Raw genomic sequence first — 69757 nt, 5'->3', positions numbered from 1 at the left:
CATTTTTGTTGAATTTTTGCCACATTTTTGTTGAATTTTTGCCACATTTTTGTCACATTTTTGTCACATTTTTGCCACATTTTTGTCACATTTTTGTTGAATTTTTGCCACATTTTTGTCACATTTTTGCCACATTTTTGTCACATTTTTGTCACATTTTTGTTGAATTTTTACCACATTTTTGTCACATTTTTGCCACATTTTTGTCACATTTTTGTCACATTTTTGTTGAATTTTTGTCACATTTTTGTCACATTTTAGTCACATTTTAGTCGAATTTTTGCCACATTTTTGTCACATTTTTGTTGAATTTTTGCCACATTTTTGTCACATTTTTGCCACATTTTTGTCACATTTTTGCCACATTTTTGTCACATTTTAGTCGAATTTTTGCCACATTTTTGTTAAATTTTTGCCACATTTTTGTTGAATTTTTGCCACATTTTTGTCACATTTTTGTCACATTTTTGCCACATTTTTGCCACATTTTTGCCACATTTTTGTCGAATTTTTGCCACATTTTTGTCACATTTTTGCCACATTTTTGTCACATTTTTGCCACATTTTTGTTGAATTTTGATCAGACTCACCTTTAGTCGTGCAGTAGATGTTGAATTTTTGTCACTTTTTTTTTTTTTTTTACATTTTTGTCGAATTTTTGCCACATTATTGTTGAATTTTTGCCACATTTTTGTTGAATTTTTGCCACATTTTTGTCACATTTTTGTCACATTTTTGCCACATTTTTGTCACATTTTTGTTGAATTTTTGCCACATTTTTGTCACATTTTTGCCACATTTTTGCCACATTTTTGTCACATTTTAGTCGAATTTTTGCCACATTTTTGTTGAATTTTTGCCACATTTTTGTTGAATTTTTGCCACATTTTTGTCACATTTTTGTCACATTTTTGCCACATTTTTGTCACATTTTTGCCACATTTTTGTCACATTTTTGCCACATTTTTGTCACATTTTAGTCGAATTTTTGCCACATTTTTGTCGAATTTTTGCCACATTTTTGTCGAATTTTTATCACATTTTTGTCGAATTTTTGTCACATTTTTGTCGAATTTTTGTCACATTTTTGTTGAATTTCTGTCACATTTTTGTCGAATTTTTGTCACATTTTTGTCGAATTTTTGTCTAATTTTTGTCTAATTTTTGCCACATTTTTGTTGAATTTTTGCCACATTTTTGTTGAATTTTTGCCACATTTTTGTTGAATTTTTGCCACATTTTTGTTGAATTTTTGTCACATTTTTGTTGAATTTTTATCACATTTTTGTTGAATTTTTGCCACATTTTTGTTGAATTTTTGTCACATTTTTGTTGAATTTTTGCCACATTTTTGTTGAATTTTTGCCACATTTTTGTCACATTTTTGTCGAATTTTTGCCACATTTTTGTCACATTTTTGTCGAATTTTGAACAGACTCACCTTTAGTCGTGCAGTAGATGTTGGGCTTGATCAGACTCACCTTTAGTCGTGCAGTAGGTGTTGGGCTTAGACTCACCTTTAGTCGTGCAGTAGGTGTTGGGCTTGATCAGAATCATCTTTAGTCGTGCAGTAGGTGTTGGGCTTAGACTCACCTTTAGTCGTGCAGTAGGTGTTGGGCTTAGACTCACCTTTAGTCGTGCAGTAGGTGTTGGGCTTGATCAGAATCACCTTTAGTCGTGCAGTAGGTGTTGGGCTCGATCAGACTCACCTTTAGTCGTGCAGTAGATGTTGGGCTTGATCAGAATCACCTTTAGTCGTGCAGTAGGTGTTGGGCTTGATCAGAATCATCTTTAGTCGTGCAGTAGATGTTGGGCTTGATCAGAATCATCTTTAGTCGTGCAGTAGGTGTTGGGCTTGATCAGAATCATCTTTAGTCGTGCAGTAGGTGTTGGGCTTAGACTCACCTTTAGTCGTGCAGTAGGTGTTGGGCTTAGACTCACCTTTAGTCGTGCAGTAGGTGTTGGGCTTAGACTCACCTTTAGTCGTACAGTAGATGTTGGGCTTGATCAGAATCACCTTTAGTCGTGCAGTAGGTGTTGGGCTTGATCAGACTCACCTTTAGTCGTGCAGTAGATGTTGGGCTTGATCAGACTCACCTTTAGTCGTGCAGTAGATGTTGGGCTTAGACTCACCTTTAGTCGTGCAGTAGATGTTGGGCTTGATCAGACTCACCTTTAGTCATGCAGTAGGTGTTGGGCTTAGACTCACCTTTAGTCGTACAGTAGATGTTGGGCTTAGACTCACCTTTAGTCGTGCAGTAGGTGTTGGGCTTGATCAGACTCACCTTTAGTCGTGCAGTAGGTGTTGGGCTTGATCAGACTCACCTTTAGTCGTGCAGTAGGTGTTGGGCTCGATCAGACTCACCTTTAGTCGTGCAGTAGATGTTGGGCTTGATCAGACTCACCTTTAGTCGTGCAGTAGATGTTGGGCTTGATCAGACTCACCTTTAGTCGTGCAGTAGGTGTTGGGCTCGATCAGACTCACCTTTAGTCGTACAGTAGGTGTTGGGCTCGATCAGACTCACCTTTAGTCGTGCAGTAGGTGTTGGGCTTGATCAGACTCACCTTTAGTCGTGCAGTAGGTGTTGGGCTTGATCAGACTCACCTTTAGTCGTGCAGTAGATGTTGGGCTTGATCAGACTCACCTTTAGTCGTGCAGTAGGTGTTGGGCTTGATCAGACTCACCTTTAGTCGTGCAGTAGATGTTGGGCTTGATCAGACTCACCTTTAGTCGTGCAGTAGGTGTTGGGCTTGATCAGACTCACCTTAAGTCGTGCAGACTCAGACGGTCTCACCTCAGAGGGTCCAGGAGGCTCGGACGGTCTCACCTCAGAGGGGCCTGTTTTCAATTTACATTCTGCCGCTCGGGTCCATCATTATCAAACATAATTAGTCCTTTCACCTCTACCTTGATGATGTCGAGGTCTATTTACCGGTGCTCCCAACACGGCCTCAGCTCTCGATTCTCTCCATACCTGCCTAACAGTAAACAATGGCTCAGGCAGAATTTTCTCCACCTGAACTGAAACTAAATCTGAGTTTGTTCTTCTTGGCTCCGGGGATGTCCCTCAGATTCAGTTCAGGGTCGCGGGTCCGGTCCGTGATGCCTTTGCGTGCACATTTATCAGTTCTCGGACTATTGTAACGCTCTCTACTCTGGCCTCCCACACTCGTCACTCACCGGTTACAGTCAGTGCAGAAGCAGCAGCTCGTCTTCTCACCGGCTCATCAAGACTCAGAATCATCACTCTCGTCCTCTCCTCCTGGTCCATTATTAACTTGATGATCTCGCTCCGTTATATTTAACTGCGATGTTGACCGTGCGTCGCCAGAGTCTCCGATCAGATGGTTCTGGACGTGCCCAGGTGCCGGTGCAAACAGTGGGGCGATGGTTCCTTTAGAGCTGCTGCGCCTACACTGGAACAGCTGCCCCTCAGATCTGTCAGAACTCGCAGATTGTCACTTAAGTGCAGATTGAAGACTCACTTTTGACAACTAGATTTCCCTGAATCATGTCTAGGATGTAAAAATGCTGTGTTTTTAAATGGTTTTATCTTTCTGTGAAGCACGTTGGCCGTCCTGGTGTTGTTATAAAGTGCTATAGAAATAAACTTTGAAAGCTGCAGACTCTCAGACTCACATTTGGCCCTCCAGCTTTTCAATGTCAAAAGAGCTGGATTCAAATTCAAACCCCACCCACCCCACCACACCCCCACCTGCCCTGCACCTATTTAGTTTATCTGTAGTCTGTTCATCACTATTCACATGGTGTCTCCTGCGCCCCCCCCCCTCGGGAGTGCCTGGAGGAACCTGCATTCTGGAATCTGAGGACTGGACGGTCTGTGATCTCGGCCCGTCTGCTGAGGGATCCTTCGGCCCTGGGTCTCTATAGCCTGTCCGTCCATGGGAGTGGATCTCTCCTTCTGTGGTTCTCCCCAAGGTTTCTCTTTTCTCCTGCCGGGTTTTTGAGTTTTTCCTTGCTGTGCTGGAGAGTCTAAGGACGGGGGACGCCCACGCCGCTCGTCGCTGCCTCCTATTGGACATTATATTTGCCTCCTGAACTTTTAATTGTCATATTTATTGCTCTGTTTTATTGCCTTGATGTTCGGTGCAGCTGTGAGGCCACTTCTGTTGTGATATTGGGCGATACAAAACCAATAAACTAAACTTAAACTTCATCACCACCGAGTCCAAGTTAAGCATTAGCAGCTAACACAGAGTTTTCCATTGTTTTAACACTCAATGTGTCACAATCTCAGACTGAGTTGCTCCCTTTAAATCCAGTAACGTGTTATTAGACACAACGTAAATAGTGTCACAATAAAAACTTGTGTCCAATGACCTTCCTGCTACCGCTGGGCCTTGTATAGCAAATAGCAATGACTTGTTTATGATCTTTTCAAGAGAGATGTTCAACATTAGAAGGTGAAATCCCAGCACCCTCCTCCTGCTGTAGCCCAGCCAAACCGCCCCACAAATCTGTACAGTATCTAAGCCAGTGTCCTTGGATGACATCACTGCCCTTACAGCTAACATGAATCCCACCTGTGGCTTGTTCTCCCTTCTAAGCTCCTCCTGCTCTGCCTGCCTTCATCCAGTGGAGCGATGACGACTTTCTTGACTTAAATGTGACAAAAACTAAAGAGCTTGTTGTTGACTTTAGGAGGAATCCAGAGAGCCCCAAACCGAGCTTCATCCAGGGGGAGGAGGTGGAAAAGGTAGACTCTTTTAAGCACTTGGGGACTGTTTTTGATTCCTCTACGATTTGATAAAAACACAGAGCAAAGTGTCAAACGTGGACATCAGCGAGTTCACCTGATGAGGAAACTGAACTCTTTTAATGCATCAGCAAATATTTTAAGTCACTTTTATCATTCTGTTATTGAAAGTGTCTGAACCTTTTCTTTTATTTGCTGGTTTGACGCCGGTCTGTGGAAAATCAGAACCGTCTGAACCACATTGTCAAAGTGTGGAGTCAGATTCCTGGTGTGTGTTTTGAAGACCTCGCCTCACTCTGGAAGAAAAGAGTCGTCCAAAAGACTCCATCGATTTTGGGTCGACAAAACCATGTCTTGCGGTCGCACTTTACTCTGATGCCTCCGGGGGGCGATATGTCGTCCCCCAACAGAAAAGAAACGCTATTCAAAATCCTTCATTCCGATGCTGTCAGAAATGTCAATGACAACATCTAGGAAGGCAGAGTTTATCTTTTCCCCCCTCATTTTTCCTGGTCCCCTTAAGTCCTGATGCTCTTACAGTTCATGACGTCTGTATGTGGTCGTATGTGTCTCCATTTACTGTTTTTTATGACCAGAGAGCAGCGAACAGAACTGCCCATTGGGATGAAGAAAGTTGTTTTGATTTGATTTGTAGACATTTTAGATTTGGTTGGACCATGGGTCACTAAAATGTCTACAAGCTTTTTCTCTGGGTGCGTTTCCCAGCTCCTTCAAACAGGCAGTGGTAAAACTAAAGAAGCCCGGTTTGGACAGCTCAGAACTGAAGAACGTACGGCCAATATCTAAGCTCCCTTTTTTGGCAAAAACTCTGGAGAACTGACATCCTTCCTTGAACAACACAACATCTACAACAACCATCTATGTCCAGTCAGGGTTTCGGAGCCACCACTCACCTGTGCCTTATCACCCGTTTGCAGATGACAGACTGTACTGCTCGTTAAAGACGTCTGAAATCCACAAACTTCCCTCTTTAAGACCCTGCCTGTGCCATGGAAAGCTCTCTGGGATTCTGGATCTCTGGTATTCAACACCTGGGAGACCTGTGTAAGTCAAGACTAGTTTACGAAACCTCTGAGTTATCTTTGATGAAGGAGAGAGCAGGAGAGACTATTATTCATGCCTTTGCGTCGTCGCAGTCGGACTATAGCAACAGCCTGTTCACCTGCCTAAATAAGGAGCTGACCCGCCCACAGCAGAGGCTCCTGACCCGCCCCCACAGGAGAGCTGTTGCCTTCAGGGTGAACTTTAAAATTCTAGTTCTGACCTTCAGGGCACTTCGGGGACAGGCTCCGGTTGATATCACTGACCCGGTCCTGGTGCACTTCACCTCAGAGTCTGAGGTCTTCAAGTCAAAACCTGCTTATGGTTCCTTGGACCTTTTACAAAGCCCCAGGAGACGGGTCTTTTAAAGAGGGGGTGTTCTGTTTTAAAGAGGGGGTGTTCTGCTTTAAAGAGGGGGTGTTCTGCTTTAAAGAGGGGGTGTTCTGCTTTAAAGAGGGGGTGTTCTGCTTTAAAGAGGGGGTGTTCTGCTTTAAAGAGGGGGTGTTCTGCTTTTGTCAGTCCCATAGCACCAGTCTATATCACACTACAATGATGACAAACCTTCTGCTGGTCTGTAAATGCAGTAAATTAGAATAACTGCCTTGTATAAAATGTCTCTCTCAAAATGGCTGTAGTGAATGTCTTGAAATAGGCCTCTGTCTCTTTAAGAACCTCTGAGCCTTTAGACACGCCCCCTCCACACGCTGTCTGTGGCATCAGTGGGGAGGGGGTTCTGCTGAGGAGCAGTGGTCGGTTACTCGGCTGGTGACCAAAGCTCGGAGGCGTCTCCAGGAGGTGGGGGCGTTCCTAGGAGGACTCAGGCAAACCTATCCCTAAAATGGCCGCCATCAGAGTTTTTACAGATTACTCACAAATACGTGAATGTGCCAAGGCAACACTTCAGCCATGTTTTTAATGAGGGAGTGACAGAATAACATGATGGAAAGCTGGAAAAAGTCCATTTTGCAGAATACCCCCCCTTTAAAGCCACTGCGCCGCGTCTCTGGAATGAACTTCCTGTGTCCTTACGCTGGAAAGATAACTTACATACATACAGGCTAACAGAGTTTAGCATTAACGCCTAACAGAGATTAGCATTAGCAGCTAACACAGAGATTAGCATTAGCAGCTAACACAGAGTTTAGCATTAACACAGCTAACAGAGATTAGCATTAGCAGCTAACACAGAGAATAGCATTAACGGCTAACACAGAGAATAGCATTAACGGCTAACACAGAGATTAGCATTAACGGCTAACACAGAGATTAGCATTAGCAGCTAACACAGAGATTAGCATAAGAAGCTAACACGGAGATTAGCATTAACGGCTAACACAGAGATTAGCATAAGAAGCTAACACGGAGATTAGCATTAACGGCTAACACAGAGAATAGCATTAACGGCTAACACAGAGAATAGCATTAACGGCTAACACAGAGAATAGCATTAACGGCTAACACAGAGATTAGCATTAACAGCTAACACAGACAATAGCATTAACGGCTAACACAGAGATTAGCATTAACAGCTAACACAGAGATTAGCATAAGAAGCTAACACAGAGATTAGCATTAACGGCTAACACAGAGATTAGCATAAGCAGCTAACAGAGTTTAGCATTAACGGCTAACAGAGAGATTAGCATTAGCAGCTAACACAGAGTTTAGCATTAGCAGCTAACACAATCAGAGTTTAGCATTAGCAGCTAACACAATCAGAGTTTAGCATGAGTTGCTAACACAGAGTTTAACACCAACGGCTAACAGAGAGATTAGCATTAGCAGCTAACACAGAGTTTAACATGTGACCGACCTGCTCTGGTGCAGATGAAATCCTCATGAAACGTCGTTTAATCCAAAATGGCAGACGTCAGATTTCCTCAGAATGAAAACAAAGATCCGGAGGCTGTGAGGCGTTTAAGGGTCGCACGAAACAAAGCTTAAACCTCGCTCTAATGGAAGCACCGGCACATCTGCTGTTCGATGTCAAACAGTTTTTATCGTTGTTTCAATTTAATCTTCGTACGCATGCCCTTATAGTTTAAAGTCTTTATAGTTTAGTATTTATCTTAAGTTACGGTGAGGGAAACATGGAGAACATATCATGCATCTTCATGTTCCTGAACCTTCATTGTACAGAAGACTCTTTGGAAGAACATGGTACAGTGAGTTCTTCCTTTTTGTGGCACAACAGGCCAGGCTTTTACATGTAAAACAGCACCGTGATAAAGTAATGAGGCTTTCTGATTCCAGTTTGCTGGTTCATTCAGGTGAGTTTCTTTAGCCAGTCAAATGTTTCTTGTATGTTTACCCGTGTGAGTGATGAAGGCTCTGGGTTTATCCATAGAGCAGACAGAACCATTTTAATGAGTAAGACTGTGTGCTACCATTTAGTCTCTAAATAAATCAAACTATGACACCGGCCCTAAAGTTCAACAACTTCAGGGGCAACACTTTCCCTCAACACCACAGCAAACATGAACACTAGCAACTCAACGCCACAATCAGCCAATTAACACGAGCATCAGTCAATCATGGATGAATGTCGGGCTGCACAATGTATTCCAGAAATCACATAATATCTCAAAAAGCCACACTCGCTAAAGGACGACAGACGGACATTTACTTCCCCAGTGTCATTTCTCAATATTTGCCTCATCGATTTGCTGAAAAACGAATGACTAAGTGTTTAAATGACACATATTGTGCTACAACAGTTTAGTAAAATCTTTTTTCTCATATTGTGCTGCTCTACATAGACGGAAATGGAGGAGGTCAATGTGAGGATGATGGAGGAGGATGTTGAAGAGAGAAGGAGCAAAGTGAGACAGAGACAAAGGTATATGGATGTGTAACACAGCTAGTTTTAAAGAGGGGGTGTTCTGCTTTAAAGAGGGGGTGTTCTGCTTTAAAGAGGGGGTGTTCTGCTTTAAAGAGGGGGTGTTCTGCTTTAAAGAGGGGGTGTTCTGCTTTAAAGAGGGGGTGTTCTGCTTTAAAGAGGGGGTGTTCTGCTTTAAAGAGGGGGTGTTCTGCTTTAAAGAGGGGGTGTTCTGCTTTAAAGAGGGGGTGTTCTGCTTTTGTCAGTCCCATAGCACCAGTCTATCTCACACTACAATGATGACAAACCTTCTGTTGGTCTGTAAATGCAGTAAATTAGAATAACTGCCTTGTATAAAATGTCTCTCTCAAAATGGCTGTAGTGAATGTCTTGAAATAGGCCTCTGTCTCTTTAAGAACCTCTGAGCCTTTAGACACGCCCCCTCCACACGCTGTCTGTGGCATCAGTGGGGAGGGGGTTCTGCTGAGGAGCAGTGGTTGGTTACTCGGCTGGTGACGAAAGCTCGGAGGCGTCTCCAGGAGGTGGGGGCGTTCCTAGGAGGACTCAGGCAAACCTATCCCTAAAATGGCCGCCATCAGAGTTTGTACAGATTACTCAGAAATACGTGAATGTGCCAAGGCAACACTTCAGCCATGTTTTTAATGAGGGAGTGACAGAATAACATGATGGAAAGCTGGAAAAAGTCCATTTTGCAGAATACCCCCCCTTTAAGCAAAGCACTTGCATTATTTTCCATATCAGAAGTGTTACAGATGTGTTTGCAGAGGATGTATAATATTAACGTAGTGACTCACCGGTGACGTCTTCATCAGACGCTCGTCCAGCACAGTTTATACATCCATGATGGGGGGGAGGAGAGGTTAAAGGGGGAGGGTGGTGTTAGAGAGTATGGATGTGTGTAAGTCTGCAGAGCACGAGCGAACCCTGACCCTGACCATCAGCATCAGCAAAACCAGCAAAAAAAACAACAAAACCAGCAAAAAAAACAACAAAACCAGCAAATCAACAACAAAACCCGCAGCCACTCACCGGTGACGTCTTCATCAGAGGTTTACCTCCAGCAGAGTTTACTCACCCGTCCTCAGTCCCTGATCCAGCGCTGGATTCTCTGAAAGAAAATCATTTCAAATCACACGAGTCCAGACCTCACCGATGAAGACACAAATGTGGACGGCCAGTATTTCTCTACAGGTCAGATTAACCTCTTCACCTCCACCTGAGCCGAGCACATTTTCTCCACTTTGGCTTTACAGAAATCTAAAAACGTCTTTAAAAAGGCTTCAAAATAATGGCCCTGGGGCGACTTTTAACCTCTTAACTCCCGCCTGAACCGAGAGGATCTTTTTCCTCACGTCATCAGATTTGTTTTCCATCATTTTTTTGTTGAGTATTTAGCTCATTTTTGTAACTTTTTTGTCACATTTTGTCAATTTCTTGTGACATTTTTGCCACTTTTTCCATCAATTTTTCATCACTTTTTTGTCAATGTTTATCTCACATTTCCATCATTGTTTTCGTCTCAGTTTTGTTGCTATTTTCACACCTTTTTTCCAGAAGCTTTTGGATTGGGGGTAAAGCCAAACTGGAGAAAATGTGCTCGGTTCAGGTGGGAGTTAAGGGGTTAAACACGAGTGGCTTTCCCTGCAGTCAGAAAGATGAATGTAAAATCTGAGTTTGTGACAGTGGTTCCCCTGTCCTGCCCCGGCCCCCGTGGACTCGGATCCGCCCCTGCTCTGTGAAAACACATGAATCAGCTCCTCGTTCTTCTGGAGGCTGGTGTCTGCGCTGGAGTTCTCCTGTTCTTAATAAATGTCTCTGAATCGTCACCTCTTCACTCACGGCTTTAAACTTTTAACCTGTGAAGGAACACCTACTCTCGCCTGGCTAAACTAAACAGTCACCACTCCATATTAAAATGACTGTCAAAACAACAGACTTTGTCCAAATTGCTGATGTGAACCCTCATAGGAATCAGGACAAGAAGAGTGTGACGAAGGACTGGATGCATGCGGATCTTGTACTTTGATGGACAGTTTGCGTGGCCAATCACGGTTAGGATGTAGCATGTTTGGTTGTAAGCGCTACGTCTGCTGAGGTGTGGAGCGGACCTCGTGGTTGTGTCCGTGTGCGTTAAAACCGTGAGTATTGGTTATAAAACAAGAGCACACCCCCTACAAGTTCGTCATATACTTATTTGATATTGTGTATATTGTGCTTGCCGGATAATACCTTGCTTTGGGCCAATTTAGCCCTGATCACAATACGAGGGCTAGCAGCTAACGAGGCTAAGGCGAGGGCTAGCAGCTGACGAGGCTAAGGCGAGGGCTAGCAGCTAACTATGCTAAGGCGAGTGCTAACAGCCTTGCGGCCCGTCTATAGTAGCCCGTCTATAGTCTATATTAGCACATGTTGGTAAATATATCTCGCTTGTTTGATTGTTATGTTTGTGTTTATATTTTCAGCTGAGAATTTATACATATATTTATCTGTGTTACAGAACCACACACAAAAGGACACCCTGTAAATAGTTAATAAAGAAAAACTCTGAATCATCTCCTTGCATTCTTGCTGATGCCCCCTGGCGGTCACAACATAATAAAACCAGCCGAAATTAGCTCTCCCCAAAACAAAGAGGGTTCTTTGTACATTTAGAAGGACATTGTGACAAAAACTAAAATATAGCTTTTTTTATATATCGAAAATTACACATAAACTGAAATGTCTTTACTGAAAATATACTTCATAGCACACACTCCAAACTGAGTACAGTGTTAACCCTACTGGTGCTCAGCATGTGTGCAAAATTTCAGAAGTCTAGGTCCAAGTATGTTGGATTTGTAAACTTTTCAGTGTTTTGGTGCTATATCTCATTAGCATCGTGCACAAACCAAAGTGCCAAATGTTATAAAAGCAAAAATATTTTCCCAAATGTGTCAAACAAAGTGAAGCAGCAACAACGAACCTCCCAAAAATGGACTAAATCACAGCAAAATGAAGTGTTTATCTCAGTGCACAAAGGTGAGTCAGTCACACCTTCCCCCAAAACAAAATGGCCGCCTTGTTTACTCAGAAAACAGCTTTTACACGTCTTCATTCACTGTGGATCTGGACTATGGACGTCTACACAGATGCACCACTGTCACCTGGGAAATCAACAGGTTTGTGCCTAAATGCTAATGTGGCTAACAGGTGGCAGACAGGTGGTAGACAGGGGGCTGACAGGTGGCAGACAGGGGGCTGACAGGGGGCTGACAGGGGGCTGACAGGGGGCTGACAGGGGGCTGACAGGGGGCTGACAGGGGGCTGACAGGGGGCTGACAGGTGGCTGACAGGTGGCTGACAGGTGGCTGACAGGGGGCTGACAGGTGGCTGACAGGGGGCTGACAGGTGGCTGAAAGGGGAGCTGACAGGGGGCTGACAGGTGGCTGACAGGGGGCTGACAGGTGGCAAACAGGTGGCAGACAGGTGGCTGACAGGGGGCTGACAGGGGGCTGACAGGTGGCTAACAGGTGGCAAACAGGTGGCTAACAGGTGGCAGACAGGGGGCTGACAGGTGGCTGACAGGGGGCTGACAGGGGGCTGACAGGTGGCTGACAGGTGGCTGACAGGGGGCTGACAGGTGGCTGACAGGGGGCTGACAGGGGGCTGACAGGGGGCTGACAGGTGGCTGACAGGTGGCTGACAGGGGGCTAACAGGTGGCTAACAGGGGGCTGACAGGTGGCTGACAGGTGGCTGACAGGTGGCTGACAGGGGGCTGACAGGTGGCTGACAGGGGGCTGACAGGTGGCTGACAGGTGGCTGACAGGGGGCTGACAGGTGGCTGACAGGTGGGTGACAGGTGGCTGACAGGGGGCTGACAGGGGGCTGACAGGTGGCTGACAGGTGGCTGACAGGTGGCTGACAGGTGGCTGACAGGTGGCTGACAGGGGGCTGACAGGGGGCTGACAGGTGGCTGACAGGTGGCTGACAGGTGGCTGACAGGTGGCTGACAGGTGGCTGACAGGTGGCTGACAGGGGGCTGACAGGGGGCTGACAGGTGGCTGACAGGTGGCTGACAGGTGGCTGACAGGGGGCTAACAGGTGGCTGACAGGTGGGTGACAGGTGGCTAACAGGTGGCTAACATGTGGCTGACAGGTGGCTGACAGGTGGCTGACAGGTGGCTGACAGGGGGCTAACAGGTGGCTAACAGGTGGCTAACAGGTGGCTGACAGGTGGCTGACAGGGGGCTGACAGGTGGCTAACAGGTGGGTGACAGGTGGCTAACAGGTGGCTAACATGTGGCTAGCATGTGCTTCTGGCCTGCACTGAGCACTGCCAGCACAAATATCAATGGATTTCTTTGGGAAATGGCTCATTTTGAAGAGAATAGTCATTAGGATTAAGGGAACAGAACTGGAATTACCTAAAAGTTTGTTCACAAGAAGATTTTCTCATGTGTGGAGTATTTTTTGGTAATTTCTGGCCGTGAAAATGGAAAATAATGAGCCAAATTTTCCAAAAAAAAAGAGTATTTTGTTGAAATTTTTGTTGAATTATATTTTACTTGAGTATTTTGGACCAAACACATCCATTCAACCTATGATTGGACCATAAATAATGTAATATGGATAAGAAATGCTTAATTTTAATGCTTGATTTTCATGTTTTTTTAATTTTTCTGTCCTTAATTAATGTTTTGATTGATGTGATGATGCTCCAGGACTGGAATAGATGTTTTGGGGAGAAGTGACTGTTTAAAAATCTGTGCCACATGTTTATATTGGTCGAAATATACTGTATGCAAGTCAATGGAACTGGAGTCCTGAACAGCATCCAAACAAACACACACACACATGTGCTCCGGCCTTTTCAAATCACAGAGTCACGGAGAGTCACTGGCACAAGTCACAAACAGCAGGTCAGAAGTGTTTGTGGAGCTTTGGTCAGAAGTATCTTACCTGTGGTCATCTCCGAGGTCAGCTGCTGCAGCGCGCACAGGTGTCCTAATGAGCCTCACCTGTTTCCTTCAGCTCACCCCTGCCTTCAGAATAAAAGTCTGCTTCCTGTCTGACAAACTTTCACAACAAATGGCCAGTGTTGGGCAACTTCCTCTAAAGCCGGGGTGCCAAAAGTGGGGCAGAGAGTGACCTACTTTTGCGCTGTGTGTGGTTAATACTGACTCTCTCCCATTCGTTCTCAATGGTAAATATGGATGCAGTACACTGTTTGGCCACCAGCGTCAAAATGGGGGCGCTGTTTCACTCCTTTCTCAAAGCTAAGGAAACACTGTTGTGGAGTCTGGTTTTTGTCACAGAGCCTTGACGTCATCAAAGGTTCATGTTAAAAAGTGACTTATGAAAGAATGTGCTGAACTGACACTTTCAAAATGATCTAATGTCACATTTTCATCGAGTTCATGAATGAATGAGGTAAAGTCTCTGAAGCAGCTGCAGGTACAGATGTTGTTTTTTTATATTTTGCACTATATTGCTGTAATTGTTGATTTTGTTCAACTAAAATGTCCATAGTTAACATGAGTTTTAATAGAATCAAATGCCCCATAACAACACATCTTCACAATAACCTTAACCAAGCACATTGTCTTCAGTTCAGCTTTACCCAAATCTAGAAGCTTCTTGACTCGTTTGAAAGCTCAGACCTGCAAACCTGATCCAAACTGTTTTTTTTTTATTTTATTGTGTTATTGTTGCTTTTCCGGTGCATTTTCAGATCTAGTTTTGACGCTTTTTTAAAGAAGCTTTTAGATTTGGGTAAAGCCAGACTGGAGAGAAAGTGCTCGGTTCAGTCTGTCAATAGTTTACACTGTTGTTCGTGTAGCCGGGCTTCATTTTAGCATTTACCTCTGAATATAGCAACTCTTAATGATGTAGCATAGCATAGCATAGCATAGCATAGCATAGCATAGCATAGCATAGCATAGCATAGCATAGCATAGCATAGCATTTATTAAAATCAGTTTTGAAAGTTGAGTTTGAAAAGTCCGTATCTATATGTTTTTATTTTCCTTCGTTGTTACAGTCGTCGTGTTGCCGTGGCGACAGTAATGAAGGAAAGTCTTCCTTAAATCTTCTTCTTGTGTTTACTGAGTGTTTTAAAGCGGGGTATTCTGCAAAATGTACTTTTTCCAGCTTTCCATCATGTTATTCTGTCACTCCCTCATTAAAAACATGGCTGAAGTGTTGCCTTGGCACATTCACGTATTTCTGAGTAATCTGTAAAAACTCTGATGGCGGCCATTTTGAGTAATCTGTAAAAACTCTGATGGCGGCCATTTTGAGTAATCTGTAAAAACTCTGATGGCGGCCATTTTGGGTAATCTGTAAAAACTCTGATGGCGGCCATTTTGGGTAATCTGTAAAAACTCTGATGGCGGCCATTTTGAGTAATCTGTAAAAACTCTGATGGCGGCCATTTTGAGTAATCTGTAAAAACTCTGATGGCGGCCATTTTGGGTAATCTGTAAAAACTCTGATGGCGGCCATTTTAGGGACAGGTTTGCCTGAGTCCTCCTAGGAACGCCCCCACCTCCTGGAGACGCCTCCGAGCTTTGGTCACCAGCCGAGTAACCAACCACTGCTCCTCAGCAGAACCCCCTCCCCACTGATGCCACAGACAGCGTGTGGAGGGGGCGTGTCTAAAGGCTCAGAGGTTCTTAAAGAGACAGAGGCCTATTTCAAGACATTCACTACAGCCATTTTGAGAGAGACATTTTATACAAGGCAGTTATTCTAATTTACTGCATTTACAGACCAACAGAAGGTTTGTCATTATTGTAGTGTGATATAGACTGGTGCTATGGGGCTGACAAAAGCAGAACACCCCCTCTTTAAAGCAGAACACCCCCTCTTTAAAGCAGAACACCCCCTCTTTAAAGCAGAACACCCCCTCTTTAAAGCAGAACACCCCCTCTTTAAAGCAGAACACCCCCTCTTTAAAGCAGAACACCCCCTCTTTAAAGCAGAACACCCCCTCTTTAACCTCTTAACTCCCGCCTGAACCGAGAGGATCTTTTTCCTCACGTCAGATTTTTTTTCCATCATTTTTTTGTTGGGTATTCAACTCATTATTGTAACTTTCTTGTCATTTTTTTGCCACATTTTTGTCATTTTTTTGTCAATTTTTGTCAAATTTTTTGTCATTTTTTCGTAAATTTTTTGTCCATTTTTCATCAATTTTTCGTCACTTTTTTGTCACATTTCCATCATTGTTTTCGTCTCATTTTATACAAGGCAGTTTTTCTAATTTACTGCATTTACAGACCAACAGAAGGTTTGTCATCATTGTAGTGAGATATAGACTGGTGCTGTGGGGCTGACAAAAGCAGAACACCCCCTCTTTAAAGCAGAACACCCCCTCTTTAAAGCAGAACACCCCCTCTTTAAAGCAGAACACCCCCTCTTTAAAGCAGAACCCCCCCTCTTTAAAGCAGAACACCCCCTCTTTAAAGCAGAACACCCCCTCTTTAATGCAGAACACCCCCTCTTTAAAGCAGAACACCCCCTCTTTAAAGCAGAACACCCCCTCTTTAAAGCAGAACACCCCCTCTTTAAAGCAGAACACCCCCTCTTTAAAGCAGAACACCCCCTCTTTAAGGTGATCTGTTTCCTGGTTTCCTTTATTAGTAACAAGAGTGCGGTCCCCGTACCCCTGGTTGGGACACACTGTTATAACTGCACTGGTTTGAAACAGACGGAGACGGAACGACAGCTTTAAAGGAATCTTTATTTTGCAGGTGTAACAGTCACATGATGGCCCTCCAGCACAGAACCTCTGACCCCTGCGATGATTTTGAGAAACATTATCACACAAATCAAAGAGTACTTTTAACATTATTAGAGTTAAATGGGAGAAAAAAAGGCAGAAATACTGTCAATGCACCGAATGAGGTCATATATTATGAACAACACTGACGTCTGAAAGAAATGCACTGGAAAAAGAATAATCGTTAAAAGGAGTAAATGACATAAATCTACCTGAATTCAGAGATTAAATCTAAGGTTTGAGTATTTGTTCTGGTTTTAGACGAGACAAAACCTCTAGTATTAGTTATTCTCTTAATTCAGATAATTTTGGGTCATTTCAAGTGAAAAAACAATTATTTGTCTGATTACAAGTGGGTTTTATTCTTGTTCCGTCGGCGCTACAGCGTTTGTATCTTGGATTAGTTCAAACCCACTCAAATTCAACAGAAGAAATAGAAGAACTTTAATTCAAGCAAGCATTTATCTCCTTAAAGATGGTAGTTTTTCCAGTGTTGGTCTCCCTGATGTTGATGCTGTTCCTCCAAGTCACCACTAGATGGGGATGGCGCTCCTGTAAAGACTCGGCTCAAATGTGTGACTGAAATGTCTTTATAAGAAACAGAGAAACATCCAGGCACGTCCCCTTCCTCCGGCTCCACCTCCGCCGCGTTTCATCCACTCACATGTGCTCAATGAAAACACAAACCCACAAACCCGAATAAACCCGAATAAACCCGAATAAACCAGAGTAAACCCGAATAAACCAGAGTAAACCCGAATAAACCCGAATAAACCAGAGTAAACCCGAATAAACCTGCACAAACCTGAATAAACCAGAGTAAACCCGAATAAAGCAGCACAAACCTGACCCCGTTTCCCGGAGCGTCTGTTTTTAGTTTCCTTCAGGCCTGAGTCACCGGCACAAATAAACCCGTACGTTTGTTGCTAAATGTTGACAGGAACGTAATGAAAATTATGTAAATGAGGAGAAACGGGGGTTTGTTTGTGCGAAGCGAGAGAAATGAAAGTGGCGTCTGGAGTTCGCTGAAGCAACTAAAGAAACGCCGCTAAAGCAACGCCACAAACACAGGCCTGAATGTAAAACAATCAGAGGCAGAAGGTCAGGGAGTTTGGAGACGCACGAGCCTCGAAAGCGGAAAGAAAACAACGTTTGGAGAAAACGCGTCGTCTCCGACAACAGGAAATGACGATCGAAAAAACATCTTTAAGAAGGAAACTCTCGGTAGGTCAAAGGTTATTTATAAATCACATTTTAACCTCTTACCACCCGCCTGAACCACATGCTTTCTGTCCTCTTTGGCTGTAATATAGGCCCACAAAACTGACCTTTTTCCTTGCGTTGTTGCTGTGTTGTGTCACCTTTTGTATGTTTTTTTTTTTTCATTTTTGTTGAATTTTTGGCATTTTTTTGTAGATTTTTTCTTGATTTTTTTGTTAAATTTTTGTCATTTTTTTGTTGATTTTTTTATCATTTTTTTGTTAAATTTTTTGTCATTTTTTTGTTTATTTTTTGTTTATTTTTTTGTTAAATTTTTGTCATTTTTTTGTTGATTTTTTGTCATTTTTTTGTTAAATTTTTGTCATTTTTTTGTTGATATTTTGCAGATTTTTTGTTGATTTTTTGTTATTTTTTGGTTGATTTTTTGTTGAATTTTTGTTGAATTTTTGTCATTTTTTTGTTGAATTTTTGTCATTTTTTTGTTGAATTTTTGTCATTTTTTTTGTTGAATTTTTGTCCTTTTTTTGTTGAATTTTTGTTATTTTTTTTGTCATTTTTTTGTTGAATTTTTGTCATTTTTTTGTTGAATTTTTGTCATTTTTTTGTTGAATTTTTCTCATTTTTTTGTTGAATTTTTCTCATTTTTTTGTTGAATTTTTGTTGAATTTTTGTCACATCTTTGTTGCGTTTACATCCTTGTTTTCTTCTCATTTTTGTGGCTGTTTTGGTGCTTTTTTCCCAGAAGCTTTTGGATTGGGGTAAAGCCAAACTGGAGAAAATGTGCTCGGTTCAGGCGGGAGTTAAGACGTTTTAAATGGTAAATGGTCTCAACTTATAAAGCGCTTTTCCACCTACATTAGGCCCTCAAAGCGCTTTACAGCAAGGACCCACTCACCCATTCATGCTCTCATTCACACACCAGTGTGTGCAGACACTGGGGGCGACGTGGGTGAAGTGTCTTGCCCAAGGACACAACGACAGTGTGCACTTTCAGGAGTTAAGGGGTTTTGAGATTCGTTTTCCGCCTGAACTTTAATTTATTTCAAACAGAGACTCTCGCGTTTCTGTCTCAGGAACTAAACGCTGGCCCCGTTTCTCCCGCGGCTTCATAAATAAAACAGTGGCCTTTGCGTCTGGTGTCAGCGGCGCGTCAGCGTCATGGCGGCGGCGGCGGCGGCGGCGTCATGGCGGCGGCGCGTCAGCGTCATGGCGGCGGCGGCGGCGGCGGCGTCATGGCGGCGGCGGCGGCGGCGGCGGCGGCGGCGCTGGCGCTGGCGCTCTGACTCTGACTGGTTCTGTCATTAGCGGAGCAGAAACAGCCGCGAGACACAGGAAAGGACGCGGTAAAAATAGGCCAATTAGAGACGAGACGAGCGCGAAGAGCAGAGAGAGAGAGAGAGGACACAACATGTACAACAGGAGACACAACATGTACAACAGGAGACACAACATGTACAACAGGAGGCACAACATGTACAACAGGAGACACAACATGTACAACAGGAGGCACAACATGTACAACAGGAGACACAACATGTACAACAGGAGACACAACATGTACAACAGGAGACACAACATGTACAACAGGAGACACAACATGTACAACAGGAGACACAACATGTACAACAGGAGACACAACATGTACAACAGGAGACACAACAGGAGACACAACAGGAGACACAACAGGAGACACAACAGGAGACACAACAGGAGACACAACAGGTACAACAGGAGACACAACATGTACAACAGGAGGCACAACATGTACAACAGGAGACACAACATGTACAACAGGAGACACAACATGTACAACAGGAGACACAACATGTACAACAGGAGACACAACATGTACAACAGGAGGCACAACATGTACAACAGGAGACACAACATGTACAACAGGAGACACAACATGTACAACAGGAGGCACAACAGGAGACACAACATGTACAACAGGAGACACAACATGTACAACAGGAGACACAACATGTACAACAGGAGACACAACAGGAGACACAACATGTACAACAGAAGACACAACAGGAGACACAACAGGAGACACAACATGTACAACAGGAGACACAACATGTACAACAGGAGACACAACAGGAGACACAACATGTACAACAGGAGACACAACAGGAGACACAACAGGAGACACAACATGTACAACAGAAGACACAACAGGAGACACAACAGGAGACACAACATGTACAACAGGAGACACAACAGGAGACACAACATGTACAACAGGAGACACAACATGTACAACAGGAGGCACAACATGTACAACAGGAGACACAACAGGAGACACAACATGTACAACAGGAGACACAACAGGAGACACAACATGTACAACAGGAGACACAACATGTACAACAGGAGACACAACATGTACAACAGGAGACACAACATGTACAACAGGAGACACAACATGTACAACAGGAGACACAACATGTACAACAGGAGACACAACATGTACAACAGGAGACACAACATGTACAACAGGAGACACAACAGGAGACACAACATGTACAACAGGAGACACAACATGTACAACAGGAGACACAACATGTACAACAGGAGACACAACATGTACAACAGGAGACACAACATGTACAACAGGAGACACAACATGTACAACAGGAGACACAACATGTACAACAGGAGACACAACAGGAGACACAACATGTACAACAGGAGACACAACATGTACAACAGGAGACACAACATGTACAACAGGAGACACAACATGTACAACAGGAGACACAACATGTACAACAGGAGACACAACATGTACAACAGGAGACACAACATGTACAACAGGAGACACAACATGTACAACAGGAGACACAACATGTACAACAGGAGACACAACATGTACAACAGGAGACACAACATGTACAACAGGAGACACAACAGGAGACACAACATGTACAACAGGAGACACAACATGTACAACAGGAGACACAACATGTACAACAGGAGACACAACATGTACAACAGGAGACACAACATGTACAACAGGAGACACAACATGTACAACAGGAGACACAACATGTACAACAGGAGACACAACAGGAGACACAACATGTACAACAGGAGACACAACATGTACAACAGGAGACACAACATGTACAACAGGAGACACAACATGTACAACAGGAGACACAACATGTACAACAGGAGACACAACATGTACAACAGGAGACACAACATGTACAACAGGAGACACAACATGTACAACAGGAGACACAACATGTACAACAGGAGACACAACATGTACAACAGGAGGCACAACATGTACAACAGGAGGCACAACATGTACAACAGGAGACACAACATGTACAACAGGAGACACAACATGTACAACAGGAGGCACAACATGTACAACAGGAGACACAACATGTACAACAGGAGACACAACATGTACAACAGGAGACACAACATGTACAACAGGAGACACAACATGTACAACAGGAGACACAACATGTACAACAGGAGACACAACATATACAACAGGAGACACAACAGGAGACACAACATGTACAACAGGAGACACAACATGTACAACAGGAGACACAACAGGAGACACAACATGTACAACAGGAGACACAACATGTACAACAGGAGACACAACAGGAGACACAACATGTACAACAGGAGACACAACATGTACAACAGGAGACACAACATGTACAACAGGAGACACAACATGTACAACAGGAGACACAACATGTACAACAGGAGACACAACATGTACAACAGGAGACACAACATGTACAACAGGAGACACAACATGTACAACAGGAGACACAACAGGTACAACAGGAGACACAACATATACAACAGGAGACACAACAGGAGACACAACATGTACAACAGGAGACACAACATGTACAACAGGAGACACAACATGTACAACAGGAGACACAACATGTACAACAGGAGACACAACATGTACAACAGGAGACACAACATGTACAACAGGAGACACAACATGTACAACAGGAGACACAACAGGAGACACAACATATACAACAGGAGACAAAACATGTACAACAGGAGACACAACATGTACAACAGGAGACACAACATGTACAACAGGAGACACAACAGGTACAACAGGAGACACAACATGTACAACAGGAGACACAACATGTACAACAGGAGACACAACATGTACAACAGGAGACACAACATATACAACAGGAGACACAACATGTACAACAGGAGACACAACATGTACAACAGGAGACACAACATGTACAACAGGAGACACAACATATACAACAGGAGACACAACATATACAACAGGAGACACAACAGGAGACACAACATGTACAACAGGAGACACAACATGTACAACAGGAGACACAACATGTACAACAGGAGACACAACATGTACAACAGGAGACACAACATGTACAACAGGAGACACAACATGTACAACAGGAGACACAACATGTACAACAGGAGACACAACAGGAGACACAACATGTACAACAGGAGACACAACATGTACAACAGGAGACACAACATGTACAACAGGAGACACAACATGTACAACAGGAGACACAACATGTACAACAGGAGACACAACATATACAACAGGAGACACAACATGTACAACAGGAGACACAACATATACAACAGGAGACACAACATGTACAACAGGAGACACAACATGTACAACAGGAGACACAACATGTACAACAGGAGACACAACATGTACAACAGGAGACACAACAGGAGACACAACAGGAGACACAACATGTACAACAGGAGACACAACATGTACAACAGGAGACACAACATGTACAACAGGAGACACAACATGTACAACAGGAGACACAACATGTACAACAGGAGACACAACAGGAGACACAACAGGAGACACAACAGGAGACACAACAGGAGACACAACATGTACAACAGGAGACACAACATGTACAACAGGAGACACAACAGGAGACACAACATGTACAACAGGAGACACAACATGTACAACAGGAGACACAACATGTACAACAGGAGACACAACAGGAGACACAACAGGAGACACAACAGGAGACACAACAGGAGACACAACAGGAGACACAACATGTACAACAGGAGACACAACAGGAGACACAACAGGTACAACAGGAGACACAACATGTACAACAGGAGGCACAACATGTACAACAGGAGACACAACATGTACAACAGGAGACACAACAGGAGACACAACAGGAGACACAACAGGAGACACAACAGGAGACACAACATGTACAACAGGAGACACAACATGTACAACAGGAGACACAACATGTACAACAGGAGACACAACAGGAGACACAACAGGAGACACAACAGGAGACACAACAGGAGACACAACAGGAGACACAACAGGAGACACAACAGGAGACACAACATGTACAACAGGAGACACAACAGGAGACACAACAGGAGACACAACAGGAGACACAACAGGAGACACAACAGGAGACACAACATGTACAACAGGAGACACAACAGGAGACACAACATGTACAACAGGAGACACAACATGTACAACAGGAGACACAACATGTATAACAGGAGACACAACAGGAGACACAACAGGAGACACAACATGTACAACAGGAGACACAACATGTACAACAGGAGACACAACATGTACAACAGGAGACACAACATGTACAACAGGAGACACAACATGTACAACAGGAGACACAACAGGAGACACAACATGTACAACAGGAGACACAACATGTACAACAGGAGACACAACATGTACAACAGGAGACACAACATGTACAACAGGAGACACAACAGGAGACACAACATGTACAACAGGAGACACAACATGTACAACAGGAGACACAACATGTACAACAGGAGACACAACATGTACAACAGGAGACACAACAGGAGACACAACATGTACGACAGGAGACACAACATGTACAACAGGAGACACAACATGTACAACAGGAGACACAACATGTACAACAGGAGACACAACATGTACAACAGGAGACACAACATGTACAACAGGAGACACAACATGTACAACAGGAGACACAACATGTACAACAGGAGAGAATATTCTGTGTCTTTATAAAGACGTCAAAGTCACATTTCAACAATAAATAATCGACCTAATTGTGAAAAATGACCAAAATAAAAAATGGGACAAACCCACTTCACCGACGCCCAGGCCTTAAACACTTGTTCCAGTGTCTCCTGCCTTTAGGGGAGGCCTGGCCCAGAGGGGAATCTATTGTACATGTTTTTAAAATCACCAAAACATCCATAACTCTAACCCAAATCACCAAGTCATCCATAACCTATCCATCCATTATATATATATTTATGTATATACTGTATATATATATATATATATATATATATATATATATATATATATATATATATATATATATATATATATATAACCATCCGGCGCCTCCTGAGGCGCCGGATGGTTTGCCAGAATCTCTTCGAGGCCGACCGATAGTCTTCCTCCATGGCCTCCCCGAACTCCTCCCAGACCCGAGTTTTAGCCTCCGCGACCGCACGAGCTGCAGCACGCTTGGCCTGCCGGTACCTCTCAGCTGCCTCAGGAGTCCCACAAGCCAACAAGGCCAGGTAGGACTCCTTCTTCAGCTTGACGGCATCCCTTACTTCCGGGCGCCACCACCGGGTTCGGGGATTGCCGCCGCGACAGGCACCAGAGACCTTACGGCCACAACTACGAGCAGCCGCATCGACAATGGAGGAGGAGAACAGAGTCCACTCGGACTCCATGTCCCCCGCCTCCCCCGGAATCTGGGTGAAGCTCTTCCGGAGGTGGGAGTTGAAGACCCCACTGACAGAGGGATCCGCCAGTCGTTCCCAGCAGACCCTCACAACACGCTTGGGCCTGCCAGGTCTGACCGGCTTCCTCCCCTGCCAGCGGATCCAGCTCACCACCAGGTGGTGATCGGTTGACAGCTCCGCCCCTCTCTTCACCCGAGTGTCCGAGACACACGGCCGGAGGTCAGACGACACAACTACAAAGTCGATCATCGACCTCCTGCCTAGGGTGTCCTGGTGCCACGTGCACTTATGGACACCCTTGTGCTCGAACATGGTGTTCGTTATGGACAAACCGTGACTAGCACAGAAGTCCAATAACAGAACACCACTCGGGTTCAGATCGGGGAGGCCGTTCTTCCCAATCACCCCCTCCCAGGTCTCACTGTCGTTACCCACGTGGGCGTTGAAGTCCCCCAGCAGAACAATGGAGTCCCCAGTCGGAGCACTCTCTAGTACCCCTCCCAGGGACTCCAAGAAGGCCGGGTACTCTGCACCGATGTTGGGCCCGTAGGCCGAGACAACGGTGAGAGACCTGTCCCCAACCCTCTCGTCCACCGGGGTGAATATAGTATAGTAGTATAGTATATACTGTATAAATACACAGTATATGTTTGTATATATACAGTGTTTATATATATAGAGAGAGATACTATACCTCTCAAAAGTTTGGGGCCTTAAAATGTCCTTGTTTTTGAAAGAAAAGCCTCTTTAATGAATCCTAAAACATGTTCCAGATGTTCATGTGGTGAAGCCTGTTGTAGTTTTTATGGAGCACCTACATCTGTGCAGAGGTTCTCCTGGAACATCGTGTTCCAGCTCGTTCATGATGGTCATGCTAGCACTGCTGAGAACTGTCTGGGTCACCCCAAACTGTCATGTAAATATATAAATATATACAGAAATACTTCTAAAACTGCAGTTCAACATCGCGGCACTCGTATATTTGTCATTTGGTTGAATCTGGACGATTCCTTGAAGAACGTCAGTCTGCAAAGAGAAACACGGCCCTGTTTCACATTTCAAACTTCACCCTGAACATCTCACCTGTTTCCCTCGTCCAGATGTAAAACGTTCCCTCATCATCACAGCCACTGATCTCACAGACCTGAACCCGGTTCCTGTGGATCCTCCAAAGTCCAGCTTCATCTTCAGACAAAGCGGCGGCTCCGGAGCAGGACGAGGCTTTAATTATTAAAATGGCGCTGACTAATAACCAGCGCCTCCGTAACGAGCGCCGCGGTAATGACGGCGCTCCCGAAATATCTCCAACACAAAGATCTGCGTCTGAGGCCGAGCCAGATCTAACGAGCTAATGTGGTTTCATATCAGGAGATTATTTATACCAATGTGCTGGAAATATACAGCGCTTCAGGCCAGATGTTCTGCATTTGCACCAGATGTTCACGATACTTCAATAAATGTGCTTTAAACACGACGAAAACACGGCAAAAACACTTCAGAAATGTGACAAAAACACGGCAAAAAGCTGCACTCAGGTTTGAAGGTCTTGGCTTTCAAATGAGACGTTCCTCTGGCCTACAGGTGATTTGGGTAAAGCTGACGGGGTGTGAGGTTTATCAGATGAACATGGCAGCCAGAGAGTGAAGTCCAGCGGCGCCGGGTGAAGGTCATCAGTCTGCTCTTGGTTCCCGCTCTGACCGGTGACTTCTCTCTCGCCACAGCGAACACAGCGAGCCGTGGGCGAGCGAGCGACCGCCGGCGCCAACGCCATGTTTAACTCATGCAATTTCACACGGCGGCTCCACGCGCTTCGGGCCGTGGGCGGGAGGAGGGGGACGGAGGAGGAGGAGGCGAGGGCTGGAGGAGGAGGAGGCGAGGGCTGGAGGAGGAGGCGAGGGCTGGAGGAGGAGGCTGGAGGAGGAGGCGAGGGCTGGAGGAGGAGGCGAGGGCTGGAGGAGGAGGCGAGGGCTGCAGGAGGAGGCGAGGGCTGGAGGAGGAGGCGAGGGCTGGAGGAGGAGGCGAGGGCTGGAGGAGGAGGCTGGAGGAGGAGGCGAGGGCTGGAGGAGGAGGCGAGGGCTGGAGGAGGAGGCGAGGGCTGCAGGAGGAGGCGAGGGCTGGAGGAGGAGGCGAGGGCTGGAGGAGGAGGCGAGGGCTGGAGGAGGAGGCGAGGGCTGGAGGAGGAGGCGAGGGCTGGAGGAGGAGGCGAGGGCTGGAGGAGGAGGCGAGGGCTGGAGGAGGAGGCTGGAGGAGGAGGCGAGGGCTGGAGGACACTTCAGAAACATGTGACGCTGGAGAAGGACCAGGGTCTTCAGGACAGTGACAGTAGACTGAACATGACCGATCTGCACATGTTTAAGCTTCCAGATGTTTCCAATCAGCCAAACATTTGCTGAGCTTCTACATTTGAAATCACAGACTTAGATAATTAGTTTTTTTGTGATTAATCCCATCTTGGTTCAGCATCAGGTCCAGTTTCTGTCTGTGAGCCTGTTACAGAAATGACAACAAACATCATTTTAGTTTAGTGCAGAAAAGCCCGAGCAGAGACTGGAGCTGATCATGAGCATCAGCAAAAACATCAGCTTCAAACTGTTTTGTTCTGTGTTTATTCTCAATGACCCGTCAGATAATAAACACATCAGTGAATGTGTCGACTCGGACACGTGTCCAGACTCTGGAGTGTCTGAGATCAGCTCAGATTCAGCTCAGGGAAATAATGTGGAGTCACTGACCTCTGACCTCAGGCCTGTTTGTGACCCACAGTTAGAACTGATGGGGTTTATATTTTTACTGTCAGTGTTGCTGTAATTATTTGCAGCATTTTAATACATTTCCGTATTCTGTATTTTTAATGTAACTGTGGATCACGTGTCGCACATGTTCCTTAATAAAGATTAAATCACTGACCTGATGATGTGGCTCTGAGAGAAAAGGCTCCTCACTTTACTGCTGTTTTAACACTAATACATGAGTTCACTTTGCAAAGTCCTAAAGGTAAATATGTGAAGGTGCTTTTTGTCTTTCTGCTGCTGTAACTTTTCCCGCTCATGTTTATCTGAACATCTGAAGTTTCTCCTCATGTTCTGAGTCTCCTCCTGGTTCAGAAGCTCCTCCCTCTCAGGCGCTGCTTTAGTTTCTCTGTTGAATAAAGTTAAGTCGTCTGCAGAAGCGTCGCGTCTCCTTTATGTCTGATGTTGACGTTCTCACGTCCGCAGCAGCGTTGGTGCTGCCGCGCGGTGCATCATGGGAAATGTAGTTCTAACTTGTTTAATGCAATTTACCGGCGGGCCACATATAATATACAGAAGTCATTATCTCGCGGGCCACAAAAAATGACCTCGCGGGCCGCATTTGGCCCCCGGGCCGCATGTCTGAGACGCCTGGTTTAGAGTCTTTCTAACGAGCCTGTGTCCACAGATATAACAGAGAACACGCTGAGTTGTTGCCACTCAATGTGTTAAATAAGAATCATGTGTTTTCAGCACTGAAAGTCTGGTGTCGACTCGGGGCAGACTGGGAGAGAAGTGGCCTCTGAATGTGAATAGTTGTTATTAGAGTGAAGGATTTGTGAGAAACAGATTCTCCTCGGTTACATAAGCGTTTGGCTTCAGTGGGAGTGTTGATCTGGGCCTGGGGGGCTCGGACGCTTCAATATTTAACCAGTTCTCGCTGTGGAAAGTTTGAGATGAACTGAACCTATGGAAGAGCATAAAACCAGAGAAGATCTGCACAACGGAGAGAAACCAGAGATGATCTGCACAACGGAGAGAAACCAGAGAAGATCTGCACAACGGAGAGAAACCAGAGATGATCTGCACAACGGAGAGAAACCAGAGAAGATCTGCACAACGGAGAGGGTTAGCAAACGTCAGAGAGGCACAAGTCTGAGAGAAACATTGACATTTACAAGCCGTGGTCAGACGTGGTCAGACTGTGCTTTCCGAGCGGGTCAGGGTCTGGATAAACGCACCATAAAAGACGGCGAGGCCTCGTCAAGGCCTCGTCCCTGAGAGCGTCAGAGCGAGGAGGGAGAGAGTTCAGCTGAGATTTATGACCCGGGACACGGCGGCTCGTTTGGCGGCGAGACGTGGCTCTGATGTTTCTGAGTCACTGATGAGCTTATTTAGCAGCATTTACACACACGGCAAAGATCAGTCAATAAAACATGAACCTCTGAACTCCCGCATGGACCGAGAGGAGCTTTTTCCTCACGTCATCACATTTTATTTCCATCATTTTTTTGTTGGGTATTTAACTCTTTTTTGTAGCTTTTTTGTCATTTTTTAGTAATTTTTTGTCACATTTTTGTAATTTTTTCGTCAATTTCTTATAATTTTTTTATTTATTTTTTGTCAAATTTTTATCAAATTTTTGTCCTTCCATCCATCCATCCATTTTCTTCCGCTTTATCCGGGGCCGGGTCGCGGGGGCAGCAGTCTCAGCAGAGATGCCCAAACTTCCCGATCCACACACACCTCCTCCAGCTGTTCTGGGGGGACCCCGAGGCGACACCAGGCCAGCTCGGAGACATAGTCCCACCACCGTGTCCTGGGCCTTCCACGAGGCCTTGTCCCACTAGGACATGCCTGGAACACCTCCCGCGGGAGGCGACCAGGAGGCATCCGAAACAGATGCCCGAGCCACCTCAGCTGCTCCTTTCGACGTGAAGGAGCAGCGACTCTACTCCGAGTTCCTCCCGGGTAACTGAGCTCCTCACCCGATCTCGGAGGGTGCGCCCAGCCACCCTGCGAAGGAAACTCATTTCGGCCGCTTGTATTCGCGATCTTGTCCTTTCGGTCATGACCCAAATCTCATGACCATAGGTGAGGGTCACATGACCATAGGTGAGGGTGGGAACGTAGATCGATCGGTAAATCGAGAGCTTTGCCCCGACTCAGCTCCCTCTTCACCACGACAGACCGATACAGCGACTGCATCACTGCTGACGCCGCACCGATCCGTCTGTCGATCTCACGCTCCATCCGTCCCCCACTCGTGAACAAGACCCCGAGATACTTGAACTCCTCCACTTGAGGCAAGGACTCCCCACCGACCTGAAGAGGGGAAGCCACCTTTTTCCGGTGGAGAACCATGGCCTCGGATTTGGAGGTGCTGATCCTCATCCCGGCCGCTACACACTCGGCTGCAAACCGCCCCAGTGCGTGCTGAAGGTCCTGGTTCGTTGAAGCCATCAGAACAACATTGTCCGCAAACAGCAGAGATGAGACTCTGAGGCTCCCAAACCGGACACCCTCCGGCCCCTGGCTGCGCCTAGAAATTCTGTCCATAAAAGTAATGAACAGAACCGGTGACAAAGGGCAGCCCTGGCGGAGACCAACACGCACCGGGAACAGGTCTGACTTACTGCCGGCAATGCGAACCAAGCTCCTGCTGCGGTCATACAGGGAACGGACAGCCCTTAGCAGAGGGCCCCGGACCCCATACTCCCGGAGCACCCCCCACAGGGCACCACGAGGGACGCGGTCGAACGCTTTCTCCAGATCCACAAAACACATGTGGACTGGTTGGGCGAACTCCCACGAACCCCCAAAAAAGGACAAAACAAAAAAAAAAAAAAAAAAAAAAAAATTGGTTTGCAAATTTTTGTCCTTTTTTTCTTTAATTTTTTATCAAATTTTTGTCATTTTTATGTCAAATTTGTGTTATTTTTTGTCACATTTTTGTATTTTTTTGTCATTTTTTTGTCATTTTTTGTCATTTTTTTGTCAATTTTTTAATCCAATTTTTGTTATTTTTTTGTCCAATTTTTATCACATTTTTTCACAGTGTCCACAGGATTTGAAAGGTGTTTATTAAATTCTTGCATATTGAAGTAAAAACTACATTTTGAATTTGCTGCTGTGGGAGTAAATAAAGACCGATTCTCTCCGTTTCTGCACGAGAGACTGAAGAGGATCATCCTGACTACGTGACTCACTGTGGGAATGAATTTCAGCCAAAAAGGACATTTGCTGCTCCCGCTCTAAAAATGATCAGGGCAAAACCCGCTCACAGATATTGGGGACAAAAATGGCAACTCCATTTTAGAAATCTCCACACACCTACTGTTGGCTACCTGTAGAGCAAGTTCACACACCTGTGAAGGCAGAATAACTTTATGAAGCTGAGCTATGATGAAGGAAATGTTATTTATTTACATTTTTATCGACAATTACCAAATGTGTGCAGCCATTTTTGTTTACAGTCATAACTCTATGTGTTTCTTGCATTTCTGTTTGGAAGAAAAGTTTAATGAACAAAATAAGCTCTGTTTACTTTCTAAATACAATCATTTTATTTCACTGTTGTTGCGCGTTGTGAACAGAAGAGAGATTTTATTGTTAACCATGTCTTTAAAAGCATAAATTATATGAAGTTGAAAACACTTTTAAAAATCTGGATCATGGCAGCCAACTTTGCACTGAGAGCCTGGGAGACAATGTTTTACATGTTTATGGAAATGCGGATTATGACACATATATGTGATGATTCATTTCCTGATGATGTTGCTTCCACTTTTGAGTGATTCCTTTTCTCCATACTTTCCTTCAGCTCGTTTTCTCGCCATGGACAGCTTTGTTTTCTAACTGTATGTTTCTTGAGAGGTGCATGGTTCTCTACCACAGGCAATAGTGTCGATTCAAACTTCAGTAGCGCTATTTCAGGATTATCCTCTGATAAAACATTTACCCAGTTCAGCTTTCTTACTTCACAAACAAATATCTCAGAGCAAAAGTGTTTGTATGATCGTCTACATGTATCTGTGGAGTTTCCTTAGCGGCATTATTAGTGTTTTTTCTAACCGTAACTATGAGGTTATGATCAGAAAATCCAACTGGCACTGACCATGTTTCTGAACAACGCTCTGCCACATTAGTAAACATATGGTCAATACAAGACAGTGTCATCTTTCCTTTTCATTATTCTGGTTGGTTTGTTCATCAGCTGAGTTTGACCACAGGCAGCAGCACATGCCTCAAGTTTACATTCCTGTGAGCCATTCATAGAATTCCAGTCAACGTTTATGTCACCCATAAAAAACAGCTCATATTTTGAGTCACACGCTTGATCCAACATGTCACAGATCGAGTCTAAATACTGTAACAGCAACCAATCAGAACAGGGTTTAGATGGGGTATGTGTGCTCGTAACCATATGACTTCAAGATTACTTCTCATTAAATCAAATCTGATTTTCACTGGGATCTGACTCTGGACATGCATAGCTACACCACCCCCATGTGCATTCCTATCCTTACCATAGACATTATATCCTTGAATGAGTAATTCTGTATCTTGAAAAGTCTCATCAAGGTGTGTTTCAGACAGAGCCAAGATATTTAGACGAAACTTCATTTAAATCTTCCAACTTGTTTCTCATACTGCATACATTTACGTGTGCTATTCTTAGACCTCTTTTTGGTAATGTATTTGGTAATATATACCTTTCCATATGATAAGTAGACACATTCAGTCAGTGTCCTCCTTGTCTCCTTGTGGTATTGGGGACTGCTCCAATAAGTTTGTCATAGCGTAAAAATGCAATGTCTCCTCTCTGTCGGGCCTCCCTCAATTTTGGCATCAGCTCCCTTCTCTTTGTCTTGAATGTCTATACAGTATTTGTCCCTTTGAGGGCTTTGGTTCTCTGGAGTACGTCCGATTTATCCTTAAATCTTTGCAATTTCACTACGATGGGTCGTGGTTTCTCTCCTTTAGGTTTCCCTGCGCGGTGAGCTCTTTCCATCTCAATCTCCTTTTGTATGTTCAGCTTTTCCCTCAGAACGTTTTTCACTTTTAACCCTGTGTCCTTCCAGGTTTCATCCGGTGACTCAACCACACCGTCTATCACCAGGTTGTTTCTCCTTCTGTTGTCTTAGCAGCTCTTTGAACATTTCTTTTTGTTGCTGAAGCAGTTCAGTTACCTGTGCAAGTGTAACAAATTCATCATCAGGTTTAGCCTCTGCTCTTGCTTTTGATGGCATTTCAGGTGCAGTGAGATAGGCCAGAACCAAAAAAGCTGAAGACAGGAGTTCAAACAAGGCTGACAGAACTGCAGTAGGATGCAAACCCAGCCACCAGAGGTTCTGTGAAAGTGGCGCAGAAACCAGTGATGCCACGGCATTTACCATCAGAGGACAACTCAAAGAACAACAATATTCCAGCATCAATATCCAAATACACGCCCATTCGCTGCGATGCAGAAGAGCGGACTCGATACTCCTTTCCTCTGTGACGAACAGAGTATCGTCCCTTAAACACACTCAGAGTCCAGGATTCATCATTGAGCCCAAACACACATTCTTCACCGTCTCCTTTTCTCTTCAGTTTTTTATAACACACAGCAATGTCCACCCACCCAGGGTCATCCTCTCCACAGCCGTCCCACTGCACCTCCCACACACACCGTCTCCCCAGAGCAGTGGAGGTCAGGACCTGGGGCCGACAGTCGAACCTGTCCTGGTGATCTGGGTACGGCTGCTCCTCCTTCACATGACTCACTGTTCTCAGGTCCTCAGACAGACGGAGCTCTCTGTGAGCTGTGTTCACATCCAGGACCAGGTCACAGGAATCTGAGGCACAAACAAACACAGTGAAGCAAGTGGATGATAGTTGACACGTATCACTAGACCTGTTGAATGGTAGAAGTTCTGTGAACCAGAAACTCACACTTTCTCAGATCTGGAGTTAAGTATTGGGCACCGGAAGGTTTCATCCTAAAACACAATGAAACATGGTCATTGCTCAAAGTCCAACAGTGTATCCTGCACTACTACAGTTTATGTTCTTTGTAACAGCAGCTCAGATGGTAGAGCGGGTCGTCTTATACCTGGAAAGCTGAAAATTCAAATCCCATATTTATCACAGTTCATATTTTTGTGCATAGAAACAGATTTTTGATTTTAAAACAATTTGCCCTCATTGAAGTGAAGCTGAAGTGACAGAGCCTCACGGGCGTCTCACCTGAGAGAGTCCAGGCAGAAGTGGGGCTGGTTTTGTAGAGCGCTCAGGAGCTCAGCGGAGGGTCCTGGATGGTTGTAGCTCATGTCTAACTCTCTCAGATTGGAGGAGGGAAAGCTCAGAGCCGAGACCAGTGCAGCTCCGCCCGTCTCAGAGACCACACATCCAGACAGACTAAAACCACACATTTGATTTACAAGACAATTCTTCCCTCTGAGATATTTCTGGGTCAAAGCAGGAACTGAACTGTCAAACTGTGACCAGGAGAGAGTTCGATTTCAGTGGCATCGAGGCACTGCTTCAAACCTGAAAGTCACAGGATCAGACTCACCTGAGGGTCTGCAGTCTGCAGGGGGCGCTCTTCAGTCCAGAACACAGCAGCTTTACTCCTGAGTCCCGGAGGTCGTTGATACTGAGATCCAGGAGAGTTAGACTTGTTGAACTGAGGACCGTGGACAGAGGACCACAGCACTTCTCTGACAGGAAACAGCGCCTTAATCTGTAGAAACAGTGTCACATCAGCCTCTTAAATCCTGACTGGAAAAATCACTAAAAACAGTTTGTCAAATGTTAATAGAACAAACCACAGAAGATTATATCAGCGACAATTCAGGTAGATCAGCTCTAATGATCTATCAGACTGACACCTCACACCATTTACTGTATATTTAGTAAAAAACAAAACAAAAAAACAATCCATGCCCTTTTGTTATTATTATTATTACGTGAATATGTTTAAGGTTGACAAACTTGCTGGATGTTCGTTCAAAGACATGACATTACATTAAACTTTCTTGTCTTTGTTTCCTGGAAATTGTCAAACAGATTTAGAAACTGAACAGCAGCAAAAACCATCTTAATTAAACTGTCCTCACCTGAGTGTCTCCAGTCTGCAGGGGGCGCTCTTCATTCCCTCACACAGCAGCTCCACTCCTGAGTCCCGGAGGTTGTTATAACTGAGATCCAGGTTCCTCAGACTGGAGGACTCTGAGCAAAGCACTGAGGCCAGAGGACCACAGCAGCTCTGGGACAGTAAACAACGAACCAATCTGGAGAAACACAAGGACATAAACACAGGCGGTAACAGTCTGTGCCTTTAGAGAGGCACCTTTAGTCAGTGAGTGGAAATAATAACCACGTGCACTTATGGACACCCTTGTGCTCGAACATGGTGTTCGTTATGGACAAACTGCGACTAGCACAGAAGTCCAATAACAGAACACCACTCGGGTTCAGATCGGGGAGGCCGTTCCTCCCAATCACCCCCTCCCAGGTCTCACTGTCGTTACCCACGTGGGCGTTGAAGTCCCCCAGCAGAACAATGGAGTCCCCAGTCGGAGCACTATCTAGTACCCCTCCCAGGGACTCCAAGAAGGCCGGGTACTCTGCACCGATGTTGGGCCCGTAGGCCGAGACAACGGTGAGAGACCTGTCCCTGACCCGAAGGCGTAGGGACGCGACCCTCTCGTCCACCGGGGTGAACTCCAACACGTGACGGCTGAGCTGGGGGGATATGAGCCAACCCACCCCAGCCCGCCGCCTCTCCCCGCGGGCAACTCCAGAAAAATGGAGAGTCCAGCCTCTCTCCAGGAGTTGGGATCCGGAACCCAAGCTGTGCGTGGAGGTGAGCCCGACTATATCTAGCCGGTATCTCTCAACCTCCCGCACAAGCTCAGGCTCCTCCCCCCCAGCACAACCTCCCGCACAAGCTCAGGCTCCTTCCCCCCCAGTGAGGTGACGTTCCATGTCCCGAACGCCAGAAGCTGTGCATGTGGACCAGGTCGTCGAGGCACCTGCCTCTGACTGCCACCCAGTCCTCTCTGCACCCGACCCCTACGGATCCCTCTGCGGGTGGTGAGTCCACAGGAGGGCGGGCCCACGTCGTCCCTTCGGGCTGGGCCCGGCCGGGCCCCGTGGGCAGAGACCCGGCCACCAGACGCTCGCGTTCGGGCCCCAACCCCAGGTCTGGCTCCAGGGTGGGGCCCCGGCTGCGCCATGCCGGGCGACGTCTCGGTCCTTGAATATTGTACGTCCATGAGGGTCTTTTGAACTGCTCTTCGTCTGACCCGTCACCTCGGACCTGTTTGCCATGGGAGACCCTACCAGGGCATAAAGCCCCGGACAACAGAGCTCCTCGGATCATTCGGGCTCAAACAACCCCACCACGTTAAGGTGGGGTTGTAATAATAATAATAATAATAATAATAATAATAATAATAATAATAATAATAATAATAATAATAATAATAATAATAATAATAATAATAATAATAATAATAATAATAATAATAATAATAGTTGACAGGTCTATGATTATGGATAAAGGACATAATTCAAAAACATGGCCATGATGTTGATCAGTATAAAGGACTTCATGCCTCAGTGGTGCAGTGGTTAGCACTTGTGCCTCAGAGCTAGAAAGTCCCAGGTTAAATTCCTGGGCGGGGCTTTCTGTGTGGAGTTTACATGTTTCCTCCAAACCTCCAGAATGGAGCTACATATGGCCTTATGTGATGTAATGTCATGTTTGATTAATACTTTGTTGTGTTCTTACTTGAGGGTTTCCAGTCTGCAGGTGGAGCTCTTCAGTGCAGAACACAGCTGCTCCATTCCTGAGTCCTCCAGGTCGTTGAAAGTGAGATCCAAGAGCCTCAGACTGGAGGACTCCAGGACAGAGGACAGAGGACCACAGCCGGTCTGGGGCACGTAACACCGTCTCAGACTGAAAGAGAAAAATAATCAGGCTCCAGATTGTGGGAGTTTTCAGCACCAGAACACACAGAAGATGCATCACTTTAGATGTAGGGCTGGGTATCGTTAAACAACACTAGTCTGATATAGAAAAAATAAAAGTATCAAAAGCAGATACTGAAAAAATGAAATCTTTAGATCCAAGTTGTGACGCCTGTTGGTCCAGAGACGACATTAAAGGAAGTGTTTCAGCTCAAAAAAATGAAACCAATTGAAAACAGTTTTTTATGGAATAAATTATCATTATTGCTCCATTTTCTGGTTGCAAATAACACATATTGTAGCATCGTTATTTAAAGAAGTATTGTTCAGGGATCAGTATCGTAAACTAAGAATTGCTAAAGTTCCAGTATCGGAAAAAAGTGAATGTTACACAACTCTATTTAGATGAGCCCGAAATCTTATAATGTGGTGATGTTTTACTTGGAGTCAGTTTTTCTTATAGATTTCATTACATTTTCACGACAAAATGTTTTAAATAATATCTCTGGAATAAAACCCAGAAGTACTTCAATGTTTAATATCTTTGTGCAATAAATACTGTATATTTTCTATGAACATACACTTTACATAATAATTAACATTACTTGAAATTTGTGTTGTAACATTACACAACAGGAAAATAGTGTTATACCCAACAGCTGCATACAGTATAGTGTTAATACAGCAGGGACTAGGGCTGCGCAATATATCTCAAAAAATATCGTATCGCGATATTTGGTGATGCAATATCCGCCACAATATATCGCAACATCACATTTTTTGCAAACTCTGCCAAAAAACAACAATGCGTGGAACTTAGAAATGTGTAAAAGTTCAGTTTTAGTTAAAGCAGCACTAAGTAACGTGTTTACCTTAATAAATCCTCCCCGTCGTCCCTCTGAGGGTAATTCAAATGTTAACGGGATGATTGGAGGGTCTTTCATCTCCCCCTGGTGTCTCTGGTCAGAAAACCACACTTGCAACTTGACTGCCACCGGGTCGGAGTCACCAAAACACACTAATGGAATCACGAAAAGAAGCTAACAGGCTAACGGGCAAAACTAACTGTGGGCTAGCGCCACTTATATAGTATTTACAGCCAAGTTTGAGTTAAAAAATGATCTCCACTGTGTAATTGGATGAACAATATCCCTCTGTCCCTTCGCCTTTTCTGTCAGCGTAGTGTTTCCTCTCACGGACGATTAGTGAGTAAGAGTAAAATACCGTGACATGCTATGACACCTGCAGTGGCACTTATGGCCTCTAGGGGCATGAGTTGCTTAGTGCTGCTTTAAATATTTACTACTTCAGTTCAATTTTAACCTTGTTTTGATCCCGATGTAGAGTTTTGACACAATTTGCTAAAACGTAGTTACTTGTGATTTGTGTTTAATTAGAATGGAACACATCATCTTGAAAAGGTTTAGCGAAATATCGCAACAATACTGTTATTGCGATATTGCACAGCCACATCGCATATCGCAAGTTACTTCAAAATTGTTCAGCCCCAGCAGGGACATTACATTAGTCGTGGAAAGTGAATTAAACTGTTTCATACTTAAACCTCAGGTATCTGATTTACAACAACAACAACTGTGAGAAGTTTCAGAGGAAATAAACGAGCAGCAAAAAGCAAAATCCAATTTCCAGACCAGGGAAGGTCAGGGCTGAAGATGCCCCTGGATCAGACGTCAAATGTCTCCAATTCAAAACAACTCAGTCCAAATGACTCAAACTGATATTTGAAAATGTTTCTCAAATGGAGCACAAAAAGATGATTTAAAGCTTACACAGAAATAAGATATAGAAATATTTGAGTCTGTTTCTCATAATTCTTCTCATAGTAGTAGTTTATTCGGTCAGTTCATTCCTTTAAACGTAAAAAACATTTCCAATTCTTTGTGGACAACACGACCAAAAGGGTTTAGGCTGAAGTGAAAACTTATAACGCCCTAACCCAGTTTACAGACTTCCACCAGAGAAAAAACAAAAACATTAATAATGAACAATATCAAGTGTCAAACAGAAGAGAAATAATCCTGTATCTGAAGTTTGTAACATACATTTCAATATTCCAACAAATATGTGTAAAATATGTTACATACATTTGTTTTAAGTTAATTTAGTTGAAACTAAATCATGTCATCATTATTATTTTTATTTATTTTTCTTGCTTTATTCATCCTAAGCTTATATATTCTTGAATTTTAGTAGCTTTAAACAACTTTTTGAAAGTTTTGACTGTTTGGGACAGTTTTAACTGATCTTCCACAGATTAACTCCTCTTACAGAAATACATCCACTCTCTTTATTCTTTTTAGCTTTTGCTTTTTTGAAAATAGCAGTTCCTCGGAGGTTATCCTGACTTTTCCTGTGTTCAAAAAGCTCCTGGAGGAGGGAGAAGATTATGATATGCTTTGTACACAATTACTCATGTATTTAGATCAACAAGATGATGGATTTTCAGTAGGTTTAGCTCTACAAAGACAGGGTTCGTTGGTGCATAGAAATCTGCTTTAGTGATGATTCTTATTGCCTTTTTTTGGAGTAGGAAAATAGGACGAGTATTGGATTTATAATTGTTTCCCCATATTTCCAGGCCATAATTTAGGTAAGGAAGTATGAGGGAGTTATAGAGTAATAGAAGAGATTTTTTATCGAGTACAGTTTTCAATTTGCCAATTACAGCAATGGTTTTTGCTGATTTTGTTTTTAATTTACTTATATGCGATTTCCATTCAAGTTTACCATCAATGGTCACTCCTAAACATGTATTTGCATGAACTCGTTCAATTTCTGTATCATTTATTTTTAGAGTTGTATGATCACTCATTTTTCTACTTCCAAAGATAATATATTTTGTTTTACTGAGATTCATTGAGAGTTTGTTTAGATCAGACCATAGTTTCAGGACTGTGAGCTCGTCTTCTACTGTAGAAAGGAGCTGTTTCAGGTCCTTTCCAGAGCAGTACAGGCTGGTATCATCCGCATATAATACACATTTTACGTTTTCCAAAGCTTCACAAACATCGATATACATTAAAACAATTTAGGACCCAAAATAGAGCCTTGTGGGACCCCATGTGTAATTAGTTTTTTTTCAGAGTTGACATTGTGTATATGTACATATTGGTATCTGTTGCTGAGATAACTTCCCAGGCAGGCATAAGCAGGTCCCCTGACACCGAACCTTTCAATCTTTTTTAGAAGCCTTGTCTGGTCTATGGTGTCAAAGGCTCAGATCGATAAAAACACCCACTGCATATTCACTGTTATCTATTGCTGTGGCCACGTCTTCCACAAGAGCCATGATTGCTGTTGTAGTTCAGTTCGATCGAAAACCGTATTGATTGTCACTTAACAAACTGTATTTGTCAATAAAAGTGTCGAGCCTAATTACAAATAACTTTTCTAAAATCTTGGAGAATTGCGGCAGAAGCGAGATAGGTCTGTAGTTGTCAAATATATGTTTATCTCCATTTTTATGTATTGGAATTACTTTTGCGTTTTTCATTTGAACTGTTACAATTTAATCTTTGTGTGTCTCTAGGTTCTGGAATTGTGTTAGCTAATGTCGGTCCAACATTAGTGAAAAAAATATTCAGGGCATTTGCAATTTCCTTCTCATTTTCTATGATTTGATTGTCATTGACAAAAAAATGAGGCAAATTGAATGTTTTCCTGCCCTTCTTAATGATTTCATTCAGTATTTTCCAGGTCCCTTGGGTATCATTTCTGTGTTGTTCCAATAATTTGTGATAATGGTATCTCTTATTAGATTGAATTATGCTTGTCAACTTATTTTTATATGACTTGTATCTACCTTCAGTTTCTGTAGTTCTATGTTTTATATATAATCTGTACAAATGATTTTTCTTTTTACATGCTCTGACTATACCTTTCGTAAACCATGGCTTATTGGTTGCCGTTTTATGGTTGACCTTGCACATTTTAAGAGGACAGTGCTTGTCATACAGTTTCATGAAAATTGACAGAAAGGTGTTATAAGCCATATCAGGGCCTTGAGAGGCATAGACCTCATCCCAGGTCTGGGCCAAAAGATCCGATTTAAGGTCAACAATAGCTTCTGGTGATCTATGTCTAATTAACTTATGACTAACTGTGTCGGATATTTTAGCTTTACATAAGATTCCATGAAAAATTCCGAAAACAGGAAGATGATCACTGATATCATTTATAAGTAAGCCAGCAGTGATTTTGTTACCAATTGCATTAGTGAATATGTTATCTATTAGTGTGGCCGTTTCAACTGTTATTCTTGTTGGTTTGAGGATAAGAGGGAAGAGACTGTTACTATACATTGTTGTGATAAAGTCTGTTGTTTTTCAGGATTACTGACTAAACCATCTAATTTCAGAGTGAATGTATCTAGGCACGATCCGGGTGGTCTATACAGGCAGCTTACAATTATTTTCTTTAAAAATATTTTCTTCATGCAAAATCGACTTTTTAGAGCTTTTAGCCGTGTTGTTCTGCTATTTCCTCATCAAAAACCCCCCCAGAGTGGTTTGTGGCTTCATTCACGCAGCTCTCAGTAATCCTCCTGAATCCTGCTCTCTGAGGCTCCGCCCTCCTGCTCTCTGAGGCTCCGCCCTCCTGCTCTCTGAGGCTCCGCCCTCCTGCTCTCTGAGGCTCCGCCCTCCTGCTCTCTGAGGCTCCGCCCTCCTGCTCTCTGAGGCTCCGCCCTCTCCTGGTGAACGACTGACCTGCTCAGTTGTGTCGTCACAGCGGAACGGACGTGCTCGACGTCTGTAATGCAATGTCTTAATTCTATGTTTACAGCCTGATTTTAATTTGTAAAACAGCTTTTTCATTATTTCTGTCGTAAGAGAGAAACAAAGAGAAAAAATAAAAAAATAAAAAAATAAAATAAATAAAAAGTCTGTGCCGAGGTGCTTCCAGGTCAGCTGAGGCCAAAACAAACCCTGAGCGTCTGAACAGATCAGTCATGTTTGCGCTGCAGCTGAAGATGGAGCTCGTTATAACTGGACACACCTGTTCTTTATTCTTAACTAACGATCATGTCACGGAGAAAAAGAAGCGCGTTTGGCTACGAGGACGAGGAGTTTATTCAACCTTTTTCAAGCAGAGGCCGCTCGAAGTTGTTTTTTTCTCTGGGATTCAGCAACTTTCACCAAATTATTGTTTTTCTGTGACTGTCACTGATGGATGTTTGGTGAACCTTCAACAGAACCAAAGTGGATTAACTTTTATAACCAACGCGAGTCCCACAATGTAAACAGCGATGGACCAGAGGGTGAGTCAGTCCAAACGCGGGTTAGCATATTAGCTTGTGTGTTAGCATATTAGCGTGTGTGTTAGCATATTAGCGTGTGTGTTAGCATATTAGCTTGTGTGTTAGCATATTAGCGTGTGTGTTAGCATATTAGCGTGTGTGTTAGCATATTAGCGTGTGTGTTAGCATATTAGCTTGTGTGTTAGCATATTAGCGTGTGTGTTAGCATATTAGCATGTGTGTTAGCATATTAGCTTGTGTGTTAGCATATTAGCTTGTGTGTTAGCATATTAGCATGTGTGTTAGCATATTAGCGTGTGTGTTAGCATATTAGCTTGTGTGTTAGCATATTAGCTTGTGTGTTAGCATATTAGCGTGTGTGTTAGCATATTAGCGTGTGTGTTAGCATATTAGCTTGTGTGTTAGCATATTAGCGTGTGTGTTAGCATATTAGCGTGTGTGTTAGCATATTAGCTTGTGTGTTAGCATATTAGCTTGTGTGTTAGCATATTAGCATGTGTGTTAGCATATTAGCGTGTGTGTTAGCATATTAGCGTGTGTGTTAGCATATTAGCGTGTGTGTTAGCATATTAGCGTGTGTGTTAGCATATTAGCTTGTGTGTTAGCATATTAGCGTGTGTGTTAGCATATTAGCATGTGTGTTAGCATATTAGCGTGTGTGTTAGCATATTAGCTTGTGTGTTAGCATATTAGCGTGTGTGTTAGCATATTAGCATGTGTGTTAGCATATTAGCGTGTGTGTTAGCATATTAGCGTGTGTGTTAGCATATTAGCATGTGGGTTAGCATATTAGCGTGTGTGTTAGCATATTAGCATGTGTGTTAGCATATTAGCGTGTGTGTTAGCATATTAGCGTGTGTGTTAGCATATTAGCGTGTGTGTTAGCATATTAGCATGTGTGTTAGCATATTAGCTTATGTGTTAGCATATTAGCGTGTGTGTTAGCATATTAGCGTGTGTGTTAGCATATTAGCGTGTGTGTTAGCATATTAGCGTGTGTGTTAGCATATTTGCGTGTGTGTTAGCATATTAGCGTGTGTGTTAGCATATTAGCGTGTGTGTTAGCATATTAGCTTGTGTGTTAGCATATTAGCATGTGTGTTAGCATATTAGCGTGTGTGTTAGCATATTAGCATGTGTGTTAGCATATTAGCTTGTGTGTTAGCATATTAGCTTGTGTGTTAGCATATTAGCGTGTGTGTTAGCATATTAGCATGTGTGTTAGCATATTAGCATGTGTGTTAGCATATTAGCTTGTGTGTTAGCATATTAGCATGTGTGTTAGCATATTAGCTTGTGTGTTAGCATATTAGCTTGTGTGTTAGCATATTAGCGTGTGTGTTAGCATATTAGCATGTGTGTGTTAGCATATTAGCATGTGGGTTAGCATATTAGCGTGTGTGTTAGCATATTAGCTTGTGTGTTAGCATATTAGCTTGTGTGTTAGCATATTAGCATGTGTGTTAGCATATTAGCGTGTGTGTTAGCATATTAGCATGTGTGTTAGCATATTAGCTTGTGTGTTAGCATATTAGCTTGTGTGTTAGCATATTAGCGTGTGTGTTAGCATATTAGCATGTGTGTTAGCATATTAGCATGTGTGTTAGCATATTAGCTTGTGTGTTAGCATATTAGCATGTGTGTTAGCATATTAGCTTGTGTGTTAGCATATTAGCTTGTGTGTTAGCATATTAGCGTGTGTGTTAGCATATTAGCATGTGTGTGTTAGCCATTTATGAAGCTGTGTTGCAGATGTCAACTCCGTATAACTGCATCGTGAAGTAACTTCACTTATTGCTGTTTATTTATATTACGGTAAAGTATGCGCGGAGAGAGGGGGCGGAGTTAACTGAGAGAGGGGGCGGAGTTAACTGAATCGAAGCGTTGTGTCTTCCGGGTTTTAAAAATACCTCCAGAAAACACTTATATTTATCACAAAAATGAGTGCTCCATAATGGTAGAGGTACAATATATCATATACATGCCTATACTTAACTTTGGAATGGCTAAAATAGCAGGATATAGGACCTTTAATTCTACAGTAATAATTTCAACGGTTAAGCATTCCAAAATACCATCAATGGTAATAGACTTACTGTGAACCACATTTGTTCTTAGATCAGTATCCACATACATAGCAACACCCCCACCTTTCTTATTTTTCCTGTTCAACATAAATAGTTCATATCCCTCCAGTTCTACATCAAAACCTTTGTCATCCTCCAACCACGTCTCAGACACGGCAACAACACTACATTTCTTGAATTGACTCAAGTAGTTCTTAATTTTTCCATAATTTTTATACAAGCTGCGACTATTAAAGTGAATTATTGTGAGTGCATCATCGGTTTTAACACCTTTAAACTGCTCATCGGTATAATATTTACAATCATTTATATTGTTGAAAAAATGTTTATCAGGGTCTATGTCACTCCAAAAATCATTACCTCTGTATTCCAAATGATCATATAGATTTAGTGTCGTATGCTCATATTCTGAAGGTAAGTTTACGGAATCAAATTCATGAGCCTCAATATTACTAAATGCATCAATTAATTCATCCTCACTAAGAGTCATTTATTTTGTGATAAACAACAATCGTACCTGCAAGTATGTACATGCAATCAAGCATGTACATACTTGCCCTGCATACATGCATACACACAAACTTACATACATTCATACACACATTCACGCACACGGCTGTCCACGCACACACAAACAAAATGCAACTTATAAATAATAAATAGAAAAGAATGTGTAGCCTGTACAACATTCCCAGTCCAGTAGCAGTCATATAGTCCATGTCCTTTTTGTCCATGTAGTTTTTAAGTACTCTCCATATTTTCTCGGTTCCAATAGCTGTCTTTAGGTCCATGTCCTTTTTGTCCATATGATTATAGGTCCTCTCCACAGAATTCCCAATCCAGTAGCTGCCATTTGGTCCGTAAGTGTCCATGTATCTTTGTCAATATAGTGTGCATTTAATCTCCGTAGTGTCCCCCGTCCAGTAGCAGTATGCACATAGTCACAAACCGTTGAAAATATATTCTCAGGTCGTTCGATTTCCAAATCCTCCAGCATCAGTGTAGTCCAGTTTAGTCCAGTCAAAAAACTTTCCTTATTATCTGTATTCATCAAGGTCTGTAAGCTCCCTTACCGGTACAACTTTTGCCTGCTCCGGCGTGGCTCCGTTGAGTTGAATGAAGACCTTGCAGTTCCTGGTCCACGTCGCTTTTATCTTGTTTTTCTTCCTTAAGATCCGGGCTTCTCTCGCAATCTCAGCATTCTTTTTTGTGAGATGTTCGTTAAGATAAACCGAAGAGCCCTTCAGCTTTCTTCCTTGGCGTAGAAGTTCAGTTTTGAACTTTCTGTTCGCAAAACGCAGGATGATTGCAGCTGGCTTGGCTTTGTCCCTACTCGGAAGAGTATGGCACGCTGCGATGTTATTCACGTCCAGTTGTATATCCTTTACTGCAAAGAATTGCACGATTTGGTTTTCCAGCGTTAGCTGATCAGCTGGTTCGGCATCCTCGCTGACATTTCTTCCGTGCGCTGCGGCTCTGGCGTAAGAGCGAGGTTTCACGCTCAGACCTGTGATTATAACGTCTTCCATCCTCGTATATTGCTCCGATCCTCGTTTCTAGATTCTTGATTGTTTTATCTTTTTCGTGAATGACATCCTTGAGTTGCTTCACCTCGTCAACAAGTTGCATTAACTTGGCCAGCTGATGTGTGACTTTAGCCAGCTCCCCAGTCATGTAATTTATCGATTTACGCATCTCTTCCATTTCGTTCTCCATCTGTGTTGCTCTCGTTGGCGGCATCGCCCCACTTTCCCGTGTATATTTGGTTACCTTACTTATTTAAAAAGCAAGAAACGTTACTTTTCATCAAGCAAAAGTTTGGCAGTCACACAGGGCGTCGCCATCTTGCGCATGCGTTCTTGCGTTCTCATGTGCACTTACATTATTTTAATAGAGATGCTAAATGACAATTTCTAAGCCTGTGAGTAAAACAGAAAATCCTCTAAAGGTTCTGTATATTATTTAATGTTTCAGTAGATAGTCCTAAACACAAACATGATTTTAAAGCTAATCATTCTTTTTTTTCCTCACCTGAGAGTTTCCAGTCTGCAGTTGACACTCATCAGTCCAGAGCAGAGCACCTCCACTCCCGAGTCACGAAGGCCATTGTTACTGAGGTCCAGGTTCCTCAGACTGGAGAACTCTGAGCCGAGGACTGAGGCCAGTTGGCCCCAGGAGCTCTCGGACAGGAAACAGTAACTCAAACTGAAATACAGGACATTATAATAACTGCATTAACTGAAGTCTGTATCAATACAGCCTTAAAACATAATAATACAGACCATCCTTGCCACCCAAACATTTACATTTGATCATATTTGTAATGGCCATAACATGTAAACATTCACAGGACAGGGAGGAATAAGTGAGTAATAAGTGAGTTTATGCAGACATTTAGTGTAGCTGCAGTCAAGGCAGATTTAAATATTTTATTTCATAACTTTATTGTTAATTAAAAGGGGACAAATAATTCATATATAAGACAATGTAGTTCATAATTCATATTTATATTTCATTGGTTTTTCATTTGTTAAAACTACGTGAGATCGGGGAGAACTTATTTTGTGGTTCCGCTGAGTTGCTACGGGGACAGCATAGGCGTGGCACAGAGCAACATGAGGCCACCGGCCCCACGTGAGGCCCCCGGCCCCACATGAAGCAGAGTCCAAGAGAGCAATTAAGATTTTTAACTTTATTTCCTTGCAGTTTAAGCGGCCAATGAGGTATTTTATTTAAGATTGTGATATTTGTGTGATTATTTGTGACATTATTTTAAGTTTTTATTGTCTTTACTTTTTAGTTCTGACGGCCTTGTGACGGCATTGCATGATTAAGGCATGTGAAGACATGATACAAATAAATGTCTGTGGAAACCAAAGAATGACTTGAGCCTTGAATAACTCCGAGGGAATCGTCTCTTGTTGAGAAGCATTGTCTGATGTGCACCACGCCTCGCTCAAAAGAACTGTCTGAAGACCTACGATCAAGAATTGTTGATTTGTATAAAGCTAGAAAAGGTCACAGAACCATCTCTAAAAGTCTTGATGTTCATAAATCCACAGTTGGAAGAACTGTCTATAAATGGAGACAGTTTGGCTTCACTGTTGCTTCACTTCCAAGGAGTGACCGTCCTGTAAAGACTCCAAGAGCTCAGCGCAGAATACTCAATGAGGTGAAAAATAACCTAGAGTGTCAGCTAAAGACTTACAGAAATCACTGGCACATGCCAACATCTCTGACACGTCTACAATATGGAGAACATTGAACAAGAATGAGGTTCATGGGAGAACGCCACAGAGGAAGCCATAACTGTCTACAACAGCACTTGGATGCTCCACGTAACGCAGTATGGCGCCAGCAGTGTGCATGGCGAAGCGTCTCCCAGTGCCCCTAAGCCTGTTTATTCTCATCCTGCAGTTTATTCTGAATGAAAATGTCTCAGCTCTGATAATCATTATGAATCACTCTCAAAACTAGCAATTGGTGAGGATCAGTCTTCTATTCCTCCCTTCCTCGCGGATTTGCCGGCTTACCTGCGGCGCGCACCAGTCCCTTCCCGAAGTCGGAGACGCCGGGGTAAACGTGGTGGTGTTGTCATGAGAGTGAGGGCTAATCTACGGTCTCTACGTGGACAGCATTCGGGATCAAATCGTGTTCCTTCAAGCCCCACATCTACTGCAGCAGCACGGTGGATTCTCCCCATCGGCCCTGATACTCCCTCGCTGGCCCAGCTGAGCGCGCCTGTTGAGGTCTTCTTCCCTCACGCACCTCGAAATGCTGGGCGCGGTGTGGTCTTTGGGAATCTTCGTTCACTATCCTGGGTACACAGAAGTCCCAGGATACTACAGAGGGTATTTAGAATGAAGTTACTTTGCTAATACAAAGGGAATACATCGTGGTACTCATTGCACGTCATTAATAAGAAAGAGAAAATGTTAAATTTATTCTAAATAAAGATATGGGGCAGAATGATGACTTGATGCCGGGGCAAACACCGCCACACACACGAGGGAGACACACACAAAGAGTAGCCCAGAGGAGGATGAGGAGGATGAGGAGGATGAGGAGGATGAGGAGGATGGTAAATGAGTTCTGTCCTCTCACATTTATTCTGTGTTTTTAATCATGAATGAAAGCTGATTGTTGTTAGCAGTAGCAGTGAGCTAATGCCGGGCTAGGCTGCAGTTTGTCACACTTTCCCAAACTCCAACGTCGAGTGAGGTTCAAAGTAATGCAGCGATTTTCCCAATGGTTCATAAAAAGACTGTCCTCCCAACATACAAATAAAGTTCAAAACTTATCCACGATGCATTCAAACATGCTCCCTTTGTCATCAGCAGCATTAAGCACTTTTTTCTTGTCTAATTTGTGGTCAATAAGCCAAATGTATTAGTTTTAGTTTAAGCAAACACTGTTTACTCATTTGTATGATTTTAATCAAGATCAGACCACATTTTATGAGCAATTTAGGCAGAAATGTAAGAAATTAAGAAAGTGTACTTACTTTTTCCTCATAATTATTTGTATCACGGTCTCTGAATTGTATTTATGATTATGGAACTTATCTGTTGCTTCCACACTTTTCAATCTTCCTGCCTCATAACAGAACTGAGGTGGAGCCATAAAGACTTTTCAAAAAATAAACTCTTATTTGGTGGTTCTCAAGTTGTGTCCCCAGTGGTTTTCAACTCTACAGCTCCAGTGATTAGTTTAATTATTATTACAGGCACCAGAACACAGGGCCCCCACAGCTCACCTGGACATCATGAATTTAATATAGCCTCACACTGAAAACCTGAACGTTTCCACCTCCTATCGAGTCGGCCATTATACTGATAAAAGTCTCAAAAACAATGAAAAGAGAAAAAACTCTTTGTCGTTCTACAGGTGTTTAAGTTTTAAAGTTATACATGCAAGTATATTGCAAGTATTTCATTGTGTAGAATTCTGTAATTGCTTCTTTGAAAAGGCAGACAGATATCAATGGGTTTGTTTACAGATCAAATTAAACATGTGTAACATGTATTAAAAATACTACCCTGATTCTTGTGGGTTTAAGGGGATTATTTAACAATTTGTCTCATTAATTTTTGTATTATTGCTAATAAAACATCCCCTTATAATGCTCGATCCCCTATATACACCTATGTGTAATGGGGTCATAGGACTGTAAATTAACATATAATAAACATGATAGGCATATATGCGCTTTCTGAAAAACAAAGGGAATAAAATGAAAATATGAAGCAGAGAAGGTATAAGAACAATGTTTTAGTGGTCTAGGGATAAGGAGATGGTTTATAAAGGTTGGAGAGGAGAAATGTTTCTTTTTGACAAATACAGTATGTCACTTTACGCGTCTTTGACATGGATAGAACTATTCATTTGTTGTTGCACAGTTTCCGTAAGGCCGAGGAATATCAGGTTAGGCTTATTTGAAAGCGAGGAATGAGTACATTCCAAAGCAAAAGAACAGGAGTTCTTCTTCATATCACCTGTGACATACTAATATAATAATATAAAGGGGAGACTTCAAAACTTTGTTTAGCCTCCAGGGGCCCGATGTGGATTATTTATTGTTTTGTAGGAAGACAGAAATTAGTAGATTCCAAAACTAAAAAGTCTCTGTCTCTTTCCATTCTGGAGTGATAGGCAAAACATTATTTTTTTTTTCAACAGGTGGTGACCACTGACCACACCCTCTAAGGTCCGTGACCTCACTGACTGGGTTTTAATATTTGTGAATAAAATGAAGTAACTCACATGGCTGTTTTGCTGGCTTTGATGACTGGCAGCAGCTTCAAAAAAGCTGTTGGTGAAACAGAGTATTTCCTCAGATCAAAGACCTCAAGTTCAGTGTCTGAGGACAGAAGAGTGAAGACCAGAGCAGACCACAGAGCAGGAGTCATGTTAGACAGACGTCCTTTTGAGATGTTTTCCTGGATCTGTTCAACCAGTGTGTGGTCGTTCAGTTCATTCAGACAGTGGAACAGGTTGATACTTCCCTCAGTGGACAAACCCTCACCAATCCTTTCTTTGATGTACTCAATAGTTTTCTGATTCACCTCAGGGCTACTTTCTGTCTGAGTCAGTAACACTGGCAGCAGACTCTGATTGGTCGGCAGAGACAGCCCCAGGAGGAAGCGCAGGAACAAGTCCAGGAGTCCGTTTGGACTTTCTAAAGCACGGTCCACAGCAGAGCGGTAGAAAGCTACAAACTCATCCTCAGGGCTCTCAGAGGTCTGTTGTGTGGACAGCAGGTTAACTCCAGAGCTGAAGAAGGTCTGATGGACGTGAAGCGCAGCCAGAAACTCCTGCACACTCAGATGGATGAAGCAGTAGACCTTGTCCTGGTACAGGCCTGGCTCCTCTCTAAAGACCTGTGTGAAGACTCCAGAGTAACGAGCGATCTCTGCAGCGTCCAGCCCACACTCGCTCAGGTCTGACTCGTAGAAGATCAGGTTTCCTTTCAGCAGCTGCTCAAAGGCCAGTTTTCCCAGAGCCTGCACCATCTCCCTGGTCTCTGGACTCCAGGGAGAGTCTGTTGCAGAGCGTCCATCGTACTTGAGGCCCTTGACTTTGGCCTGGACCACGAGGAAGTGGATGTACATCTGTGTGAAGGTGTGAGGCAGCTCTTCTCCCTCTTTCTCTTTCAGCACATGCTCCAGGACTGAGGAGAGGATCCAGCAGAAAACTGGCATGTGGCACATGATGTAAAGACTTAGAGATTTATGTATGTGGGAGATGACGGCTGTGGCCTCGTCTCTGAACCTCTTTCTGAAGTACTCTTCCTTCTGTGGGTCGGTGAACCCTTGCACCTCTGTCACCATGGAGACGCACTCTGCTGGGATCTGATTGGCCGCCGCGGGGCGTGTGGTTATCCAGAGGCGAGCGGAGGGAAGCAGGCTCCCCCTGATGAGGTTCACCAGCAGCTCCTCCACTGAGGCGCTCTCTGTGGGCTCAGTCAGGACCCGGGTCCGGCTGAAGTCCAGAGGAAGTCTGCACTCGTCCAGACCGTCCAAGATGAAGAGCACCTTTAGATGTTCTAAACTGCACAGTCCTTTAGCTTCACTGAAGAAGTGGTGCAGCAGCTCCATCAGACTGAACTGTCTGTCTCTGAGCACATTGAGCTCTCTGAAAGTGAAGGGGAACAGCAGCTGGATGTCCTGGTTGGCTTTGCCTTCAGCCCAGTCCAGACTGAACTTCTGAGTCATCATCGTTTTCCCGATGCCAGCCACGCCCTTCGTCAGCACCGTCCTGACTGGCCCCCGCCTCTCTGTCTGCTCTGCTCTGATTGGTTTCTCTGTCTGCTCTGCTCTGATTGGTTCCTCTGTCAGCTCTGCTCTGATTGGTTCCCCTGTCTGCTCTGCTCTGATTGGTTCCTCTGTCTGCTCTGCTCTGATTGGTTTCTCTGTCTGCTCTGCTCTGATTGGTTCCTCTGTCTGCTCTTCTCTGATTGGTTCCTCTGTCAGCTCTGCTCTGATTGGTTCCTCTGTCTGCTCTGCTCTGATTGGTTCCTCTGTCAGCTCTGCTCTGATTGGTTTCTCTTCTCTTCCCTTTTTTTCTGTCTTTTTTGTCTTTCCTGTTTTGCCTGACCAGAGTCCAGAAGTCATCTTTTTAAACATGTTTTTAACCGGACGTTGTTTCTTCATCACCTGTTCCGTGACTGGTGGTGACTGCCTCCTTATTTCCTTTGCTCTGATTTGCTCCTGTCCCATTGTTGGCTCCTCTCTGATTGGTCCCAGTTTTGGGGCGGGGCCTTTAAAGAGGTCTTCACATAAGACAGTAGCTTCAGATGTGAATCTCTTCCTGGAAGCAGCCTGGATGTGCCTAACCTCATGTTCCTGGTTGACCTCTGAGGCCCCTCCCTCTGTGATGTAGAGCTCTGTGTAGATCTGGTTCAGGAGGGTTTGTTTTCCTTCTTTACTGATGCCCTCAGACACACAGCGGAACCTCTGCTTCAGGAGACTCTTCAGTTTGCTCTGACAAACGCCTGAAGGACTTTCTGAAACACAAAACATTGTGATCGGCATCACTCGCCCTGACACAGTGAGCCGGACTGTGGACTTACTGCTGTGTAAACGTTCAGCCAGTGACTCCTGGTTCATCCTTCTCAGGAAATCCAGAGTTATCTTGAGAAAAGCCTCTCGGTTATTCTGATCTTCCTCCTCCTCCTCTTTATCAAAGCATTCTGGGTCATTTGAACACAGAACTTTATGGAACCTCTTCAGTTCATCTTTGACAAATGTCACAAGTGTTTCCTCCAGCCGCTAAAATGAGAATAAACAGTCACAAAATCAAAGGACAAACCTGAGAGAAAAGAAGCGAGACACATTTGGTAAAGTGCAGACCTTAAATATGGCGTCCAGCTCAGTCTGAGTCGACTGTTCAAGTCCTGGATCCTGATGTTCTGTTTGACTGAAGACACACAGTGAAATGAAGTTCATATTCAGTCAAAATCATCATGTACCTGCTCCTCTGTAGGCCTGTGTTCTGTTCAGAATGTTGTAAATCCACACACAAAAAATGTTGATTTGTACAAACTTTTGTGCCTTGAAACAGATCCAATTTATTTGATTATAGATTGATTGATGATAGATTGTTTTTTGCTATTGTTGATAGACTGTTGAAAGCCATCCTGTACAGCTCCACTGATTCTCTGGGTAGGATGAGGTATTGGTTGGTGCTGGGAAGGAAAATGGTCGCAAATCTATTATATTAATTTTTCAGTGGGTGGAATTGTCTGTAAAGGAGGTCAGGCGCTGAAACTTAAGTAAAGGCAAAAAAGACAAAAATCCGAGGCAGTCCGACACCTGGTTGAAAGTCGTGTTCGACCTTCTTCAGGTCTTCAGGCCCTTGCTGTGAAGCACTGTAAGTTGCCTTGTGTATAAATTGTGCTCTACAAATACTGCCTTAATGTGTGTCTGTCATAACGTCACCTGAGCTGTTGCTGTATCTGTGCAGGAGTTTGAGCCCATCAGCACATGTTAGTCCGCCCTCTCATTAAAGTGCACATGACAGGTTTTAATGCGTTTGAAAATATGACTGATTGAGAAGGATGACGTCAATTGTAAGGTTCAACTATCGGCCGGATCCTCCTCTCCAGCACCCTGGAGTAGACTTTACCGGGGAGGCTGAGGAGGGTGATTCCTCTGTAATTGGAACACACCCTCCGATCCCCCTTCTTAAAGAGAGGGACCACCACCCCGGTCTGCCAATCCAGGGGCACTGTCCCCGACCGCCACGCGATGTTGCAGAGACGTGTCAGCCAAGACAGTCCTACAACATCCAGAGACTTAAGGTACTCAGGGCGAATCTCATCCACCCCCGGAACCTTGCCACCGAGGAGCTTTCTCACCACCTCGGTGACTTCAGCCCCGGTGATGGGCGAGCCCACCTCCGAGTCCCCAGCCTCTGCTTCCTCATTGGAAGACGTGACGACGGGATTGAGGAGGTCCTCGAAGTCCTCCTTCCACCGCCCGACGACATCCCCAGTCGAGGTCAGCAGCTCCCCACCCGCACTGTAAACAGTGTTGGTGAAGCACTGCTTCCCCCTCCTGAGGCGCCGGATGGTTTGCCAGAATCTCTTCGAGGCCGACCGATAGTCCTCCTCCATGGCCTCCCCGAACTCCTCCCAGACACGAGTTTTTGCCTCTGCGACCGCTCGAGCTGCAGCACGCTTGGCCTGCCGGTACCTCTCAGCTGCCTCAGGAGTCCCACAAGCCAACAAGGCCAGGTAGGACTCCTTCTTCAGCTTGACGGCATCCCTTACTTCCGGGCGCCACCACCGGGTTCGGGGATTGCCGCCGCGACAGGCACCAGAGACCTTACGGCCACAACTACGAGCAGCCGCATCGACAATGGAGGAGGAGAACAGAGTCCACTCTGACTCCATGTCCCCCGCCTCCCCCGGAATCTGGGTGAAGCTCTTCCAGAGGTGGGAGTTGAAGACCCCACTGACAGAGGGATCCACCAGACGTTCCCAGCAGACCCTCACAACACGCTTGGGCCTGCCAGGTCTGACCGGCTTCCTCCCCTGCCAGCGGATCCAGCTCACCACCAGGTGGTGATCGGTTGACAGCTCCGCCCCTCTCTTCACCCGAGTGTCCGAGACACGCGGCCGGAGGTCAGACGACACAACTACAAAGTCGATCATCGACCTCCTGCCTAGGGCGTCCTGGTGCCACGTGCACTTATGGACACCCTTGTGCTCGAACATGGTGTTCATTATGGACAAACCGTGACTAGCACAGAAGTCCAATAACAGAACACCACTCGGGTTCAGATCGGGGAGGCCGTTCCTCCCAATCACTCCCTCCTCACTGTCGTTACCCACGTGGGCGTTGAAGTCCCCCAGCAGAACAGTGGAGTCCCCAGTCGGAGCACTATCTAGTACCCCTCCCAGGGACTCCAAGAAGGCCGGGTACTCTGCACCGATGTTGGGCCCGTAGGCCGAGACAACGGTGAGAGACCTGTCCCCGACCCGAAGGCGTAGGGACGCATCACAAAAATGGCCAAAATAAAGACTTAAATATAATTGTGTATAATATGTTTTAGCAAAAAATGTGTCTAATGTATCATATGCACTTGGAATGATATCAGCGGCACCAGCTGTGAACTCTCCTGGATTCAAGCTGTGCAGTGTCATGTTTGATCAGGGCGGTGGGTGATGGACGCCTGTTGAGAAGCTTTAAGTGTTTTAAGTGTCCATGTTTCCATAATGAGGCATTACATGATGTACATGATGATAATTTCCGGATTGTATGAGTGAAATTGTGAAACTAAACTAATCACATTGGTCTGAGTGTCTAATGCAGATGGAAGCACCGTATCGATTTACCATTGGTGCAATTCTTCTGTTGTTTTGCAAGAATGTTTTGATTATTGTATCAATGAGCTTTTGTGGATCAATAAATGTACGTATTTATTCCTCCAGGACTTCAGAACCAGAAACTCACCGAGGCTCAGAAGGTTCATTATTGAAGGCCACAGGAGGATCCATGGAGTGGTCACTCTTGATGGACTCACATCTGGGACCAGTGGGGGGTGTTTTTGGCACACTATAATGCATGGTACAATTAGTCAAATATATATAAAAAATACACCTGAAAATAATGTTGATGGACTCACAAATCAGAGGAAGAACGTTTATTTTTGAATGCCATAGGAAGACCCATGGAGCGGTCACTCTTGATGGACTCACAGCTGGGACCAGGACCCTCCTCCATCTCCCTCTTGAGGAAAGAAAACGAGTCAGGCCTGTTATTAATAAACAAAACAAACATTGCCCATATTATAACTTATACTATAACTTTTTTTACCAATAATACCGTAAATGCTCTAATAGAGGCCGGGGCCTTTATTTACTCCAGGGCATCAGGACCAGGCCTTTATTGGAACCAGGCCACAGTTAGAGACAGGCCTTTATTTCTATTTGAGCAAAACGGACGACCAGCAAAATGAAGAAAAACGAGATTTGTGTCCATTTGCACCTAAAATATTAGGTTCATTTATTAATGAACATTTCAAACCCTCTCCCAGCGGCTGGAACATTGACGCCTTTTATTTTGTCGGGACAACAGGAAGTGTTTCGTTGCTGTTAGCGGAGCTTTGACATCAGTGTCACTGCAGGTTTCTGTTTCGTTTTTACCGGACCGGATTATTTGTTGTTATCTCGTGTAAAAGGCGAGTTTAGACGGAGCGTTTGTGTTTGTGATCGATCATGAGACTGACCCGAGAGAAGACGAGACGCTCGCGCTGATGGGAGGAGTTATTTTGAGGCGTGGGACTGACCTGCACACGGAGCAGCTGGACGTGCTTTGAAGACGCGATGGAGACTTTATTAAAACCCTGGAGGGTCACACAACATTTGCCCTGTTTCCAAATATAATCACAGGAGGTTTGAAAAGTGGCTAAATCTGTGTCAAAGTTACGCTCGGATCAGCTCCTCCACAGCGTCGCCCTCGGCCCGGGTTCAGTTTGTTACTTCCTGCACCTGAGTTTTCATTTACACCAGTATGAGACAAATTCCTAACATGGGGAATATTTCTACTGCTATAGTTTCTAATAAAAGCCCCGGCCTGTTTTAGAGACCGGCTTTAATTTGCCTCCGCCAGCCGCGAACCCGGGAACTGTTAGAGACCCGGCCCCTGTCAGAGACCCGGCCTCTGTCGGAGACCCGGCCCCTGTCGGAGACCCGGTCCCTGTCGGAGACCCGGCCCCTGTCGGAGACCCGGCCCCTGTCGGAGACCCGGCCCCTGTCGGAGACCCGGCCTCTGTCGGAGACCCGGCCCCTGTCGGAGACCCGGCCCCTGTCGGAGACCCGGCCCCTGTCGGAGACCCGGCCCCTGTCGGAGACCCGGCCTCTGTCGGAGACCCGGCCCCTGTCGGAGACCCGGCCCCTGTCGGAGACCCGGCCCCTGTCGGAGACCCGGCCCCTGTCGGAGACCCGGGCTCTGTCGGAGACCCGGCCTCTAATGGAATACAGGCCAGTATTAGAGAATTTACGGTAATTTGGACGAACCCGATGCTTTGTTTAAGCTGTTAATTTTCAACACCTGTCCATAGGGGCTTTTTAGATAAAACACATTGTTTAACAAGACGAGGCACATTTCACAGGAACAGCTCTGGCCTGATCTAAGCCACTGTTTGAGCCTCTGGTAAAGATGTTCATATTAGTTTGCAGTTTCAGTCCAGTGGGGAGAGAGTTCCACAGTGTCGCCCCTTTGTAGGAGAAGCTGAAAACTCTGAACTTTGGGAGCACAAAGTCCCGGCTGAGGCTCAGGTGGAGGGTCTGAGCCCTGACGCCTCAGCGTGAGGTCAGAGAACGGCGGTGGCACACAGTTGTCAGAAAGTCCATTTCAAAATATTAAACTGTTCAAAGTTTTAAAATGTAAAACGCTTGTGCTTTTCTATGAGGCAGAAGAGCAACAGAAAAGTGACAAAAAAGCAATGGAGAAAAAAATGCTAAAAAAGTAACAATAACGTAAAACAAAAAAGATTGATTTTGACGACTTAGGTCTTAGTCGGTTCAGTCAAGAAGCTTTTAGATTTGGGTAAAGCCAAACTGGATGACATGCGCTCGGTTCAGGTGGGGGTTAAGAGGTTAAAACATAATTCCACATGTTCATACATAAATGAAGCCTTCAGTGAGGCTCTTCAATAGTCTCGAAACAAAAGAAAAAACAAAGCAAAAAGCGTTAACAAACTTTTGACCTGTACGTTTAACCTCTGACCCCCCGCCTGAACCGAGCGCATTTCATCCAGTTTGGCTTTACTCAAATCTAGAAGCTTCTGGAAAAAGGTGGCAACAAAAAGTGATTAAAAAAAAAGTGTAGGTTCTCTTTTGCTTTTATCGTGTTTGATTTAAACTGTGTGGTTAATAAACACTTAAAGTAATAAAAGTGTAGGTCAGAAGTCTCTACACTTGGACTTTTATGGGAGGACTTTGAACTACAAATCACACTTGACAAATAAAACAATAAAACCACAGCGATAGGAGATAAAGGTGCACAAATATAAGTATGTAACGAACAAATATATCCACAATGAATATAGAAAAGAAATTGTCCATAAGTGTAAATAGAACTTAAAGAAGAACAAAAGTATGTGTGAATTATTTTACATTGTGCTTCTTTGGTATTTTATTTGTATATTTAGGGACATATTTTTATTGGAGGATCAGCCCCATGAGAGGCAGCGTCTCGTTTTTAAGAGGGTCCTCGGGATCAAGAACAAAACAGCAGAGCAAATACACAGAATCAAATGATAAGGAACACAACAGTACAACAAAACACACGCACACACACACACACCAGCCATATTCACCGCCCCACACATATTCATGCTACATTTTGATTAATGGATATACCGTATTTACAGACCGGACTTAGCTGTTCCTTTAACATATTAGAACAGGAAGAGGTACTTTTGGTTAAGATCCTGTATTATTTGTTCCTTCTGGTCATTTATATTAGTTATTTAGATTTCAATTTTTAGATATTTTGTCATCCTTTCATTTATTTTGAACACGACTGATAAAAACTGTGATAATGAACAACTACAGAAACGTGTGACTCACCAAGTCGTCTCTTCTGTCTTCAAATGCGTGTGATTTCCCTGCAGTTCACCTGAGCAAAGACCACAGGGCGGGACGATTAAGGGAACATTTGGGCAACAGTGACTTCATAACAGACTGAAAAGGAAATGGATCTACTGTCAGGTCTCTTCACTGTAATGGAGCTGCTTATCTCAGAAAACCTTTGCTCGGCCCTAAAGAGTCACCTTTGTCCCCAAGGTTGTGCCACACCTTAAAGTTACACTGTAATGTTACACTGTGATGTAGTTCCTGCATTAAAAAAAAACATGCCTGGATTCGTGATTACATTAATGTGTGGCGAGAAAGAAGAGGACACAAGCGAGCTGCAAGTGAGTCACTTTATTCTTTTCTCAGCCAACAACAGAGTGGCGGAAACTCTGGACAAAAAACAACATAAGGGCTACGACACGCCCCCAAACCCCAAAACCTACTGGGTGAGAGACACCTCTCTAACATGTACACCACACAGCCACACCCCCGAACACCCAGAAGGGAACCTGGCATGAAAAATCAGGCTGCTTCCGAAACGGGCAGATTGCTAAGAGCTCTTACGCCAAACCGGATGTGCGTCAGCGTCCGCCATGGCAAGTTGCCTCCGAATTGGTAAGTCAGTTAGGAAGTAGTTAGGAAAAGGAGCCTTGATGCTAACTATCATAGCCACTTTAGCATAGGGACCCCTGATGCTAACTATCATAGCCACTTTAGCATAGGGACCTCTGATGCTAATTATCAGAGCCACTTTAGCATAGTGACCTCTGATGCTAACTATCATAGCCACTTTAGCATAGTGACCTCTGATGCTAACTATCATAGCCACTTTAGCATAGGGACCTCTGATGCTAACTATCATAGCCACTTTAGCATAGTGACCTCTGATGCTAACTATCATAGCCACTTTAGCATAGGGGCCTCTGATGCTAACTATCATAGCCACTTTAGCATAGGGACCTCTGATGCTAACTATCATAGCCACTTTAGCATAGGGACCTCTGATGTTAACTATCATGGCCACTTTAGCATAGGGACCTCTGATGCTAACTAACCAGTGATTAGGAGCTATGTGCCGTCCCATAAGCCACTGCGCCAAACCCCCCCACCCCCCTCGCCCCCTCCCTCAGTGATTCATGCGCAACCACTGTTGATTGACAGGAGCACATTTAATAATAAAAATAATAAAAATTAAGATTCTGCACAAGCCAAACTTTATAAAGTGATAAATCCATGTTGTCGTCTCCACAGCTCAGTCACATGTCAGTGTTAAAGAGGAAACTCAGGAAACAGATTAAACGCTTTTGTTTTCATTTAGTAGAAACTTAAGCCACATTGATCATTTGTATAATGTAGCTTTATGAAACAGCTGTTGAAATAAAATAAGACTAAAGGGAAATGTTTGGATCATTTGGATTTATTTTTCTCCTTAAATGTCTTTGTTTGGACACTATGTTGTTGTTGGACACTAGGGGGCGACATGCACTTTTGTTTGGCCTGCACTCCACCAATAACTTTAAAGAAGAAGAAAAGCAGCTGTTGGTGATGTCACTTCCCTTTCCCCTGTTTAAGGACGGACGGATTGTTCAAATGCTGCTGAAGCTCTAGTTCACTAACTGCACAGATCTAACAGTCGACCCATGAAAGGTTCAGGAGTTAGTTGCTAGTGTTAGTGCTTAGAGGAGACAATTTGATGGTTTCGGATTGAGCCTATGTCTCTCACTGGGGCCTAATCAGCCTGCCATAACGGCTGCACCGACCACCAATCGGAGCAGAAGGCGGGACCTGTAAGACAATGCGATCACGTGAATCGTGGGCAGGCACCACAGTGTCCATAACAGGCTGAGAAGCGCCGACAGTGCGAGGAGGCGGAGCAGGGGGCTTGGAAGGAGGGCGTCCATGCCGAGGAACCTGGGCTGGCAACACAGCTTCACCTGACAAAACGTACGCCGGCTTAAGGCGATCCAGCGTCACCAACTCCCTACGCCCACCCATGTCCAAAACAAAACCCTTGGCACCCCGCTCAAGCACACGGAACGGACCGTCGTACGGAGGCTGAAGGGGCGAGCGGTGGGCATCACGACGCACAAAAACAAAACGGGCAGAGCGGAGCGCAGTCGGCACGAACGACCTCGGAAAACAATAGTGCATAGGGCTCGGAGCAAAAACGCCACCGGACGAAAAAGGATCGACAGCTGCACGGAGACACGGCGCGGCTGTCTCCAGCAAAAACTCACCCGGGACAAGAAATTGACAAGAAATTGACAAGAAATTGACAAGAAATTGACAAGAAATTGACAAGAAATTGACAAAAATGTGACAAAATGTGACAAAAAAAAAGAAAAAAAAAAAAGATAAAATTTGACAAAAAATGAAAAAAAAAAATACAAAAATGTAACAAAAAAATGATAAAAAATTGACCAAAAAAATACAAAAATGTGACAAAATTTGACAATTTAAAAAAAATTAAAAAAGACAAAAATGTGACCAAAAAAATAACAAAAATTTGACCATTTTTTTTTTTTTTAAATTGACACAAAAATGAAAAAAAAAAAAAAAAGACAAAAAAGTTACAAAAATAAGTTGAATACCCAACAAAAAAATTATGTAAAAAAAATCTGATGACGTGAGGAAAAAGATCCTCTCGGTTCAGGCGGGAGTTAAGAGGTTAACTGACGTTTAGTTTCTCCTCCTCAGACGGAGCGTTCACAGCCCGGCTCAGGCCTGATCCTTTACCTGATGTTTGGTTTCTCCTCCTCAGACGGGGCGTTCACAGCCCGTCTCAGGCCTGATTCTTTAACCCCTTAACTCCCACCTGAACCGAGCACATTTTCTCCAGTTTGGCTTTACCCCAATCCCAAAGCTTCTGGAGAAAAGCTGTGAAAATAAGTGGGAAAACAGTGACAAAAAAGTGACAAAAAATGGATGAAAATGAGGCAAAAATGTTACAAAAAAATGGACAAAAAAATGACAAAAAAATGACTAAAAATTGATAAAAAATTGACAAAAAAAATGATGAAAATTAGGCAAAAATGTTACAAAAATGTCACAAGAAATGGACAAAAAATGGACGAAAAAATGACAAAAATGTGACAAAAAATTGATACAAAAATTGATGAAAAAATGACAAAAATGTGACAAAAAGATATAAAAAAAATTGACCAAAATGTGACAAAAATGTGACAAAAATGTGACAAAAAATTGATAAAAAATTTACGAAAAAAATGACAAAAATGTGACAAAAAAAAAAAAAAAAAAAAAAAGATAAAAAGTTACAAAAATGAGTTGAATACACAACAAAAAAATGATGGAAAAAAAATCTGATGACGTGAGGAAACAGATCTTCTTGGTTCAGGCGGGAGTTAAGAGGTTTAACTGACGTTTAGTTTCTCCTCCTCAGACGGGGCGTTCACAGCCCGGCTCAGGCCTGATCCTTTAGCTGATGTTTGGTTTCTCCTCCTCAGACGGAGCGTTCACAGCCCGGCTCAGGCCTGATCCTGATGTTTGGTTTCTCCTCCTCAGACCGAGCGCTGCGTTCACAGGAACATTTTATATTGTACGTTTTCGGTTTGGCCTCAGAGGAAGAACAGCTTTGTCTCATCGAACGATACAAATGTGTTTGTGAAATCAAGGTCTGGATCCACAAAGAGCAGACGGCGCCGTTCGTCACGGCAACGAGGACAAATGTTTGAGCTGCTGTTCAGTGTTTCCTGTGGGGGGGCGTTGGGGGGGGGGGGGTTTACATTAGTATAAATCTCTCTCTAAACCCTGGCCCTGACACTGAGCTGTGGAGCAGAATGGACGATCACAATCAGCAGTAAAGCCGTGCTCTGTCCTCTAACCCTCCGTGTTCTGTCCGTGTTCTGCCCGTGTTCTGCCCGTGTTCTGCCCGTGTTCTGTCCGTGTTCTGTCCGTGTTCTGCCCGTGTTCTGTCCGTGTTCTGTCCACGTTCTGTCCGTGTTCTGCCCGTGCTCTGTCCGACAGGCCCGTTAGATTAGAGCAGAGCCCATCCTGCCCGAGTGCGTGAGGACACCGGCCCGTGGTCCGGCTCGGACGCGGCGCTTTATTGGAAAACGCCTGCGGCAAAAATCTGTGCCAGAATAAAATGTAAAAAATCCATTTGCATAAAAGAGAAAGGTCAGAGTGAGAGCGGCTCAGAGGCGAAACAAAACCAGACGAATCAAACGCAGGGGCAGAGAAACTGTGTCTTCACAAGACAATGTGGAACAAGGAAAAACAATGAACATCTAAACCTGGTTCACACGGCGGGAAAATGAGGCCGATTCAACCCGATCTTTACCTCTTACCCACTTCCTCTAGTTTGGAATGACCCAAATCTAAAAGCAACAGAAAGGTCGACAAGACTGATCCTGACGGCACCACGTTTTTGTGGCTTTTTATAGTGTTTCATAGGTTTTTTTTTATAGTGTTTCATGTTTTTTTATAGTGTTTTATATGTTTTTTTTTTATAGTGTTTCATGTTTTTTATAGTGTTTTATATGGTTTTTTTTATAGTGTTTCATATGTTTTTTTATAGTGTTTTAATGTGTTTTTTATAGTGTTTTATATGTTTTTTATAGTGTTTCATATGTTTTTTTATAGTGTTTTAATGTGTGTTTTTATAGTGTTTCATATGTTTTTTTATAGTGTTTCATGTTTTTTTTATAGTGTTTCATATGTTTTTTTTATAGTGTTTCATGTTTTTTTTATAGTGTTTCATATGTTTTTTTATAGTGTTTCATGTTTTTTTTATAGTGTTTTATATGTTTTTTTTATAGTGTTTCATGTTTTTTTTATAGTGTTTCATATGTTTTTTATAGTGTTTCATGTTTTTTTTATAGTGTTTCATATGTTTTTTTATAGTGTTTCATATGTTTTTTTATAGTGTTTCATATGTTTTTTTCATAGTATTTCATATGTTTTTTATAGTGTTTCATATGTTTTTTTAGAGTGTTTCATACGTTTTTTTTTATAGTGTTTTAATGTGTTTTTTATAGTGTTTCATATGTTTTTTTTTATAGTGTTTCATATGTTTTTTATAGTGTTTTAATGTGTTTTTTTATAGTGTTTCATATGTTTTTTTGTCGTGTTTTCATAAGTTTTTTTTTATAGTGTTTCATATGTTTTTTTTATAGTGTTTCATAAGTTTTTTTTATGGTGTTTCATATGTTTTTTTGTCGTGTTTTCTTAAGTTTTTTTTTTATAGTGTTTCATGTGTTTTTTTTATAGTGTTTCATATGTTTTTTATAGTGTTTCATATGTTTTTTATAGTGTTTCATATGGTTTTTTTTATAGTGTTTTAATGTGTTTTTTTATAGTGTTTCATATGTTTTTTTATAGTGTTTCATATGTTTTTTATAGTGTTTCATATGTTTTTTTTTATAGTGTTTCATATGTTTTTTTTATAGTGTTTCATATGTTTTTTTATAGTGTTTCATATGTTTTTTTTATAGTGTTTCATGTTTTTTTATAGTGTTTCATATGTTTTTTTATAGTGTTTCATATGTTTTTTTATAGTGTTTTCATATATTTTTTATAGTGTTTCATGTTTTTTATAGTGTTTCATATGTTTTTTATAGTGTTTCATATGTTTTTTATAGTGTTTCATATGTTTTTTTATAGTGTTTCATATGTTTTTTATAGTGTTTCATATGTTTTTTTTTATAGTGTTTCATATGTTTTTTTTATAGTGTTTCATATGTTTTTTTATAGTGTTTCATATGTTTTTTTTATAGTGTTTCATGTTTTTTTATAGTGTTTCATATGTTTTTTTATAGTGTTTCATATGTTTTTTTATAGTGTTTTCATATATTTTTTATAGTGTTTCATGTTTTTTATAGTGTTTCATATGTTTTTTATAGTGTTTCATATGTTTTTTTATAGTGTTTCATATGTTTTTTTATAGTGTTTCATATGTTTTTTATAGTGTTTCATATGTTTTTTTTATAGTGTTTCATATGTTTTTTTATAGTGTTTCATATGTTTTTTTTATAGTGTTTCATATGTTTTTTTTATAGTGTTTCATATGTTTTTTTTATAGTGTTTCATATGTTTTTTTATAGTGTTTCATATGTTTTTTTATAGTGTTTCATATGTTTTTTTTTATAGTGTTTCATATGTTTTTTTTTATAGTGTTTCATATGTTTTTTTATAGTGTTTCATATGTTTTTTTTTATAGTGTTTCATGTTTTTTTATAGTGTTTCATATGTTTTTTTATAGTGTTTCATATGTTTTTTTATAGTGTTTTCATATGTTTTTTATAGTGTTTCATGTTTTTTTATAGTGTTTCATATGTTTTTTTATAGTGTTTCATTTGTTTTTTTTATAGTGTTTCATGTTTTTTTATAGTGTTTCATATGTTTTTTATAGTGTTTCATATGTTTTTTATAGTGTTTCATATGTTTTTATAGTGTTTCATATGTTTTTTATAGTGTTTCATATGTTTTTTATAGTGTTTCATATGTTTTTTATAGTGTTTCATATGTTTTTTTTATAGTGTTTTAATAATTTTTTTTTATAGTGTTTCATATGTTTTTTATAGTGTTTCATATGTTTTTTTTTATAGTGTTTCATATGTTTTTTTATAGTGTTTTAATATGTTTTTTTATAGTGTTTCATATGTTTTTTATAGTGTTTCATATGTTTTTTATAGTGTTTCATATGTTTTTTATAGTGTTTCATATGTTTTTTTTATACTGTTTCATATGTTTTTTTATAGTGTTTTAATATGTTTTTTTTATACTGTTTCATATGTTTTTTTATAGTGTTTTAATATGTTTTTTTATAGTGTTTCATATGTTTTTTATAGTGTTTCATATGTTTTTTTTTATAGTGTTTCATATGTTTTTTTTTTATAGTGTTTCATATGTTTTTTATAGTGTTTCATATGTTTTTTTTTTATAGTGTTTCATATGTTTTTTATAGGGTTTCATATGTTTTTTATAGTGTTTTCATATGTTTTTATGAAAACACATATAGACTAAAGGGACTAAAGGATCTGACCAGGGCTTTGCTCCGGCCTCTGATATCAAAGGTTTCTGCCTCATGTTTGCGAGTCCTGGTTTTGTTTTGGTGTAAGACTTTCCTGTAGCTCTGATCACACTGAGCACATGTGTTTGAACAGAAGCCGCTTTATTCCAGAATGAATGTCCTGTTTGTATCAGACGCAGCGACGTCCTGAACTTCCTCTTCCTGGTTTGGTCATTTTTCTGATGCACTTTTTTTGTCTTTTTTTCTGCTGGATTATTGTTATTTTTTTGCTGGATTTTTGTCATTTCTTTGCTGGATTTTTGTCATTTTTTTGCTGGATTTTTGTTTTGAAGTCTTGGTGATGTTTCCTCTGCTCTTTGTCTCCACCACAATGTCCGGTTGGTTCATCACCATTTTGTCCGTCTGGATCTGGACGTCCCACAGGATCTTGGCTCGGTCATTCTCCACCACCTTTGGAGGTGTTTCCCACTTTGACCTTGGGGTTTCCAGCCCAGACTCTGCACAGATGTTCCTGTACACTATACCAGCCACTTGGTTATGGCTCCATGTAAGCTTTCCCTGCAGCATCTTACACCTGCAGTTATGTTCTTACACCTGCAGTTATGTTCTCACACCTGCAGTTATGTTCTTACACCTGCAGTTATGTTCTTACACCTGCAGTTATGTTCTTACACCCTGCAGTTATGTTCTTACACCTGCAGTTATGTTCTTACACCTGCAGTTATGTTCTTACACCTGCAGTTATGTTCTTACACCCTGCAGTTATGTTCTTACACCTGCAGTTATGTTCTTACACCTGCAGTTATGTTCTTACACCTGCAGTTATGTTCTTACACCCTGCAGTTATGTTCTTACACCTGCAGTTATGTTCTTACACCTGCAGTTATGTTCTTACACCTGCAGTTATGTTCTTACACCTGCAGTTATGTTCTTACACCTGCAGTTATGTTCTTACACCTGCAGTTATGTTCTGGTGTGGTGGATCTGGGCCTCTATTGCTCTGGTGCTCGAGGCTCCTGTGCAGCCATGATGAGCCTCTGTGCTGTCCTTTAGTCCGGCTCTGTCTTAATATCCGCCTCTTCAGTTATGTTTGGGTGGTACCTGCCGTGTAGGGGCCTCTTCAGTTATGTTTGTTTCATCCTGGATAGTGGCTCTCACACTCACTAGTCCTCGGCCTCCTTCCTTATGGCGAGCGTACAGTCTCAGAGTGCTGGATTTGGGGTGAACCCTCCTTCCTTACGGCGAGCGTACAGTCTCAGAGTGCTGGATTTGGGGTGGACCCTCCTTCCTTACGGCGAGCGTACAGCCTCAGAGTGCTGGATTTGGGGTGAACCCTCCTTCCTTACGGCGAGCGTACAGTCTCAGAGTGCTGGATTTGGGGTGGACCCCTCCTTCCTTACGGCGAGCGTACAGTCTCAGAGTGCTGGATTTGGGGTGAACCCTCCTTCCTTACGGCGAGCGTACAGTCTCAGGGTGCTGGATTTGGGGTGAACCCTCCTTCCTTACGGCGAGCGTACAGCCTCAGAGTGCTGGATTTGGGGTGAACCCTCCTTCCTTACGGCGAGCGTACAGTCTCAGGGTGCTGGATTTGGGGTGGACCCTCCTTCCTTACGGCGAGCGTACAGTCTCAGAGTGCTGGATTTGGGGTGGACCCTCCTTCCTTACGGCGAGCGTACAGTCTCAGGGTGCTGGATTTGGGGTGGACCCTCCTTCCTTACGGCGAGCGTACAGTCTCAGGGTGCTGGATTTGGGGTGAACCCTCCTTCCTTACGGCGAGCGTACAGTCTCAGGGTGCTGGATTTGGGGTGGACCCTCCTTCCTTACGGCGAGCGTACAGTCTCAGGGTGCTGGATTTGGGGTGGACCCTCCTTCCTTACGGCGAGCGTACAGTCTCAGGGTGCTGGATTTGGGGTGGACCCTCCTTCCTTACGGCGAGCGTACAGTCTCAGAGTGCTGGATTTGGGGTGAACCCTCCTTCCTTACGGCGAGCGTACAGTCTCAGGGTGCTGGATTTGGGGTGGACCCTCCTTCCTTACGGCGAGCGTACAGTCTCAGGGTGCTGGATTTGGGGTGAACCCTCCTTCCTTACGGCGAGCGTACAGTCTCAGAGTGCTGGATTTGGGGTGAACCCTCCTTCCTTACGGCGAGCGTACAGGCTCAGAGTGCTGGATTTGGGGTGAACCCTCCTTCCTTACGGCGAGCGTACAGTCTCAGAGTGCTGGATTTGGGGTGAACCCTCCTTCCTTACGGCGAGCGTACAGTCTCAGGGTGCTGGATTTGGGGTGGACCCTCCTTCCTTACGGCGAGCGTACAGTCTCAGAGTGCTGGATTTGGGGTGGACCCTCCTTCCTTACGGCGAGCGTACAGTCTCAGGGTGCTGGATTTGGGGTGGACCCTCCTTCCTTACGGCGAGCGTACAGTCTCAGGGTGCTGGATTTGGGGTGGACCCTCCTTCCTTACGGCGAGCGTACAGTCTCAGGGTGCTGGATTTGGGGTGGACCCTCCTTCCTTACGGCGAGCGTACAGTCTCAGGGTGCTGGATTTGGGGTGGAACCCTCCTTCCTTACGGCTAGCGTACAGTCTCAGGGTGCTGGATTTGGGGTGGAACCCTCCGTGCATGGTTAGGAGCTTTCACGTCTTAACATCTGTGGTCTGTATCTCATCCTTTGGCAGCTTATTATTCCTGCAGTATCTGATTACTGGCAGGGCGTAGGGACTTGTTCTTGCCATTGAGCTGCTTCTTAGGTCCTGCCTTACTCGTTGGAGGTATTTGGCCGAGGTTCGAGGTTGCCATTTGCTTGTGGGATTCCGAGGTACTTGTAACTGTCCTCAATGTCTGCTATTGTTCCTTCTGGGAGTGAGACCTTCTGTGTGGACGACCTTCCCTCTCTGAGTCACCATCCGACCACACTTCTCTAGTCCCAATGACATCCCAGTGTCTGCACTGTATATCCGGGTGGATCAGTGAGTCCATGTCTCGCTCATTCTTAGCTACAGCTTGATGTCATCCATGTAGAGGAGGTGACTGATGGTGGCCCGTTCCTGAGTCGTATCCAGAGCCAGTCTTGTTGATTATTTGGCTGAGGGGGTTCAGACCTATGCAGAACAGCAGTGGGGACAGGGCGTCTCCTTGTGGCCATTGGCTTCAAGGGTGGTTTTCCACAACCTCATCGAGTTTGCAATGAAGGCTCTTAGAGTCCTGTTGATGTTGTATAGCTCCAGGCATTCAATGATCCAAGTATGTGGCATTGAGTCGTAGGCTTTCTTGTAATCAATCCAGGCAGTGCTCAGGTTAGTGTGTCGGGTTCTGCAGTCTCGAGCGACTGTTCGGTCGACCAGGAGCTGGTGTTTGGCGATTCCCTTCTGAGCTGTGCTCATGTATTGATCCATGTGCTTACTTATCTTAGCCGCTCTGGTGCCGGACATGAGCTTCCACGTTGTGGAGAGGCAGGTTATTGGCCGATAGTTGGATGGGACTGTACCCTTTGAGGGATCCTTCAGTCTCAGGATTGTGCGCCCTTCGGTTAACCATTCAGGGTGATTCCCATCCCTCAGCAGCTGGTTCATTTGTGCTGCCAAGCGCTCATGGAGACGTGAGCTTCTTAAGCCAGTAGGCGTGTATCATGTCAGTAGGCGTGTATCATGTCAGTAGGCGTGTATCATGTCAGTAGGCGTGTATCATGTCAGTAGGCGTGTATCATGTCAGTAGGCGTGTATCATGTCAGTAGGCGTGTATCATGTCAGTAGGCGTGTATCATGTCAGTAGGCGTGTATCATGTCAGTAGGCGTGTATCATGTCAGTAGGCGTGTTCCTTAAGGCCGTTCGTGTCTGTTTTCTCTCGAGCCTAATTCTTACATCACATCTATTGAAACCTCCAAACTCTCTGTGAAATAAGGAATGAAGATAAAAGAAAAAGGAGCCAAATGTGCCATTTCAGCGCTGACACATGAAGGTCACTTCCTGATTTACTTTAGATGATTTAGATCTCACTGACGTAACGGGAGGAAAAATGTATTGCAAGTTTTCAAGTGTCTTTAAAACGTTGATGAGGAAACGACACGTCGGGTTCAGCTCAGGTCACTTTAAACTCTTCTTTCCCGTCACTTCCTCTAATAAAACCCTGAAAGTTTTATCCTCAGATTTATGTTCATGTTCCTCCAGGGACCGAGTAAAGTCTGTACGTTTGGATGAAACGCTGCAGAATCTGTTCCTTTGGAATCAGACGGTTTTATATAAACACATTTACATATTTGGAGAGTTCGTGTTTAAGACTTTCCCAGGACGAGGCGGATTTTGTGATGTTTTGTCGCGACAGGAGCCGGAAAATCCAGGAAGTATTTTTTGTATTTATTTATTTAAAAGGGACAATGCATTTACACAAAGTACAGTATACTTAAGATTCAGGATTATAGCTCAAACTAATTTCCATCCTCTGTCCCCAACCGGACCAGGCCCGGCTCCACCACCCACCCCTCACCCCTCACCCCTCACCACACAGCCATCACCCCGCAGGGCATCAATCAGTCCCACCCACACACTTTCCACCTACATACACCTGCATACCCATACCCACACTCTTAAAGGAACAGGCCAGCGTTTTTCCACACTGAGATATGTTCTTACCTTAGCTTTGACGAGTTCTTTAGGACCTGTCTGATCTTCAGTCACGTAAACACAGCGCAGACGGCGTTAGCATTTAGCCTCTCCCTCTCTCCTCTATAGCTCCAAAACAGGTCAAGATAGAAGCTACCAAGCTCTTCCACGTTTTCCCTATTTAAATATGGTTACGTGAAGTGTTCCACTACAAAGTATAATTACACACGATTAAACAATGTGGATTTTCTAAGCGGATAAAAGGGGGGACTATATTGTAAGGCGTAATAATACCAGGAGTAATTCGAAATCTGCGCAGTAATCTTCACTTTACTGCGCGGATGCCAAATGACAAAAAAAATGACAAAAAAAATGACAAAAAAATAACAAAAAATAACAAAAAATAACAAAAAATGACAAAAAATAACAAAAAATAACAAAAAATGACAAAAAATGACAAAAAATGACAAAAAAATGACAAAAAAATTGATACAAAAATGACAAAAATGACAAAAAAGACAAAAAAAATTACAAAAAACAGACAAAAAAATGACAAAAAATTACAAAAAAGTGACAAAAAAAGACAAAAAATTACAAAAAAAATTACAAAAAAATTCCGCGCAC

General features: G+C 43.4%; 1 protein-coding gene across 1 annotated transcript; it reads right to left on the bottom strand.

The window, feature by feature from the left end:
- Positions 1 to 32437: 32437 nt before the first annotated feature.
- On the bottom strand, positions 32438 to 51909 carry LOC306971964 (NACHT, LRR and PYD domains-containing protein 12-like; the record flags this gene model as incomplete). The annotated part of the gene is made up of 10 exons (XM_079568407.1): positions 32438 to 32976; positions 33074 to 33120; positions 33368 to 33538; positions 33696 to 33863; positions 34240 to 34413; positions 35919 to 36086; positions 45494 to 45667; positions 49226 to 51467; positions 51534 to 51732; positions 51814 to 51909. 10 exons carry the CDS (start codon positions 51907 to 51909, stop codon positions 32438 to 32440), a joined length of 3978 nt encoding a protein of 1325 aa, XP_079424533.1.
- Between the last annotated feature and the right edge of the window lie 17848 nt (positions 51910 to 69757).

The sequence above is a fragment of the Gobius niger genome (assembly GCF_951799975.1).
Source record: "Gobius niger genome assembly, chromosome: 12".
NCBI lineage: Eukaryota > Metazoa > Chordata > Actinopteri > Gobiiformes > Gobiidae > Gobius > Gobius niger.
The sequence above is the reverse complement of the archived record's forward strand: the minus strand, read 5'-3'. Positions and strand labels throughout refer to the sequence as shown.